Below are 72089 nucleotides of genomic sequence, written 5' to 3'. Positions count from 1 at the left end.
CTGACATGCCACGATTGTTGGTCACAAACTACTAATCCACTGGGATTTTCACACCATCACAACCGTCTCTCTGGTTTACAGAGAGTGTGAGAAAAAGAGAAAATATCCAGACAGGCATTTTCTAGACTACGCAGAGTTGCATCCCGATTTGGGACCCTAAATAGAGTGGTGCAGTCATGGCGTCATTTTGTAGGCAAAGCCTGGAAGTTAGCATCCCATGGCTATGTTGAACTGTCAGCTGAATTTACCGTCATCACCAACGGTTACGAGTGATCGGCAGGCTCAGTTGCTGTAGCTATAGTCCTTGTTAGCTGTCCTTTAGCAATGTTAAGATATGAAGCGATATACAATTCAAAGGTGGGGCACGTTTCAGATGTATTTTATGTGGAAGGATAAAACGTTAGAACCCTCACGCTAGTCCAGACTTTTTACGGAGGCAAACTGTTTTTTTGCCCGAAAATCTCACAGCAATTTAAGAACTCACAACATTCCTCAGTAGGTTAAGAATCTTCATTATATTTTCACTTTGAAACATCAACATAGTTGTAAGAAGCACAGAACGTGACGTTTTTGTAGCCTTTTCCTATGCAGAAATCACTCCTTGCCCCCCATCTGGAAATCTCTTCCATTAGCTGTCTGCAAAGAACCTATACCTAATGAAGTGGCCACTGTGTATTGTGTCTTTCTAGAGTACCAGAAGGGTTTGGATGATAACTCCAAACAGTTTGACTGCTTCTTCTGGTGACTTTTGCTCTCTTTTGTTAAGAACATAGAAATATACATTTCTGTTTTTCTCTAACAGATAATACACTTTTAAAAAACTTTAACTTATTATATTTTTTATCCAACTTTGCTCAGTATAATAAGCTCTGAGGGTCTTTTATCTTACCTCTGACGGCCAGCCAGCTCTGTGGTGATTCTCTGTAGTCAGATATGCTGCACATGTAAAATCCCTCATGTGATTTAGAAACATCCTTGATTGAAATCTCTCCTAATGAACCGCTGCCAATGAGAACGCCGTCTTTATAGAAATCTGCGATGTGGGCAGAGGATGTCAATTTACTTCTACATCTCAGAGGCACACTGTCTCCCTCCACGACAGGACGAACAGGACTCTCCAAGATCACGGCTCCATCTATGACAAGGAACAATGAAGTTAGAAGTAATGTAAAGTTTAGTGGAACATAATCAATAGGTCTGTTACCAGTGACGGTGATGTTGACTGTGTTGCTTTTCTCTCCTGCTGCCGTCTCACACCAGTACTCTCCACTGTCTGCTTGATATGTTGGGCTGATGGCACAGATGGACTGTCTTTTTGTCTCCCAGGTACTCACACATTTGCTCACTTTCCCATTTGTCTTCCTCATGACTGTCCATCCAGTCTTCACCTCAAAACCCTCACAGTCAAAAGTGATAGGTTTGTACTCAAAGAGCTGCAGTTTTGTTGGAATAATCTCACCAAAAGCTGGACAAAAGACAAAGACAGTGCAGCGTAAAAAATCAGAAAATCAAATTCACTTTAATTTTTCCATCCATTATCAGTTCCACGGGGTGTTGAGAGGCAGGGTAAACCCAGTCAACCCCAGGTTTGACATACAGTGCAAACACACAAAAAGCAGACTTTCACCCATTCACACCCAAAAGCGATCCAGATTGATGACATAACCCATCAAGCATGTCTTTGGATTGTAGGAGAAGTCCAAAGTTCAACATGTAAACTAACTACAATTTGAACCAGATATATTCTCATTCCATATGGACATTTAACTACTTACCATTTTCCTGAGAATAATTAAGGTGAACCAGTGCAACCAGCAGTATCAACACGTTCATCATTAAAAAGGTAAAAACAAGACAAAGTATGAGCGCCAGAAGGTTTATTTACTGTAGTTTCACACCAGAATGGTCGTAATAACAAAGTCAGTACTTACAACGTCTGATGAAAAGAGCTGAGAGCTCCATCTTGTCTTCCTGTTGACTGTCAGATGTCAGGTTGAAGTACAACTGAAGTATATTTAAGCAAGAACCACCATTTCCTGTGTGGCTAATGAATAACGTCAACCCTAAATAAGGCTGCAGCATTCACAGTGAAGGCCCCTCTAACGGAGTCAGAGAGGGTCTTCAGGGTCTTAGTTTTAGCACTTAAACAATTTGTTCAAAAAACTATTATGCTACCCGAAGATTCTTCTTATAATGCACCAACAAGCAGACATGCCACAAAGGTAGTTACACTATATTGCCAAAAGTATTTGCTCACCTGCCTTGACTTGCATATGAACTTAAGTGACATCCCATTCTTAATCCATAGGTTTTAATATGAAATTGGTCCAACTGTTGCAGCTATAACAGCTTCAAATCTTCTGGGAAGGCTTTCCAAAAGGTTTAGGAGTGTGTTTATGGGAATTTTTGACCATTCTCCCAGAAGCGCATTTGTGAGGTCACACACTGATGTTGGACGAGAAGACCTGGCTCTCAGTCTCCGCTCTAATTCATCCCAAAGGTGTTCTATGGGGTTGAGGTCAGGACTCTGTGCAGGCCAGTCAAGTTGATCCACACCAAACTCTCTCATCCATGTCTTTATGGACCTTGCTTTGTGCACTGGTGCACAGTCATGGTGGAACAGGAAGGGGCCATCCCCAAACTGTTCCCACAAAGTTGGGAGCATGGAATTGTCCAAAATCTCTTGGTATGCTGAAGCATTCAGAGTTCCTTTGACTGGGACTAAGGGGCCAAGCCCAGCTCCTGAAACACAAGCCCACACCATAATCCCCCTCCACCAAACTTTACACTTGGCCCAATGCAGTCAGACAAGTACCGTTCTCCTGGCAACCCCCAAACCCAGACTTGTCCATCAGATTGCCAGATGGCGGGATTTGTCACTCCAGAGAAGGCGTCTCCACTGCTCTAGAGTCCAGTGGCGGCATGCTTTACACCACTGCATCCAACGCTTTACATTGCACTTGGTGATGTATGGCTTGGATGCAGCTGCTCGGCCATGGAAACCCATTCCATGAAGCTCTCTACCACTGTTCTTGATCTAATCTGAAGGCCACATGAAGTTTGGAGGTCTGTAGTGATCGACTCTGCAGAAAGTTGGCAACCTCTGTGCACTTTATGCCTCAGCATCCGCTGACCCTGCTCCGTCATTTTACGTGGCCTACCACTTGGTGGCTGAGTTGCTGTCGTTCTCAATGGCTTCCACTTTGTTATAATACCACTGACAGCTGGCTGTGGAATATTTAGGAGCCAGGAAATTTCACCACTGGACTTGTTGCACAGGTGGCATCCTATCACAGTACCACGCTGGAATTCACTGAGCTCCTGAGAGCGACCCATTCTTTCACAAATGTTTGTAGAAACAGTCTGCATGCCTAGGTGCTTAAATTTAAACACCTGTGGCCATGGAAGTGATTGGAACACCTGGTTTCAACTATTTGGATGGGTGAGTGAATACTTTTGGCAATATAGTGTATCTTTGGAGCAACTGGAACTTCAAGATGGGGGTCTCTTCATTTGATTTTCCTGATTCTCTAAGCCTTATCTTAAACCCAACCAAGAGATTTCCCTCATACCTCAGCAAACTTCCAGTTTATTTAAGCTGGACATACAAATAAAGATTAGTGAGGAGCAGGGGAAATATTGCATGTGATGAATAAGTCCTGGAGAGAAACAACACAAAGGACCTCTGTACCAATCAGACATAGCAGAGGACAAAAGCCATAGGGAGGATCTGTAAAGGTTCAATTACATTGCAAAGCTTCAAGGGGGCATCAGAGAACTATTGTTTCATCAGTGCATTTCAACAGTCTCTTACAATAATATCTTTTCCCTTACTGTAGAATTGGCTTACCCTAATGTTCTGTGTGGCTGTGGACACATGTTCTTGATTTCAGAAAAATCATCAAGACGTTTAGCTGCAAACTCTGCATACTGCCTTTCTAAGTGAATAGTTTTGGATATGTCTGCATCTTTTTTATTGTTTCGTAAGTGTGTATGAAGTTTATAGCAGCAGTCACACGTCTAGACTATTCACATCATGAAGCTGACCACACTGAGGTAAGCTGCAGCTTTCTAATCTTAAACAGCGTTTTTAGACATGAGATCACATCAAAAAAAACAGGTATGTGATTAAACTGCACATTGTACTGTTAAAATAGGAGCTGAAAGTGCGAGTCAGCCGCACACCTCAGATAAGGGCTGAAGACCATCATGAGAACGACGTCTATTTTAAAAAGACAACAGTGAACAACACATCCTTCAGCTCAGTCTTTAATCAGCAACTCTACACTCTAATGCATTTCTCACTCTTTTTAATTATTTATTTAAAGCAAATCTCAAAGCGCTACAAATGCAAAAGAGGAGTATAATGATAATATTTGAACAAAACAGTTGGACAGGCACTCAGAAAAAAACAACTTTCAAGACCAAACAGTTCAACACCAGCTTGAGTAAGTGTGATACATGCTTGAATCAACCAGGGGAAAGCATTTTACACTGGTCAGTAGAAGATCAAGCAGATGTAAAATAAATGTAAATTAAAAAAAACGCATTCCTTTTACAAGTTAAGGTATGTTCGACATTTTTAAAATTGTGAATGTCTTTGGTAAATAGACTCCATCGTGATGTCATTATAGACTTAAAGGGGTAGTGAGGCAGACAGCATGGAGTCTGGACACTGGTGGTGGTGATGGAAGGAACAGGATAAGATGAGGAAAAGACATCTGAGGAGCATCTGAGGAGCTTGACCCAGACTGATGATTGGAAGTAGCGATGTAGGGATGCAGGAAGGCACCAAGGAGCCGGACCTGGACACCGATGAGATGTAATGGAGGTGGCTGGGGTGGAGGAGGGTTGCGGTGTTTGCACCGAAACAACCAAGGAGAGGAGAACTGATTTTAAGATATGACAGCTAAGGGGTGATTGGATTGAGAGGGGTCTTTGCAGAAAGGGAATGGCTGGGAATGATTATCTTAGCAGGAAATAGAAGAGGAAAAGGGAGGCAGTGTTTCTTAATGGATAAAATGATTATTGGAAATGAAACAGCCTTCCTGCTTTATCTTACATAAGCTTCATTAAAATATTTAAAACACAATAAGAACGAACAACAGAAAATATGTACTATTTTGACTCTTACTTGGATTACAAAGAGATTTAAAGTCCAATTCCTCCTTCTATTTGCACACAGGTCGATAATTTAGACTTTTAATAATATCAAAAAGGAATAGGGAACAGACTGAATCCGATTTTACCTGATTGATTGAATAGAAGCGGTCTTACACACTTGCTTCACTTTGTTGCATGGCTTGATTTGCCAAGCAACTAAAAATTCCTTGTTCTGGAATAAGACAGGAAATGATGACTTGAAAAAAATGGACATGGATCAGCAGCAAAAACCATGATTGCAACATGAAAATGAAAGATAACGTGCAGTTAGAGTTTATTTAAATCAGTGTTATTCAACCCTGCTCAACCAAAAAGCCAAATTGTTGAAAAATACATTTGCGAGGGCCACAATCTAAGAGGTGAAAAGTGGCAATTAAAATAAGTTATAGGTGGCAAAAGTAGTCAAAATGCAGCAAACACTGGGAGAAAAGTGGCGAAAAGGGGCAGAATGTGGCAAAAATGTGTGGGAAGTGACCAAAAAATAAGTTAAAACTGGCAAAAAAAATTGTCTAAAAGTGGCAACAATCTGAAAAAAGGATGGGAAAATGGATAGAAACTGGCATTTAATTGCAAAAGACAGCTTAAATGGGCAAAAAGGGGCAAACACTGGGGGTAAAGAAGCAAAAAGGGGTAGCAAGTGGCAAAAAATGGGGGAGAAATGGCAAAAAAAATGAGTAACAGGTGGCAAAAATGGTCCGAAAGTGGCAAAAACATGGAGAGAAACGAATGAAAAGTGATGACAAAGGGCAATTGGCAGCAAAAAGGTGGGAAAATGGGAATTAAGTGGAATTTAACTGCAAAAGGCAGCTTATTGGGTAAGTGGCATAAAATAGGCAAAAGGGGGCAAAATTGAAAAAAGGAGGATAAAAGTGTCAAAAATGGTTGAAAAGTGACAAACAGAAGTGGCAAAAATGGACAAACACTGGGGGTAATATGGCAAAAAAGGGGAGAAAAGGCAAAAATGGGTGAGAAGAGGTAAAATAAAAAATGCTTGACAGGTGGGAAAAATGGTCCAAAAGTGGCGAAACAGTGGAAAAAAATGAGTGAGAAGTGACTAAAATGGGCAAAAATCTGAAAACTGGGAAAATGGGCATAATGCTTCACAGGTGGCATTTAATTGCAAAGGGCAGCTTAAATGAATGAACAGTGGCAAAAAGGGGCAAAAAATTGCAACAAGCAGGATAAAAGAGTCAAAAAGAAGTGGCAAAAATGGGAATAATATTTCCAATTATGACATATTCTACAATCATCAAATTAATCACGATTAATCACAGCATAGGGATGTGATTAACTTGATTGTTTTTTAAACCAATTAACAGCATTGTTTGCATTTAACACTGTTATTGTTTATTTTTTTTCCACTGTCTTTAACAAAGGTAGTGGACTTCCTGTTTGAAAACAGACCTTCTTCAAATGGTAGATCAAAGATTTCAATATGAACTTAACCCCAGAAAAAAAGGAACTTGTCATGGATTGAAAATGAAGTAAGAGGACAATAAAGGGTTCAGGTGACTGTAGACTTGTCCACTGAGCTGTCTGTGAGTTTGTAAAGTTAAATGAGACATTAAGAAGATTAATCGCAATTAAAAATAATTAGTGCCCTTATTGTTGATCTTGATTAACCGCAATTAACTTCACAACCCTAATATATATAAATAGATATATATATGTGTGTGTGTGTGTGTGTGTGTGTCCTGAAAAGTTTGGGATCACTTGTTATTTTTCTCATGGAAAAACTCATGAAATTAGTCTGAATAGAATGCAGCAAACGAACTGGACATGCTGACATTGTCAGAGTTAGAAATAAAGATTTTGATAAAAATGTTTGTTAAACTTTGCCCTTCTACGGTCCTCCAGTGTCCAGTCTTTTTTCTTTTTTATTCGTAAAATGTTTATTAGCTGTGCAGTATGATTGCCTTGGATTAGCAGCCACACTAGGAGACTAATGCAGAGGACTGACAGTTGCTGAGAACTGTTTGTGAACTTGGCTTTGGAAAACAAAGAAATTTGCCAGTGACCCCAAACTTTTGAGCAGTAGTGTGTGTGTATATATATTTATGTGTATAAACTTGCTCATGTTGATCATGTTTCAAGTTCTGCTGCTAAAATGGAAAACTGAACTGCTTTTAGTATGAACTGTACGAATTGTTAAAATAGATATTGCACATCACTGTTAGTTAAAATAAACAAATATATTTTTAATTCACAGCCTGAACTTTTTTTTAACTTTTACTTAAAGAAAGTAACTTTATCAGTTCTTCTACTTTTCCAGTCTTTTTCTCACACTATTATCGTTACTTCTACTGAAGAATGGCATTTGAGTACTTCTGCCACCTCTGATTAAAACCAGATACAGATATTTTTGCACTCACACTCTTTTCAATATCTTTAATATTGTAAGGTTTTATAGGTGCAGTACTTACATGCTCTGAGGAATAGAGTCGTAACCTTCATGGTGTCTTTCTGCTGAACGCCTGAGCATCAGACTGACGAACAGATGAACTTAAAGCGTGAGAAAACGTCCTCCTTCGCTACAGCTTTTTTCTGCTGTCACGTTGTACGCAACAAAGGGTAGCTGAGAGTAAAGTCACGATGCTTTAGTTTTTAACCTCAGGTCAGCTCAAAATAAATGCAACACAGAGCAGCTAAACTCCACTAAGTTCTTGCATCAACATAGCATGCTGAATGTAGACGAGGAAGAGGGGCTCAGTTGTTCAATGTTTCGGTTTTTATGCATGCATTTGTAGTGATGGGTGCCACTCTGACTGAAAAAGAGGGACAGGAACTATTAAGTTATGCTGCGTTTTTTTTTTTTTTTTTTTTTTTGCTGGAGACTCAGAGCTGCCATGTACACTGTATTTGTAAAATATTTGTAGATTAGTATTGCATGGCCTCAAGAGGGCATCATAGGACTATCAAAGATACCACACACATGCAGGTATTTTTCTCTTATCAGGGACTTTACTCCATGATAGGCAGATGTTATTGTAGCTTTGGGTAGGCTTCCTGAAGTACCTAAAGAAAACAGAAGATGTTGGGTTTGGTATAAGAAATAAAAATGCCTGTCGGGCATAACTTGGCTGCTGTTGCTTTGATTCTAACCACCCTGGTTACTGTAGTTGTGAATGCAGCTGAAAGGTGGAGGCATCCCTTGCCTCCAAAGCCTTGGGGCACAGGGGTTGCACCCCCCTCATCCCTCATCCTTAACACGTAAACATTTACAAATGAGAGCTCCATGTAGGAAGAATACTCCTCACATTGCAGCTGTAAGATGAGCAGCACATCACTTGGAGACAGTGGGGCAAAGCCCTCAGGATCCTCAGTGCTGGATTTTAAAGAAATCTCTACCCAGCAAACGTCGGTCAGGTAGGTTGAATGTTGCTGCTGGTCTTGAGGTGTCGTCAACTATACCTGAAGAAGTCTTTCCAGGTCAGAAAGCCTGGAACACAACTTCAGTGCAGGAGAGCTCTTGCATACCTGCACTGTCAAGGAGCTTTCTTGGGTTGGTACTGAAGTCACTACCTTGTCTGAGGTGAGGTAGCTGTCACCCTGGTACATCTAGTACTGGAGTGGCACTAGCAGATATGAGCAGACTGGCCCCCAATACTGGAGGTGAGACTTGTCAACCAGTGTTTACTGCATACCAAACTGACTCATTTGGTTGGTGTGGTCTCATTCATTGGAGTCTAAGCTCCAGAGGGGAGGTTCGGTCCACATAGTGATGCCTTGATTGTCCTTGGTGACTTCAGCGCTACCACTGAAATAGGCACGGAGGGCAACGAGGTTAAAGATCTGGGGCTGAGGTGACCCCGGGATGCTGACTGGTCAAATCAGATGTGATGTTTGCTGCCTTGGGGAGTCAGATGGTAGATGTAAAGAGATGGGTCCACAGTTAGCTCAGTTGGCGATATCTACAGCATGCCACTATGTATTCATTACCTGTGTCATTGCACACTGTGCCTTAACAATCAAAATTAAATAAAAGCTTAAAACTTCAAGTGATGCATTTAAAGTAAAAAGGCCATTAGTTTTCTTTTTTCTTTTTTCTTATTTAATTGCAGTCAGTATTGTTCAATAAGTGCAACTGAATGAGCACACCTCAGATAAAGGCTGTTGACAATGATGGGATCTATCTGAGTTTATTTATCATAAAATTTAACAACACATCATTCAGTTCAGATAAAAATCAACAACGTTTAAACTATGATCTTTCTAACATGTTTCCTATCCTTATGTAACATGCACCTTACATTTGAAACATCACAAGGCACCACTAAAATAATAAAAAAAAGCACTTTAGAAATACATCATGGAAGAAGAGATGACCTAAATCTACAGTCAGCTGTGAATACCAAACAATTTAACAGATACCAGGGTTCAGTTTTGATTTTTATTCTTTAAAACCATAAAGCTAGACCGCTGTGCAGCAGTCCATGTCATCAGGTGTTAAGTTTTAACAGAGAAATATGAGAACTGTTGACAGTCAGAGTGCCCTCAGGTGGTCAGGAAGGGAATTACTCCTTGAACAGTGCTCACTCCCAGAGGTGGAGATGGCTCTTGTTGACAGAGAGGGGGTGTCTTGTGAAAGTTTGTTTAGGTTTTCCTTGAGGTGGCCACAGGCATCACCATGGATGCACTGGTGAGTGAGATACTGAGATTTTTGGTTGACCTAATAATACTTGTAATTATGCCAATGAAGTAAATTTGTCCTGCAACCCCAATTCACAAAGCTGGGCGCTGTGTAAAATGACAATAAAAACAGAATGAAATGACTTGAAATCATATAAATGCATACTTTACTCACAATAAAACATAGACAACATATCAGATGTTGAAACTGAAACATGTCCCCATTTCAAATAAACGCCTGTTCCAAATAAACGCTGGGTGTAATTTATTTAAAGCTCCGATATGTGACTGAGAAGAGATCCATATAGAATCAACTCTCAACTCCCCCTCCCTTCCTGTTTTTCTCCCTGTTTGAGCTCCGTAGCTCCGCCCCTCTCTTTACGTACCTCCTTGCAGATGAGAATGTCCGCTGAATTGAATACTGACGGTGGCAAAGCGCTCGTGGAGTGATTTTGCTTTGCTTTTCCACTGAAATCAACGGCCGAATCACAGGCAAGAAAACACATCATCTCATCATGAACAAATTCTACACAGGACCGAACACCGCCATAATTCCGCCATTGAATCAACTTCTCTCTGAGCTGAGATACAGAAGCTACAGCGGCCAATAGGAACGCTCCCTCTGACCTGAACCTGATTGGCTGCGAGTACTAGCCTCCTCATTGGCTGGGGCACCCCAGTCCCTTGCTGGTTTTCTCAAGTGAGATAGCAGCGCCATGCCCCGCTGCAGCCAAAAAATAAAAAGTGGGACATTAACTTTAAACTGTCATCAACTTTGTGTTTGTTTAGTTCCTTACCAGTATTTAAAGTGTTTAGAGAGTGTTGAGTTGACAGAAGAAGACAAAAGTATAACTATGGTACTGTAATCTTGTCTTAAAAATGTAAAAGTGATATTCATACTGGTGTAAATAAATAGTTTGATTAAATTTACCATATTTTTCCAATTTTTGCTAAGCAAGATGTTTGTGAGAAAGGAATTAAATGCCTGTTCCAAATATCCACCTGGTCCCAAATAAACGCCTGGTCTGCTCAGTGATTGAGACAAATAAACGCCCTGGCTATTATATGGTGTTTTACAGTACTCACTCTTAGACATGATAGTCTGAAATGTGTCATTTAATGGTAAAATGTCCCAGTTTCAACATCTGATACATTGTTTATGTTCTATTATTGATACAATACGGCTTTATGATATCTGACAGTCATTGACTTCTGATTTTATTTACATTTAACACAGAGTTCCAACTTTTTTGGAACGGATGTTGCAGGAAGAATACTACAGGAAGCAAGTACATCTGTTTTTTTTCCTAGTCTATTGTATAATAGGTATGTCCAGGTATTATGCATCGATCCGTGCCTTCAGTCTGTGTGCAGCCGAAATTTTCTTCCTCTGAAAAAGACAAGAAAAGAAGAATCAGGTTACACATATCAGCTTATTGGCACAGAAAATGTACATTTATATAGAACTATACTCTAACATGTGGAGGAGCTATGAAGCAGCTTATTTCTCATTATTTAATATATTATTATTTTCACAGAAAATCAAGCCCTGATGTCTTCAGTTAACTATTAAACCTCTCCATTTTAACCTGGGAAATCAATAATGACACAACTGACAAGTAGTCCAAGTCTGGTAATGTTTGGTAAAATACAGCTGAAGCAGAAAAAATATTTAACAAAATATAGTGAAAATATATTAGTATCATTATTTGATTATTATAAATGAATAAATACATATACAAATAAACTAAAACAAGATTTCTCTCTGAGTGGTGTTTTGTCAAATAAAATACCTGCACTTGGATGATTGTGAGTTGAATTGTTGCTTCTTGAAGCCCTTCGCTCTGGATCGTCCTCACTGGTCTCTACATGAACTTAAAAAAGGAAAAAAAGACAAAAAAAATCCTGTGTTAAGACCCAGAAATGAAAGTTTGAATAAAGCACACCTAAAATAAAAGCAGGGAACCAAGCTGTTTTTAAAAATTGTCTTCATCAGGTGAAATCTTCCATAATTTCTTTGGCAGTGAAAAATACAACAATCAAACACAATCAAATATCAGGAAATGAAACATTGTTTTCTGATGTTGTTTTTGGTGTTTGTTCCGTCTTCATTACCTGTTTCTGTTTCACTTGACGTCGATGACTCCCATGAAACACTTAGGAGCGCTGAAACACAGAGAAGAAGACTTAAAACACCTGAAAAGGAACCTTATTATCATAAATCCTCTCTATGCTAATACATAAATCAAACACATTACTCTTTTCTACCATCTGATGTGTTATTCATTTGTTTTTTCAATAGATATGGGTTTATGGGATTGGCAAATCATTGACTTGTTTTTTACATTTTACACAGCGTTCCAACTTTTTTGGAATTGGGGTTGTATTAAGAATATATAGTAACAGGGGTGTAGCTAGGGTTTTAGGGCCCCCAGAAAGAATATTACACAGGGCCCCCCTTAACCGGCTAGTCATTTTTACAAATTTGCGTCATTTTTTACAAATATCTCTGCAGTTTAATGGATTTTCTACCCATAATCTCTCAGTTTATGAGCAATATTATTATTATGTCAAATTCAAGTTACTTGCATTATTTCACAGCGCTGGACTGCACCCTTTGGACGTTTTAAAGGGAGGAATCGTGATCATCATTAAGAGTTGAATAAAAAGATTTTTTAAAATAAAAATGATTTTTATAACATTACTCTGCAAACAGAATAAATTTCATTCCATATAGACCAGGACCAAGGTTAGATTTTTTTAGACTACAATTTTGTTCAATTTGAGTAAAATTGACTCTGGTAAATTTACAGTGTAGCCACTGGAGGCAAAATATACGCTGGAGTAATTTAGAGTTCTGTAACAGTTCAGCCCAAAACACACCACCATGGAGGTCTGAAGCCAGATCGTCTTTGGAGAGAGCTTTCACAAGAGAAATTACACAAATAGTTTAAGTCCAGAAGTTTTCAGATGATACACCTAAAGCTGTTAAAATATTTAAAAGATAGTGTTTTTTTTTTTTCATCTCATCTCTAAAGAGGAACTTATATTTGACACATATCTAAAAGAGGCATTGCTGTGTGTATGTCATGAAAAAATGGATAACTAACCCAATAAGTAAATAAATAAATGAATAAAATCAATCAGATTGCATTCACAGTTGTTTTTTTTTGCCAAATAAAATACCTGCACTGGGATGTTTGTGAATCAAATACATTGTACTCAATGAATTGTGTCTTCTTAAAGATCTCTCTGGATCATCCTCGCTGGCCACTGCCGATGCTAAAAAATAATAATAATAAAAAGAAAAGAAAAAGAAAAAGACATGAAATTGTGTGAAGTAACAGAAAATAAAGTTTAAACAAAATAAAGAAAGTGCAGGGAAATTTTTATATCAGTCAGGCTTTTCCTTAGAATTGTCTTCACCGAGTAAATTCTTCTATAATTCTCTAAAATGTTATCGTTGTCTTTTGTTCTGTCTTCATTACCTTCTTCTGTTTCAACTGGCGTTGCCTTACATGAAACGCAGCAGAGAGCTGAAACACAGGGAAGAAGAATAAAAATGATAAAAAAAAGAGGAACATGAAAATCCAAACTTCAAACTTCTTCACTTTCATTCATTAATCAAACACATTAATCCTGTTTTCATTCAAAAACCATACCATTGTGTTTCCAGCAAAAACAAAGTCCCATCACCACCAGCAGAAGAGCCAACACAGTTGTAGTTAACATGAAGACGTTTAAAGGACGATGTTGTGAAGGGCTTAACTCGTCATTTAGAACTGGAGAGGCTGTTAAAAAACATTAACATAGAAGTCAATCATTCTTAGCAAACAGAAGACAGGGTGTTTTACTAATTCAGTGCTTGCTGTGTCTCACCTCTGACCGCCAACCAGCTCTCTGCAGATTCTCCAACTCCAGGGATGTTACACTTGTAGAACCCTTCATCAGACTTTGAGACATCATGGGTGGTCATTGTTCCTCCCTTTAAGATGCCGTCTTTATAGAACTCAGCTACAGCTGATGGACTCTTCTTCGTGAAGCAGCTGAGTGAGACATCTTCTCCTTCAATCACAGGCAGAGCAGGAATTGCTAGGATCACTGGACCAGCTAAAAATTAAAGTTAAAGGGATGTAATTGACACTGGCACAAGGAGAGTGGATGATCCCATGAAAAGTCCACTGTGTGGAAAAATGGGCAAGTCCAAGACACTCTGATGAACACTCAACAGTCACAGAGTGACTCTGATGACCACTCAACTGTCACAGAGTCACTCTGATGACCACTCAACAGTCACAGAGTCACTCTGATGACCACTCAACAGTCACAGAGTCAGTCTGATGAACACTCAACAGTCACAGAGTCACTCTGATGACCACTCAACAGTCACAGAGTCAGTCTGATGAACACTCAACAGTCACAGAGTCACTTTGATGATAACTCAACAGTCACAGAGTCATTCTGATGATCACTCAACAGTCACATAGTCAATCTTAAGACCAACTAACAGTCACAGAGTTACTCTGATGACCACTCAACAGTCACAGAGTCACTCTGATGACCACTCAACAGTCACAGAGTCACTCTGATGACCACTCAACAGTCACAGAGTCACTCTGATGACCACTCAACAGTCACAGAGTCAGTCTGATGAACACTCAACAGTCACAGAGTCACTTTGATGATAACTCAACAGTCACAGAGTCAGTCTGATGATCACTCAACAGTCACATAGTCAATCTTAAGACCAACTAACAGTCACAGAGTTACTCTGATGACCACTCAACAGTCACAGAGTCACTCTGATGACCACTCAACAGTCACAGAGTCACTCTGATGACCACTCTCAGTCTCTTCAGCATTCTTGCACCTCTTGAACACTTTGCAACTCTAAGTTGACAGAAGCAGTGAGTGCAACAGTCTGTCTACACATGTCAGCTCTGATTGACTGCTGACCAGTCTGGGGTGCAGCCGGCTTCTCACCCATTGACAGTAGGGACTAGCTCCAGCCCTCTGTGTTATGTTAAAATGCTGGAGATAATGAATGGATGGATAAACAATGCTGAACATACCTGTGACTATGATGTTAATTGTGGTGCTTCTCACTTCTCCATAGGTGTCACACCAGTATTCTCCACTGTCTAGTTCAAACGCATGTTTAATATGGCAAGATCCATTTGTTGTCACCCAGTTAGTGCCACATAACGTTTCCTTTTCTTTGAACTTCCTCATCACTCTCCTTTTTGTAAAATTACCAGATCCAACACAGTTAAACGTGATAGAGGCATATTCAAGATGCTGGAGTTGGTTTGGAACGACATGCAAAACAATTCCATCTGAAAAAGTCAAAGGAAACAAATGATATTTATTTAAAGCATGTTGAATTGGCTAAAATGTTATAAACTTGATCTTGTATGAGTAATATATTATCCATATTCCAAACTGTGATTTACCTGCTTTTTCAGAATGACAGTGGTACTTCTCTCTTGTTATAAGGAGCATCACTGCATACATAACTGAGGAAACAGCACACTGCTTTATCAAAGTTAGATCTACTAGTCTGTTTCTGATACTGAAAGGGTTCGTAGACTCCGTACTCACATGACCTGAGGCTTAGCGTTGTAACCGTCATGTCGTCTTGCTGCTGACTGCCTAAGCCTCGGACTGATGGACACATTAATACAAAGCATTAATGACACTTCCTGCTTCAGTGCGGGTCATTTCTGGTGTCTGAAACATTAAAAGGTTTGAGTACGTGGGTGACTCAGAGCTGCTCTGAGAAAGGCCATACTGCTTGAGTCTTCAACCACAGGAGAGCTTTAAATAAATGCAACAAACAGACGCTGAAGCCAGGAAAGTTGTGCATCAATGCAACACTTCTCTAAGTCATACTGTCTTTATCTTTCAAACTTCAAAAAGGTTTGGCCAGCATTCAGGCTAGTATAGTACCCACCATCTTTTATTGTGAAGCCATGCCGTTGTAATGTGCAGAATGTGGTTTGGCATTGTGTCACTGAAATAAGCAGGGAGGTATCTGAGAAAAACTAAAATTAATGTTACTCCAAAACCTGCGTGTACCTCTCAGTATCAAGGATTTGCAAGCTACCCATGCCATGGACACTAAAGCACCCCCATGCTGGCTTTTAAACCTTGTATTGGCAACATTCTGGGCTGTCCCTCTCCTCTTTGGCCTGGAGGACTCTAAGGCCAAATCAATCTAAAATACAAAGACAAAGTAGTCTGCATGAACTGCTCTAGTTGTAACTGAGCAAGACTGACAGGCGCTGCCATGGTTTATGAACGCTGGGGCTTGCTGGTGGATAAAACTCATACCGAGGCTGGTAGAAGGAAGTGCGACAACTAAGTCTCTACCAAAAAAAGCTCTCGGTGTGTCTCTTTGCTCTTGTTTCAATGAAGAAATGTGGTCCAGTTCTGATAAAACTGACGCTTACTGCAGCACCATCTAGTCTAATTGCTATACCAGTGGCAGCCAGTACATATGCCCAGCCTGCATGCCCATGTGGGTTATATGCACGCTGTAACAAGTGTGGATCAGCCCATATGAGACCCATACAGGCCCCATCTAGAGATCCTCGACATTGCCCATGTTTACTACAGGTAGGATCTATCTCGGATCTCTGAGTCACTGTATGGGTCTCATATGGGCTGATACACCCTTGCAGTGCACATAGACAATCACAGGTGGCCACCATGGAACCCATGTTACAGTCCACATATAACCCATAGGGGCCCACACAGACATGCTAGATGGGTACCAGCTCTTCATGCAACTAAACCCTGTCTATCACTATTGCAAACTCACGCCAAAGCAAATAGAGAGAAAACTGATATATCTATTTATTTTATGAAAGCTTTCAGTCTGTTTCTTTGCTCTTTATTGAAGACAGAAAAGTGAAACTATACTCTACTATAGCTACATCTGGACTAATCTCTACACTGGCAGCAGCCATTGCCATCAACTTCCAGTATGACAAAGCTCCGCCTCAAACTACTGCCAGTTCTCCTCAAATGTTGCTAATTGATCCAGTCTGTTCTCAGACCTGGAACATCATCTCAGATTGGAGCTTTGCAAGATGGATTTGTCTGATTACAGACATGGAATCTGGACAACCTGTTTGCTTTGCAAGGCTGATGGAAAGTTCATGTTTTGTTGTTTTTTGTTTCAAACTTTTACCACCCTTTAAGAACTAACCCATGTTTAAAGAGGCTCTCAAGGTCATAAATGCTAAAAAGGGAAGCAAAAGCCTAAAACCTCCAGATGCTGTGCTTTGAATGAATGGTGTTTAAAACTTGGGGTTTATTTCAGTCAGGATAATAGCTGTTTAGTTATTTATTTATTTAATTTTGATAAGTCCCTGTGACGTTTATAGCAGCTGTCACATGGTCGGTTGGGTCTAAGCTGTTCACACGATGAAACTGACCACAGTGCAGTACTTTTAATACCGCTTCACCTGTCTAATTTTAAAATGTGTTTTCAGACACGAGAATGTGCAATCAAGATGGAGAAATGAGGTCAACCTTCTGGTTGCATTCTTTAAAATAGATGCTGGTGCTGTGAGTTAGCTACAAACCTCAGATTGAGGTTGATGGTGAGAACTACTTCAGACTATTTTAGAAGAACTGAAGCTGTACATCGTTCAGCTCAGTCTAAAATCAATGACAACAGTGGATGAGTATGAATTATTATTAGTATTTTATTGGTAATGCACTTCAAAGTAGAAACAAATCTCTAAATCCTATAAATATAAGGCAGTACAAACAAAAACATTCAAAACAAAACCATGACAAACTGTGCCTGCAAGGTAGCTAGGTTTTAAACAGCCTCAGACATACATCAGAAATCCAAACATTTAGACATAATATGAGGGAAAAAGCACTTTCCAAACACTAACAACCAGATCTGAATATTAAACACATGTCTCAGTCGCAGCTCAGAGGAACCCACAGCTTATTTTATTCATGAGGCTAACACTGTTGAGAGTTATTGAAGTTAGTGGGATTTTTTAACCAATCTGTGATCAGGAAAACCTATTAAAACATCCAACATTTCATCCAAAGGCACAAAGAAGTGCCATATTACTTCATGCTAAAACTTGCTGCAGACACATTTTGTGCTTCCATGCTGATAAAATGAACTTGTCTGAAATGAATACATATGAAGTAAAACAAGTACTCTTGTATGTAAAGTAAAAATAGATGAATTCTTATTATTAGACAGCACTGTAGACCATGATGACAGTGATTTCCCTCAGTCGACTGAATAGTAGTATTCATCAGCATCTGATGAACAGTGGCTGTGATTGTCTTCGCTTGAGTTGAAGTGGGAAAGCTTTTGTTCTGAAAACAAAATAGTGAAAATAAGTGACATGTATCAGGTTGTAGGCATAGACCATACATTTATAAATTGTTTTAATGTACATATTATAGAGGAACAGAAAACCAAGCAACGCTGCCTCCACTTCTTACTATCATGACCCCGATCATTAGCATTAGCATGGGGATGGTTAACTGGGGATCTAATTTCTACCCCCAATCTTTTAAAACTGAAGAGGCCTTTTGGAGGAGAGGTGAGCATCTACAAGATGAAAATTTGGATTTTGAATTTTGGAGAATTCAAACCTTTATCTTGGATATGTTCACATATTTTATATATTTCACATGTCCATTACACTTGCTATGTTTCACTAACTCAGCAAAGCAGATGGATTTGCCAGACTCTATCTCTGTTATCAGGCTAATACATCTAGTAAAGCTCCAATTCACAACATTTGTGCTGCACCAAAGACAACATGGACCAATCAGTGTCATTTAAGGAGAATGAGGTCGTAGCTATAGGCGGGGGGAGTAGCTAAGGTTTAGCTCTAGTTTAGCGTCAGTTTTACCCAAGCTGGACCAAGTCTCTGTATGAAATACAGATGACTTCTGCAAGCCCCACAATCAGACTGAAGTCTGGACCTGGATTAACCTTGCAAAGCAGATGGATACGCCCGTTTCCTTGTTTCTCACTGGTGAATCCATCTTGCAAAGCTCCCATCTGAACAGTTTGGGTCCAGTTAGAAAGTGGACCAATCAGTGACGAAGGGCAGTACTTTCAGGCGTGGAAGAGCCGTGACGTAAACAAGCAGCCCTTTCCTTAACATTTCCTATTGAAGATTTCCCAGATGGATGTGTGAAACACATCCATCTGGCATGTCAGGTTAGACATGGATGCCATGATGAGTACGGTCTACGCATGATTAGAGAACCAGCTGAGGTTTGAGAAATCTCATGGTGTTACTAACACCCTGGACACCAAGATCATCCCAAAGTCTGACACTAAGGAGGAGGAGACTCACATCCTTAATGTGGAGGGATTTCTGCTTTACACCTACGAGCCTTTTATCGATGCACTGAACCAACGTTACTTTATTTTCATCCCGTATGAAAATGCAAAAAGAGGGGGTGCTCTAGGAACTAAACGGTGCCAGATCCATCCGTCCTGTTTGATGGTCATGTCTGGCCAGTGTATTTGCAGCATAAGAACAAAAGATTATCATGATGGAAAAGATGTTTAGCTCTTCTGCTGGCCTGCTTTGGCCTGGGTTTGCAATCGTTATAGGGGGAGTATGCTGGTGTATCCTATAGCTCAGATATAGCTGTGGGAAAGCAGCGGTTCAATCAGAAGGCCCGACTGGCCTTGGCATCATTTATCACCTCATTTATCTTGTTACTCTGACTGGCCCGTCATGAATATGACCGAGAGAACATTCGTCCAGTCACCTTCTGAGTAAATTTGAAAAGTTCTGGCCTTCCCTAACACTTTCTGTGGATGATCGTAAAATATATATCTATGCAACAGTGGAGCCAGACAATGTGGCATTCAGGCTAATTTTTCTCTGACTGCTGTTGTTTACAGTCTTGCAGTCTCTGCAGCTAAACTATGCCTCAATAATCAATGAATGTTACACCAAGTATCATGCCCATGTCCAGTGCAATACCTCTATTGCTATAGTTGTTTATTATATTTGCTCTTGTCCATGAATCTCTGTTTCTCTCTGGATTATCTTCACTGGTCTCTCCTGACTCTAGAATAAGCAGCAGAAAAGAAGGTGTTTTAATTTGAAAAGTCAGAAACAAGTTTTCATACAACGTGGAAAAATGCAAGAGCATTTAGCCCTGGTATTTCTGCTATCTTTCTCTTACATGCTGTCCTCATTACCTGTTTCTGTTTCACCGACGGGACATCCTGACCTTAACGACTGCCATGACTCACAGATGAGATCTGCCACACAGAATTAATCAGTCAGTTGATCACCAATCAATCAATTATGAGCTCTGTAGTAAGCAAGATTCAGCAAAGAGCCGCAAGGAAAAACTTCTTGTTAAAGTGAGAACCAGCCTCACACTGACAGCCCTCTGCTGAGATGATGTTAAGATCATAAGACGATAAGAAGAAGAAGGAGAGGGATATTCAGGCATGAAGGAAAAGAAAAGTCTAGTTACAAATGCATCAATGAGGCTGGAAAGCCATGAAAAGTTCTCCATAAAGTGTTTTTTTTCTGCCATTGACCAGAATGATTCTGTAGTTTAAAACTATACCTTTGTGTTTCCTGCATAAACAGAGTCCCAACAACAGCAGCAGAGCCAACGCACATAATATCCCAATGATGATGGCTTTAGAGGGTTCATCTTTGGAAGGTGATAACTCTTCGTTGAGTAGACGAAAGACTTGGAAAAAAAAAAGTATTATTTGTAATCTTTTTAAGCAAACAAAGTGTTTTTTTCTGTCTCTCACCTCTGACCGCCAACCAGCTCTCTGCAGATTCTCCAACTCCAGGGATGTTACACTTGTAGAACCCTTCATCAGACTTTGAGACATTATGGATGGTCATGCTTCCTCCTTTTAAGACGCCATCTTTATAGAAATGAGCTACAGCTGATGGAGTCGTCCTGTTCATGCACCTAAGCGTGACATCCTCTCCTTCAGTTACAGGGAGAGCAGGAATCACCAGGATCACAGGGCCAGCTGGAAAACAAGGGTAGGGGAAAACAAGGAGAATGTGATGTATGCTGGGCTCAAACTACTGTATGGATTTCTGGGATGTTTTTTAAAGTCATTTTGTCTTGTATAGTCATTCAGTTTTTCCCAAATTCATAGAAAATGAATCAAATTTCTCTTGTGTTAAAGATGGGGTATTGTACTTTTCCGATTTTTAAAACATAAATGTAAAGTCACAATGTTGGGTGTCCATACTCCAAGAATGCAAATTTTCAAGTTGCAAGATAAACGTATGTGGCAGAAATCTTGGAATTAGACTGTAAACTGATGAAAATGGTCTCTCCGAGATCTTCCCGAGATGAGATTTTGATGGAGCGAACTGATGAGGTCATCGCATTAGGATCCCCTGACTGGTTCGTCCGTGTTGCCGGCAAAGCGGAACAGACCGCCCCCACAAGATGAACAGAGATGAATAAATACACCGTTAAGTGTGGCGAGGGATAAGTCCACCATTATCAAAGCCATTTAGTAACACAGTAATTAAACACTTACCAAACAGATGCATCTTCCTCTATCCTTCGCTTCTGCTGGTTTTCCTCCCCCTCTCTCAGGGTCAGACTCCAGGTCTAACACGTATGAACATGTATCAAAATTCGCCATATTTTACTCAGTCGGACCGGTTCATTCAAAGTTTACAATAACGTAAACATAGCTGCCCCCGGCCAGCCTCCAGAAAATTGGCCAGTCGGAGGAAAGCAGGTCCATGGAGGTGGGGGTTTAAAGAGACAGCAGCGAAAACAAAGCGTTTCAGATGGAGGTTAAATAAGGGTTTTTCAGGATGCCAGTGCGAGGATGTATGAATGGACGGATTATTTCATTGTTAAAACTGGCAAAATATCAGACAAGGTATGTTAACGTTTTTGACTACCTGAATCAGGAAATTAACAATTTTCTAATCACTGATTGGATTAACATTTAAAAAAAAAACACTAAAAATATCATTTTTTTTACTGTATCAATAAATCAAAGGATGGAGGAAGGTGTTGATGGTAGCAAGGGTTTAGCTAAGGATTTTGGGCTCCCAGAAATAATGATTCAATTGATTCAATAAGGACAGTAATACTAAGATATAATAAATCACACTTTTCATTGCACCTCCCTACTGTGGGCCAGAGTGATCAGTACTCTTTGTCCCCCCATGAATGCTTGGATCCATTGATGGATGGACGGATGGATGGATGGATGGATGAGTGGATGGATGATCGATAAATGGATGGATGATGGATGGATGGATGGATCAGCATCTCCATCCTTGGAGTAAATACTTGTATAAACTTTGAAACAGTTGCCTTTCACACATCAAGCACTTCTGTTGAGCTTAAAAATGCTGAACATACCTGTGACGCTGATGTTAACAGAGCTGCTCCTCACCCCCCCGTCAGTCTCACACCAGTACTCTCCACTGTCTATCACAAATGCATGGTTAATGAGGCAGGGTCCAGTTATTTCCTCCCAGTTAGTGCCGCATATTGTCTCCTTTCCTTGGAACTTCCTCCTCACTCTCCACTGTTTGAAATGCCCAGATCCCACACATTTAAAAGTGATGGAGTCAAACTCAAAAAACTGGAGTCTGTCTGGATCAACATGTAAAACAATTCCATCTGAAAAGGCACAGAAATACATTTTTCTAAAAATTTTGTCTGGAAACATGTTGCTAACACAATAAAATGTCTGACAAATATTAAATTTATCATTTCTTCTTTTTCCTTTGTAAATTGGAAAACAACTAACACATAAAAGACAAACTCTTCTATCATTTTAAAATCATCTCTTGACAACAGAGAAGGTCGTTTTCATGACTACAAATTAATCTGTTAGTAATGCATGTATCCAGTTTACGGAAAAAAGTACTCTGAACACGGTTAAATAAATATTTAAAGGTTAAAATCAAGACTCATCCTTTATTTCCCATCTTTATTCATTTTTAAACAGTAAACCTAACATGCTATGGTGTTAACCTGATATTAGAATACCTTAAAGTAGTACTTACCTGTTTCGTCAGCACAGCAACAATGCTGAACTCCATAAATAAGAAGCATCACTGCAGACATGACTGGAGAGACAACAGACAAGCATTTTTCATAATTATATCATAGTTTGAGTTATTTGAAATCCTCTTCTGCTGTATTTTTAATTAAAATGGTTTATAAACCCACTACTCACATGATCTGGAGCATGGAGCTGTAACCTTCATGTCGTCTCGCTGTTGAATACCTGAGAGTCAGACTGACAGATTGAGTCTGATACATGTCTTTACTTCCTGCTTCAGTGCAGCCTATTTCTGGTGTGTAATGTGAAAACGAGTACGTGACACAGAGCCGCTCTGAAAAAGGTCATGATGCTTGGGTGTTTGACCACAGCTGACATTGAAATCAATGTAACACATAAAAGCTAAAGTCTAAAAGTTTACATATTTTTATTACTATATAAAGATATCTAATTTCCAAGCCGTGTGATGTTAATCATTAAACCTTCTTCATCCATGCTCATGACTACACTTTAACACCAAACAGTGGAAGGCTGTTTAAAAAAAATTAGATTAAAATCCAAAATAGCTATTTCAGCCCTATTTTCTGAGTTGATTGACTAAATTTTAAGTTTTGGTAAACAGTACTCAGCTAGTCTTAGTATTTTTATTAATGTTTTAAATTATTTTTGCATCGGTCTGTCGTGGTGAAGAAAGAGCTGAGTCAAAAGGCGAAGCTCTCGATTTACCGGTCGATCTACGTTCCCACCCTCACCTATGGTCATGAGCTGTGGGTAGTGACCGAAAGAACGAGATCACAGATACAGGCAGCTGAAATGAGTTTCCTCCACAGGGTGTCTGGGCTCTCCCTTAGAGATAGGGTGAGAAGTTCGGCCATCCGGGAGAGACTCGGAGTAGAGCCGCTGCTCCTCCGCGTTGAGAGGAGCCAGATTAGGTGGCTCCGGCACCTGGTCCGGATGCCTCCTGGACGCCTCCCTGGTGAGGTGTTCCGGGCATGTCCCACTGGGAGGAGGCCCCGGGGAAGACCCAGGACACGCTGGAGAGACTATGTCGCTCGGCTGGCCTGGGAACGCCTTGGTATCCCCGGGAAGAGCTGGATGAAGTGGCCAGAGAGAGGAAAGTCTGGGCTTCCCTGCTTAGGCTGCTGTCCCTGTGACCTGACCTTGGATAAGCGGAAGAAGATGGAGATGGAGATTATTTGACAGTCATCCCTTCACCTGTAGAGTTTCCAGAATGCCTTTCGGCATTAGACACTGTTGCACTGTTGAGACAGAAAACAGACTTTGCCTCTTCTACTAAGGTCAACAAAAGGTCACGGGGCAGGCGATAGCGTGACTGCTTTTTTCAATTCAGATTGTAGTAATTTTTATATTTGAGAGTATTGTGTTTCTCTTGAGTGGGCGTGGCTTCAGCTCATTCAACAACCACGCCCACACCATCCGGGAGCAGATTTTACTGCCTCATTTTTCATGGTTTTAAAGCTTAATTTATAGTCTTAGAGATGTTTTATTAGACTGAAATTTGACCTGGGGGTTCATAACACAGGGATCTGTCATACAACGAACCTAAATACACATTCATTTTCACTTTACAGGGTCTTTAAAGTGAGCTCAGGATCAGGAATGTTGAGGCTATTTCACATGTAAAATACCTGATCATCAAAAGTTTTCATGTTTCTTCTTATAACAATGTGGGACTTGTTTTTATTCATATTTACATTTTTAATGCACACAATGGGGAAAGGATCACTGACACCAATGTCCAGGACACTAGAGACAGGATATGTCTCAGGTCTGTTTGTTAATATTAGATCAATAAAGCTTGACTTGTCTAAATCCTTGAAGTCAGAGTGAGTGGATGGGAGCTGAGCTGGGTAAAGTAAAGGGTTAAAAGATAACTCTTTGATATCATTCTAGCAGCAGAAACACCATACATCATTATAAGCATTTCTATTGAAATGCAACCCCTTTTTTCTGTAACCACAACTCCGAGCAGGAACTGAAATTCATCAAAACAATATTAGGCTTCTGAAATATCTTTTTATGGATCTATCTGTCTAACCTGATGGTATATAAGTGACCTTATTTGATGATAAATGTTGAATTTTGATTTTTAAAAAGGTGATGAAGCCAGCTTATTTTTCAAAGAACATGTTCTCTTTATTAAAGCTTAAAAAGGAAAATGTTCTGTGTAGATGAGAGTTTAAGCAAAAAAAAAAAAAGAATAAATAAAAAAGACAACAAAGACAGTAGAACACATTTATACTGTAGTTCTGGGCACACCTAGACAAAGTACATCAAAAACAGATATAAAACAAAAATCATTGATTCAATCAACTCATGATAACTGTTTTTCACTGGTTATACATAATGAACACCATCATTTTGAGCGTCGTTGCAATGCTGTAGTTAGACAGCACTTTTCTTTTGCTCTGCTGTAAAACTTTTTTATATTAATCCTTATTTCTTTATCTCTCTGGCATGGACATGGCCCAATTTCTTTTTGTTTTAACCCTCTGAGACACATTGGTTATTTAGAGTTAAATAACTTTTGAACCATAAATTGTAGCCATTTTTCCCCTCTGGAAGCCCTCTGGTTGGTTTTTCTAACACCATCCATGCTTTTGTAGCCCTCTCAGAGGCCTTTCTGGTGAGCCTAGACTTAGGTGACTTTCTGGGACATTTGAATGTTAAATCCACATCAGTAACTTTGAAATTGAATGTCTTTTGATTTTTTTTTTTTTTTTTAGCATTTTTTAAACAAATCTACTGTTAGCTTTAGCATTAACCACCATATTGAGTTATCACAATGCATTATGAAGGGCTGTGACAATAACAGCACCTAACTAACAGATATAAAACTAAGTATGTAAAGGACTAATTTGGCTACCACAATGACAAAGGACTAGTGCCTCAGCAAATTTACAGCGATACAGGAGTTTAACAATAATGTCAACTAGCAAATGGCACGCGAGCATGGCTGGCTACAGCTTGCTGCCAGGTTCTTGTCTGCCGGCTCCTCTTATCCACTGTGGACTCCCTTCTGATTGGTGGATGGGCTGTAGGACCTCCGTGCCAATCAGGCTTCCTCTGCGCAGGTGGATGCGATCACCTAACGAGCTCCAGCAGCAGTGGCAACCTGAGAGCTACAGTGGCACTCAAACAAAAACACTCACACGCACTCAACAAGGAGAGGAGGTAAAATCCCCAGACGGCGGCAGCCGTAACATTTCAGTCAGGCCAATAGCTGTTTTTATATTTATTCATTTAATTTTGATAAGTCCCTGTGACGTTTATAGCAGCTGTCACATGGTCGGTTGGGTCTAAGCTGTTCACACGATGAAACTGACCACAGTGCAGTACTTTTAATACCGCTTCACCTGTCTAATTTTAAAATGTGTTTTCAGACACGAGAATGTGCAATCAAGATGGAGAAATGAGGTCAACCTTCTGGTTGCATTCTTTAAAATAGATGCTGGTGCTGTGAGTTAGCTACAAACCTCAGATTGAGGTTGATGGTGAGAACTACTTCAGACTATTTTAGAAGAACTGAAGCTGTACATCGTTCAGCTCAGTCTAAAATCAATGACAACAGTGGATGAGTATGAATTATTATCACAATTTACATTAGAAACACATCTCTTAATCCTGCAAATATAAAACAATGAAAACAAAAATATTAAACAAAAAAACCATGATGAACCAAGGTAGCTAGGTTTTAAACAATGCCAGACACCTCAGAATTCCAAACATTTAGACATAATATGAAGGAAACAACACTTTCTAAATACTAACAACCAGATCTGAGTTTTAAACACATTTCTCAGTCAGATTCTTTAACCCCTCTGTGATCAGGAAAACCTATTAAAACATCCAACATTTCATCCAAAGGCACAAAGAAGTGCCATATTACTTCATGCTAAAACTTGCTGCAGACACATTTGGCTTCCATGCTGATAAAATGAACTTGTCTGAAATGAATACATATGAAGTAAAACAAGTACTCTTGTATGTAAAATAAAAATAGATGAATTCTTATTATTAGACAGCACTGTAGACCATGATGACAGTGATTTCCCTCAGTCGACTGAACAGTAGTATTCATCAGCATCTGATGAACAGTGGCTGTGACTGCCTTCGCTTGAGTTTAAACGGGAAAGTATTTGTTCTGGAAAGAGGAAAAACAGAAGAGTGAAAATAAGTGACATGTATCAGGTTGAAGGCACGTATTGTACATTTGTAAAATGTTTTAATGTACATATTATAGAGGAATATCTTTGATTCACTGTATTTAGGGAATCAAAGATGCTTGTGAACAGAAAACCAAGCAACGCTGCCTCCAGTTCTGACTATCATTACCCCGATCATTAGCATTAGCATGGGGATGGTTAATAGAGGATCAATGTTCTGGCCCCAGTCTTTTGAAACTGAAGAGGCCTTTTGGAGGAGAGGTGAGCATCTACAAGACGAAAACTTGGATTTTGAACTTTTTGAGAATTTAAACCTTTACCTGGGATATGCAGTAGACGATTTGAGGGGGGATGGCATCCCCTTGTTAGCAAAATGACCAAAATGCATCCCCTTTGTTAACCTGCCATCTCGTCTCTGTCAGGGCAGAGCAGGGATGCTTAGTTGAGTATGTTCTTTGATCCTTTACAGGGTTTCCCATTTATGTGGGCTATTAAACTGCAGCAGATCGCCACTGTTTAATTAGCCCCCCTGTTTATTCCCATCCAGCATAACTTGTACTGTCCCATGGATACACAGCCTGTTCAATGCGCTGATGCTGCGCCGTTACCCCGCCTCCATCTCTCTCTCCTCCTGGGTGTACAGTGAAGCTCTAAGTTTTTGACACTGTAGGCCAGTGATAGCCTACTCAACCCGCGGCTCTCGAGCCGCATGTGGCTCTCTAGTGACCAGTTGTGTCTCTTTCAAGGCTTACTATTAAAAAATCCTCCTGAAATCCTCTATAAAGGTGGAAACTGTCAGCAGTAAAGACTGCAGTAAGTCATATCGATAAATCTAAGTCCACACAAAGAAGACAGACTTTAACGTCCAAATTCAAATGAAAACTTGTATATTAATACTGTCAGATGAGGAAGTCCGCTGGTGGCGCGTCTCTTCAGTAAGTTCATTCATAGAGGTGTGCTGTCTTATGTTAAAATTGAAGCTTCTAATGCCCTCGTTTTAACACATTTCTTCAGTCACTCCCTGCCCATGCTCTCCCACTTGTGTTTGATGATGACTTTTACGATGCGCATCATAATCAACGAGCCAAACACACATGGATCACATTTTGAAATAATGTAAAATTGAGTGAAACTTGTCCAAACGTGGGTGTTTTATTTGATCTTAAACATACAAATGATAAATACTGTCGAAAGGGCAGAAACAGAAAAATGAAAGCAGCAAACTGACAGAATGATTTGTGAGGGAGCTGCAGGTGTGAGGCAGGGCCGGTTTTATCCACTTGGAGGCCCAGGGCAAAGACCAATATGGGGACCCTCCTCCTTTAGCCAAAAGCAATAATAATGAGAGGAAAAAATAGAAAGCATAACTTTAAGTCAACAGAATCACAGAACTACAGTAAATGTCCAAATATGAAATATAAATACCCAAACAGACTCCCATGATTCACCAGCTCTTTGAAAAGCTTCTCATAGCTCCAAGGTATTTTGTTACATTTTTAGCAAGTATTGGTAACAAGATACTTTTTGATGTATTCATGCCCATCTCTGCGTGTTCATTATTCATAGATTTTTCTGATTAATGTTAAACTTTTTTCTGAGATGAGTTTTTTCTTACATGAACTCTAACTGGCTATATTAATTTATTGTAAGAAACATGAGAAAATCCTGCATGAACAAACTCAGTCCACTGCATTAAATTTAACGTTGTATCTATTAATTACTTTTAAACACAGTACTTTAATACAAACAGAACTTGCTGCGATTTTTAATATATTTTTTAATATGCCAGTGTAGAAATGAATGGGATTTTGTTATGATTTTAACACCTAATTATTAAAAATGCTACAGTAAAATAACATGGAAAATCAGAGGGACACCAAGACACCCAAAGTACAAGAATATGCCGGGATTTTCTGATAACAACTACTGCTAACAATTTGATTTTGTTATTTTATGGAATTTTAAAAACTGGAATATATATGTTTATGCTTTGCTATGTCTGTCATTACTATAAAAATGCTCCAGTAATAAAAGAACAATAAGGTATGGCAAATGTCTGAATTTCTACAAAGGAAAATAACAAATATATTAACTGTCCTGTCTTAACCCCTTAACGCCTGTTGTCACATATTTGATACATACTTTTATGATACCTCTATCTAATCAATATGCTCAATAAATTACTCAAAAAAAAACCTTATGAATACAATCTGATAAGTGAAAAAAAACATGCCCTCAAGTGGATTATCAGTTACCAAAAACACCTTATGAATAAAATGAGATACTAAAAATATAATTGTTAAATTTTATTATTATTATTTTATTATTTTATTTAAAATTTGGATTTTTTAAAATTTCAGCAGAAACTTAAATGAAAATTTCAGCTCCAAAAAATTAGAATTTTGACGTCTCACAGGCAAAATGTTTTTAATGAGGTCCACCTGAGACAGCACGATCCCCTGAGACTGACCACAATCGATGGTGGTGGTGGAGGGGGGGTTGGTTAACAAGGTGCATCCTCTTTAAAAAAAAAAAAACAAAAAAATCGCCTACTGGTGATATGTTTACATATTTTATATTTCACATGTCCATTACACGGTCTATGTTTCACTGACAAATCCATCAGGCAAATCCATCTAGTAAAGCACCAATTCACAACATTTGTGCAGCATCAAGGACAATTTGGACCAGTCAGTGCCGTTTAAGGGGAATGAGGTCACTATGGGCGGGGTTTAGTTGTATTTAAAGCCGTTTGCAGTTGCTACTGCTAGTGCAGTGATTAGCTAAGATTTAGCTCTAGTTTATGGCATTTTTACCCAAGCTGGACAATGTCTCTGTATGAAATACAGATGACTGCTTCAATCCTGAAGATCAGGTTGAAGTCTGGACCTGGATGCCATGATGAGTACGCTGTACGCATGGTTGGAGATCCAGGTGAGGTTTTAGAAATTTCATGGCGTTAATAACACCCTGGACAACGGGATCCTCCCAAAGTCTGACAGTAAGGCGGAGGAGACTCACATCCTTAATGTGGAGGGCTTTCTGCTTTACACCTATGAACCTTGGATGGATGTGCTGAGCCAACATGATGTTATTTCCATCCCATATGAAAATGCGAAAAGGGTGGGTGCTCTAGGAACTAAACGATGCTAGATCCACCCGACCCGTTCAATGGCCACGTCTGGCCCGTGTATTTGAAACACAAGAACTAAAGATTATCATGATGTAAAAGATATTTTCACTCTTCTGCAGGCCTGCTTCAGCATGTGAGTTTGTGAGAGTCATGGGGTAAAGGGTTAGTTGTTGTGTTTTAGTGGTGGGAGTATTGATACTAAAGCATTGATATACCGTACACTTACAAAGTACTCTTTTGGTATTGATTATTTTAACAAAGTATGAATACCAAATGAGTACTTTAAAATGTCTTGACACCGCTCCTCCAAGTGCTTCCCTGAATTCTGAATTCATCCAAATTTGAGCCGGCTCACTGGGCTTCTCTGAGAAGTCAGAAATGAATCAAGCATAACATTCAACCACTAAAACTCATTTTTTTCTGTTCAGGAGTGCAAGTAAATAAGTATAATTTGACATATTAATCAAGAAATAATAATGTGCTTTACTATTTTTTCAGTTTTTTTTTAAATCAGTAAATTTGAAAATTCATGGATAATATTATCATATTTAAAGAGTTTAATTTCAACCTGCTTGCACAAACATTTTTAATTCAATGAAGTTTTCAAATTGAAGTAAATTTAAATTTAAGTTATTAAGTTTAATTTTATGGAAATAAATACATTTCTGGATACATATTTTTATTTGCCTGAAATGTGTACCTTTTAAAAGATTGACAATCCAATATTTCATTCTTTCTTCAAAAGTATCAGTATCTGTAAAATGTTGTCAAAAAGTATCAGTATCGTATCGAATTAATACAATTTGCTATCATCCATCTCTGTTGTGTAGGTGGTTGTATACAATGGCTGCTAGTGGAGTGATTAGCTTGGATGTAGCCACAGCGGCAGTTTTGTCAGAACGGTACAAAACAAGAGCAAAGAGTCACACTGAAAGCTTTCCTAAAAGAAAAGCTGTTTTCGCTCTACCCCTGGTCTGCTTGAGCCTGAGTTTGCAATCGTTATGGGTGGGGTTTGAGGGTACCACCTCATTTGTCTTGTTGCTCTGATTGGCCCAACATGAATGTGAGAGACAGAACATACATCCAGTCACCTTCTGAGTATTTTTGAAAAGTCCTGGCCTTCCCTAACACTTTTTATGGGGGAATTCACAGATGATTGTGAACTATATATCCATGCATCAGTGGAGCCAGTCAATACGGTACCCAGGCTAATCTCTTCTCTGACTGCTATTGTTTACAGTCTTGCAGTCTCTGCAGCTAAACTATGCCTCAATAATCAATGAATGTTACACCAAGTATCATGCCCATGTTCAGTACAATACCTCTATTGACATAGTTGTATATTATATTTGCTGTTGTCCATGAATCTCTGTTTCTCTTTGGATGGTCTTCACTGGTCTCTCCTGACTCTAAAATAAGCAAAAGAAGAAAAAATATTTTAATTCAAAAAGTCATAAACAAGTTTTCATACAACATGGACAAATGCAAGAGCACTGAGTCTCTGGTATTTTTGGTGTGCTATCTTTCTCTTACATGCTGTCCTCATTACCTGTTTCTGTTTCACCGACAGGACGTCCTGACCTTAACGACTGCCATGACTCACAGGTGAGATCTGCCACACAGAATTAATCAGTCAGTTGATCACCAATCAATCAATTATGAGCTCTGTAGTAAGCAATATTCAGCAAAGAGCTGCAAGGAAAAACTTCTTGTTAAAGTGAGAACCAGCCTCACACTGACAGCCCTCTGCTGAGATGATGCTAGTAGCGTAAGGAGATAGAGAAGAAGAAGAAGAAGGAGAAGGATATTCAGGCATGAAGGAAAAGAAAAGTCTAGTTTAAAATTATACCTTTGTGTTTCCTGCTTAAACAGAGTCCCAACAACAGCAGCAGCAGTAGAGTCAACACACTTGAAGTCCCAATGATGATGGCTTTAGAGGGTTCATCTTTGGAAGGTGGTAACTCTTGAAAAAAAAACAAAATTTTGTATTATTTGTAATCTTTTTAAGCAAACAAAGTGTTTTTTTCTGTGTCTCACCTCTGACAGCCAACCAGCTCTCTGCAGATTCTCCTACTCCAGGGATGTTACACTTGTAGAACCCTTCATCAGACTTCGAGACATTATGGATGGCCATGCTTCCTCCCTGTAAGACTCTGTTTTTATAGAAGTGAGCTACAGCTGATGGAGTCGTCCTGTTCAGGCACCTGAGTGTGACATCTTTTCCTTCAGTTACAGGGAGAGCAGGAATCACCAGGATTACAGGGCCAGCTGGAAAACAAGGGTAGGGGAACACACAGAGAGTGTGCTGCATGCTGGGCTTAAACTATAGATTTCCAGGATGCTTTTTAAAGTCATTTTGTTTTTGTTTTTGTTTTTGTTTTTGTTTTTTTTGTTTTTTGTCATTTTGTTTTCCCCAATTGCATATTATTCCAATTTGTCTTGTGTTAAGCATTTATTCTATTCTTGCCTATATAAAGAACTCATTCTGGATGCATATATTGTTCCAAGTATTCAAGGAGATAATTCTGTTGAAGTGTTTGTTTTTTTGCATACCAGAAATAAATGTCTTAATTGTGGTACTACAACTACCAAGACAATTACAACAACATTTCAGTCAAATATGGATAGAAATTGTCCATAAAACAAAACAGATACTCATGTGGATGGATGGATGGATGCATGGATGGATGGATGGATGAATGCATGGATGGATGGATGGATGAATGCATGGATGGAAGGATGGATGGATGGATGCATGGATGGATGGATGGATGGATGAATGCATGGATGGATGGATGGATGGATGAATGCATGGATGGAAGGATGGATGGATGGATGCATGGATGGATGGATGGATGGATGAATGCATGGATGGAAGGATGGATGGATGGATGCATGGATGGATGGATGGATGAATGCATGGATGGAAGGATGGATGGATGGATGCATGGATGGATGGATGGATGGATGAATGCATGGATGGAAGGATGGATGGATGGATGCATGGATGGATGGATGGATGAATGCATGGATGGAAGGATGGATGGATGCATGGATGGATGGATGGATGGATGATGGATGTAAGGATGCATGGATGGATGGATGTTTGGATGGATGGATGGATGGACGGACGGACAGACGGACAGATGGATGGATGGATGGATAATAATAATAATAATAATAATAATAATATCTTGAATTTATATAGCGCCTTTCAAGAAACCCAAGGACGCTTTACAGGAACACAGACATGGACAAACTATGTGAGGGGTAGGATGAGTGTAAGGGCTGGTTTAGTGAAGACTGTAGGCTGTGGTGAACAGGTGGTGCTTGAGACATTTTTTGAAAATGTCCAGAGATGGAGCGCTACGAATGTCTGCAGGAAGAGTGTTCCAGAGGGTGGGAGCTGCAGCACTGAAGGCTCTGTCTCCATAGGTTCGGAGTTTGGTTTTGGGCATGGAAAGTAGGCCGGTGTCTGAAGACTGAAGGTTGCGGGATGGTGTGTATGGATGGAGGAGATCAGAAAGGTACTGGAGAGCCAGAGCAGGGAGATATTTGTATGTGAGGAGGAGGACTTTGTAGTTGATACGGGACTTGATAGGGAGCCAGTGGAGGCGGATGAGGGTCGGAGTGATGTGTTGCCAGGGTCTAGTGTGGGTGAGAACTCTAGCTGCAGAGTTTTGGACGTACTGAAGCCTGTCCGGGGTTTTGCTGGGAACTCCAGACAGGACTCCATTATAGTAGTCCAGGATGGATGTATGTATGGATGGATGTATGGATGGATGATGATGGATGGATGCATGGATGGATGGATGGATGGATGGATGGATGATCCCCACGATTGATCAGCATCACCATCCTTGGAGTAAATACTTGTATAAACTCTGAAATGGTTGCCTTTCACACATCAAGCACTTCTGTGGAAGTTAAAAATGCTGAACATACCTGTGACGTTGATGTTAACAGAGCTGCTCCTCACCCCCCCATCAGTCTCACACCAGTATTCTCCACTGTCTATCACAAATGCATGTTTAATGTGGCAGGATGCAGTTAATTTATCCCTGTTAGAGCCACATATTGTCTCCTTTCCTTGGAACTTCCTCCTCACTCTCCACTGTCTGAATTCATCAAATCCCCCACAGGTGATTTTGATGGATTCAAATTCAGAAATCTGGAGTCTGTTTGGATCAACATGTAAAACAATTCCATCTGAAAAAGGCACAGAAATACAAGTTCTTTAAAAATTTTGTCTGGAAACATTTTGTTGTTCAAAATGTTGCTAACACAATAAAACATATGACCAGTCTTAAATGTATCATTTCTTTTCTTTTCCTTTGTAAATTGGAAAAGTAAGTAAGTAAATTTAATTTGTATAGCACTTTTCACAGAACAACGTCACAAAGTGCTTCACAACAGTTAAAATGAAAATACAACAAATAAACAACAGCAAAGCATCAAAAATATGAAAAACCATGGAACAATTGCACATACCAAGATCAATGTTATAGATGTTCAAAAGCCACTCTGAAAAGATGTGTCTTAAGCTCCTTTTTAAAACCTCTGCCGAAGCAGATGAGCACAACTGGAGTGGAAGAGAGTTCCAGAGAGTAGATGCCACATATTCAAAAGCATGGTAGCCTTTAGTTTTTAAATGCTCTTGGGGAACAACAAGTAAACCCTGGTTAGAAGACCTGAGTGATCGACTGGGGATGTAGGGATGGAGCAGGTCTAGAATGTAGTTGGGCGCCTACGTAAACAAGGATTTTAAAATGAATTTGGAAATTAATTGGGAGCCAATGTAAGGAAAATAAAATCAGAGTGACGTGAGCTGTTCTATTGCACCCAGTCAGTAGTCTTACAGCGGCATTTTGAACCATCAGTAACCGATTAAGGGATGATTTATTCAAGCAGGTGAAAAGGGAGTTACAATAGTCAAGCTGGGAGGATATAAAAGCATGAATCAGCATTTCTAACTCAGTTTGAGACACAACAGATTTCAATTTAGAGATGTTTCTTAAGTGAAAGAAACAAGAACGGGTCAGTGACTTGACGTGTTCATCAAAAAGCATTAAATTATCAAGTATTATCAAGATTTTTACATTTTTTTCCTAAGGAGGAAGAAAGGGATCCAAAACATTTCTGAACTTGAGAAGAGATGCTCTCTGAGGCGATGATGAGAATCTCAGTTTTATCAGTGTTTAGCTGAAGAAAGTTATTACTCATCCAATCCTTAATCGCGGACAAACATTCAAACAACATACTAATTTTATCAGTTTCAGTGGGTCTGAAAGACATATACAGTTGGACATCATCAGTGTACAAGTGGTATGACACTCCTTTGAATCTACTGATGATGGTGCTCAGAGGAAGCATATAAATGGAAAACAAAATAAGCCCCAAGACAGATCCTTGGGGCACACCACAGGACATAGTAGCACTTTTAGAAACATATGGACCAACTGACACAGAAAAAGTCCTATTAGACGGGTAGCTGCAGAACCAGTCAAGGGCACTCCCTGTGACACCAACCCACTGACTGAGTCTGTCTATTAAAATGCTATGGTCCACGGTGTCAAACGCAGCGCTCAGATGGAGGAGAACCAAGACAGAGCATTTACCTGCATCTAAAGACATCAAAATATCATTGGAGACTCTGAGAAGAGCCGTCTCAGTTGAATGCTTTTGTCTGAAACCTGACTGGAATGTATCCAAAATACTGTGGGCAGTTAAAACAGACATGAGCTGATTAGCTACGACTTTTTATAAAATCTTGAAAATAAAAGGCAGCTTTGAAATTGGCCTGTAGTTGTGGTGGACAGATGGATCCACAACAGCAGATTTAAAATAAGATGGGACTTGACCTGATTGCAGGAGGCTATTAATTATGGTGACTAGACAGGGACCAGTTGTTGTAAGCACAGATTTAAATAAAGATGTTGGCAAGATATCTACTGGGCTAGAGGATGACCTCATACTGCTGACCAGATCAATTAAGGCATGAAGAGTGATGGGGCTGAAACTATCCAGAATTGATGGCTTACGTGGCAACAGAGTACATGGAGCAAAAGAGGGAGAGATGCTGGCTCTTACATTATTTAACTTTTCCACCAAGGACAGAAAGTCATTGCAGTCTTTGATAGAAAAGACAGGGAAAACAACTAACGCATAGGAGACAAACTCTCCTATCATTTTAAAATCATCTCCTGACAACAGAGAAGGTCATTTTCATAACTACAAATTAATCTGTTAGTAATGCATGTGTGTTTAAAGGTAAGATCAAGACTCATTTTTTATTCAAAGGATAGCTGAATAAGAAAACTGATTTAATTTTGATTTTAAACGGTAAACCTAATACGCAACGGTGTAAACTTAACCTGATATTAGAACATCTTAAAGTAGTACTTACCCGTTTTGTCAGCACAGCAACAATGCTGAACTCCATAAATAAGAAGCATCATTGCAGACATGACTGGAGAGACAACAGACAAGCATTTTTCATAATTATACCATAGTTAAAGTTATATGAAATCCTTTTCTGTTGTACTTTTCTAACTAAAAGGCCTTATAAACCCACTACTCACATGATCTGGAGAATGGAGCTGTAACCTTCATGTTGTCTTGCTGTTGAATACCTGAGAGTCAGACGATTGAGTCTGATACATGTCTTCCTCCTTCAGTGCATCCTATTTCTGGTGTGTGAAACGTGAAAACATTTTTGACTACGTGACACAGAGCCGCTCTGAAAAAGGTCATGATGCTTGGGTGTTTGACCACAGGTGAAATAAAAAAAAATGTAACACATAGCAGCTAAAAGTTTACCCATTCAAAATTACAGTACAGGTACATCTCAAAAAATTTCATTATCATGAAAAAGTTCAATATTTTTTGTCTCTCATTTCTGAAAGTGAAACCCATATATTAAATAGACTCATTACACATGGAGTGAAATATTTCAAGCCTTTAATTCTTGAAAATTCGGCATCACATAAAATTAGAAAATTACATAAGATTAAAAAAAGAAACACTATTTTAAACAGAAATGTCAGGCTTCTGAAAAGTATGTTCATTTCTATGCATCAATACTTGGTTGGGCCTCCTTTTGCACGAATTACTGCATCAATGCGGCGTGGCATGGAGGCGATCAGCCTGTGGCACTGCTCAGGTGTAATGGAAGCCCAGGTTGCTTTGATAGCAGCCCTCAGGTCATCTGCATTGTTGGGTCTGGTGTCTCTCATCTTCCATAGATTCTCTATGGGGTTCAGGTCAGAATCATAGTAACACCATGGTCATTGAAGCAGCTTTTGGTACCTTTGGCAGTGTGGGCAGGTGCCAAGTCCTGCTGGAAAATGAAATCAGCATCTCCATGGTGCTTGTCAGCAGAAGGAAGCATGAAGGTCTCTAAAATGTCCTGGTAGACGGCTGCTTTGACTGTGGACTTCAGAAAACACAGTGGACCAACACCAGCAGATGCCATTCTCTGTAAGCCATAATCATCAGCATATCAAGAAATAAAGGCTTGAAATATTTCACTCTATGTGTAATGAGACTATATAATATATGGGTTTCACTTTCAGAAATGAGAGACAAAAAATATTGAACTTTTTCATGATATTCTAATTTTTTTTATGTTCTTGTATCACAATATCTAATTTCCAAGTCCTGTGATTTCAATCATTTGACTATTTTTGTTCATGCTCATGGCAACACTGTTACACCAAACAGTGGAAGGTTGTTAAAATAAAAATATATATTTCAGCTCTATTTTTCTGTTGATTGAGCACATTTTAACCTTAGTAGAAGAGACAAAGTCTGTTATCCGTCTCAAACTACCATATGTCATTATTAGCATTTTTATTGAATTGTAACCCCTTTTTTCTTTTATCACAACTCTAAGCAGGAATTGAAATTAATCGAAACACCATTTGGCTTTTGAAATATCTTTTCTATCTATCTGTCTAACTTGATGGTATATAAGGGACCTTATTTGATGATGAAAGTTGAATCGTGCTTTTTTTAAAAAGGCAATGAAGCCAGCTTGTTTGTCTAAGACCATGTTCTCTTTATTAAAGCTTAAAAAGGTAAATGTTCTGTGTAGATGAGAGTTTCAGCAAAAAAAGAAATAGAAAAAAAAAACAACAAAGACAGTAGTACACATTTATACAGTAGTTCTAGGCACACCCAGACAAAAGACATCAAAAACAAATATAAAACAAAAATAGTTGATTCAATCAACTCATGATAACTGTTTTTCATTCGTTTTATGTAAAGAACACCATCTTTTTAGCTTTGTTAGACTGCACTTTTATCTTACTCTGCTGTAAAACTTTTTTATATTAATTTTTGCACTTATCTCTCTGGCATGGACGTGGCCAAATTTCTTGTTGTTTTAACCCTCTGAGACACACAGGTTATTTAGAGTTAAATAACTTTTGAACCATAAATTGTAGCCACTTATTTTTTTACCCTCTGGAAGCCCTCTGGTTGGTTTTTCTAATGACACCATCCATGCTTTTGTAGCCCTCTCAGAAGCCTTTCTGGTGGACCTGGAACTTAGGTGACTTTCCGGGGCATTTGAATTTTTTTTTTTTAGCATTTTTTTAAACAAATCTACTGTTAGCTTTAGCATTAACCACCATATTGACTTCTCACAATGCATTATGAAGGGCTGTGACAACCAATAGCAGGCTGTTCACGTCACGTCATACTTTGCCAAAGTGTGCATGTCTTAACATTTAGATCATGAAGGATTGGCCTGAATAGCTCATAATGGAGAGAAAGAGAGACAGAGAGTCAGTGACGTGTTCCTCTGTGTCACTGCAGACAGGAACGGCTTTAAATAAATAGAGCAAAGATAAAGAAGTGCAAGGATGTTTTTGTAAAAATGTGAATATTTTGAAAACTTTTTTTTTTTTTTTCCACTTTTTTGGTCTCCAAGAGATGAGTGAATACATTCTTAGTCATTGTTGTCCACTGTGTGTCACATATACAAATCTTTGAATTTAATTTCATTACGTTGTTTCTTTTGTCTTTATAGTCCCATAACTTTTTAAAAATTGAAGCAACATTATGGCAGCTCAGTGATCGTACTACCAACCAAGCAAGATTCAAGATTTCCTAGCAACCCTTTTCCCTACCAAACTCTGTTAGTTTTACTAAATTAGTTTCTTGGTTATATGGAATCACAGGAATTCTTCCTTTTTCATGTGAGCTGAACCCTCTGAACCCTTACAGCTCATCTCTTTGTTGAGTTTTTAAAGACTTTTTCTGCACCTGTTTGTTAATGTTGGTGGCAGCTCTTATTGCAGATTTCATGGCTGTCTCGATCCAAGCATGGGGGAACGCTGTGTGTTCTCCAGCAAAGTAAATCCTGCCTTCTTTTCTGAAGAGCTCCCTTGCGTACTCTAAATGCTGGTAGGGTGCAAGAAGAGCAAAGGCACCATAGCTGTAAGGGTCTGTACTCCACTTCTTTACAACCACCCCTGTGCACAGATCCCTGACATGACTACCATGGATCTTCTCCAAATCTCTCAGAGCCATATCCTTCAGTTCTTCATCACTTGCACCCAAGAAGAGGAGGGAGTCATCAGACCAGGTGTAGGACGCCAGCAGGACCCCGATGTTCTCATTGTTGGGGAAGCTGTGGCTGGGATAGTAGATGAAACGAGACGGTCCATCTGTGATGCTCTTCCCTCCTCTGATGCCGTCCTCCTCCCAGAACTTCTTACTGAATGTGAGGAGGATTTTAGTGGAGCTCTCATAGTGGACCCCCCTCAGGGCATCCATCTTTTTTTCAGATAGTGGTGGTTGAAAGTCCATATAAAGGGCTGCTTTAGCTGTGGTAGTTACCAGGACAGTGTCAGCAGATAGATCTGTCAGAGACGACTGGTCACCTGACTGATAGGATACAACTACTCCTTCTTTTGAATGGCTGATTCGTTTCACTGTAGAGTTAAGGAGGATGGGGACATCGAGGACATTGAGGAAGGCTGTGGTCAAGAGATCTGTCCCTCCGGTGACTTCATCGTACCTGCAAGGAACAGGAAACAAAGATGTGGAAGAGTTTAGAAAATGACAAAAAAATGTGTGAAAGTGGCAAAAAGAAGTTGCAAAAATGGGTCATTATGTACAATAAAGGCAGAAGGTGCAAAAGTGTGCATAAAGTGCCAAAAAACGATGACCAAAATTGGTAAAAATGTGTAAAAAAAAAAGGTGTCTGGAATGATAAAAAAAAAAGGGCTACATTAGGCATAAAGTGGCAAAAACAAGTTGCAAAAATGGGTGATAATGTGCAATAAATTGCAGAAGGTGCAAAAATGTGCAAAAAGTGTGCCAAAAAAACGACGTGTAAAAAAAAAAGTGTCTAGAATGATAAAAATGGGCTAAATTGAGCATAAAAGTACAAAAAAATTTCAGCAAAAAATGGCAAAAAGAAGTGGCAAAATTGGGCTATTTATGGCAAAAAGTGGCAAAAAAATATGCAAAAAAAGTTGTAAAAATGGGTGATAATGTTTAATAAGTTGCAGAAGGTGCAAAAGTGTGTAATAGTGCCAAAAAAACGACGTGTAAAAAAAGAGTGTCTAGAATGATAAAAATGCGCTAAATGGAGCATAGAGGTACAAAAAATTTCAGCAAAAAATGGCAAAAAGAAGTGGCAAAATTGGGCTATTTAGGGCAAAAAGTGGAACAAAAAATTATGCAAAAAATGGCTCAAAATGGCTCAAAATGGTCAAAAAGTAGCAAAAAGAAGTTGCCAAATTGGGTGATAATGTGCAATAAGTGGCAGAAGGTGCAAAAATGTGCAATATTGCAAAAAACAATGGCTAAAAATGGGTAAAAACGTGTCTGGAACAATAAAAATGGGCTACATTGGGCATAAAAGTACAAAAAAAAGAATGAAAAATAGCAAAAAGAAGTGGCAAAATTGGGCTATTTAGGGCAAAAGGTGTCAAAAAAAAGGGCAAAAAAAAGGCTAAAAATGGGCATTAGATGGCTAAAAGACAAAAAGAGAAGGAGAACTTACTTGTTTCTTTCACATTTTCCATCTAATAGTGTTCACAGACAAAATCCCAACATCACAGGCCCACAAACACGTGGGTAAAGTTCGACATATAAATCCTCCATTATTACAACAGTCTATTAGGGCCACAATAATAAAAACACAGAAAAAATACTTTTTAAACTAACTGTGGGATTTGAAATATCATTCAATTTCAGAAAAAATTAGAAGTCTTTGACTTTAAAAGTTGTAAATGTAGATTAAAACATTACACTTCTGAGTCTATAAAGATCACAGGCCTTTAACCCCTACTGGACTGGGTTCAGAACTGTTAATACCAACACCAATAATACAGTATTTTTACAGACGTATGAAAATGCAATGGTCATTTAAGCAATCTTACGTTACTTTGTCGTTGACGCTGCTTTGCTCGTATATCACCTCTGTCAGAGCAAGATGCATGAGGCTCTGTTCATTGAGCAAGTCCCCGATCATCTCCAAGGCCCCAGGACTCAATTCACCTTCCTCCATGAGAAACTCCTGTCGACACAACACACAAGGCTTTTAGCTTTTTTGACAGTCCTTCATGTAAGATGACTAAAACCTTATGACTCAAAAATGTGTTCTCTAGCCCCAGTCCCAGGAACAATCAGCACTGGAAAAAAAAACACGACACCATTCCCCCTCCAAACGCAGAGTAGAGTTACGGTATGAGACCATTTACCTTTAGAGAAAAGCGATCAAACTTTTGAAGGGCAGCTTTACAACCATGTTTCTCCACTTCATCCTTTACCTGTGGAGAAGATCAGCACGTTGAGAAAGTTTAGTTTAGCATCACTTATTCCTATAGTAGCCTAAGTTCTGTCTCTGTCTTCCCTCTGAGCCTCAGTACCTTCTCTAAGGCGCGCTGGAGCAGCTGGTCAGCTGACATTCCTCTCTCGCTGTCTGTCACGTTGTACTTCAGGACGTCTGGGTTTGCTTTCACATTGTATGTCCTCTTTCTGATCCCGTGGACCATGTAAAAAGTGTTGTCGTCATCCATGATGAATTTGTTCAGCTTGATCCCAAGTTCTTGAGCAAACCAGCGGACAATGCTGCGGAGAAATGAAGAAGCAAAAAAATCATTTTCAGAATGAATTTTGTGCAAACAGGAAATTATCTCTCAAGTTTTTTATACAAAATCCAAAGCTTTACACAAAGAAGACCACATAAAGTGAGTATTAATCAATTATATTTGTTATCAATTATATATTTTTAAAGCTTTTGACACAAACACTGAAATACCGACAAGATTTCACATTCATGTGGGTATTTATACCAGTGGTTGTCAGCCATGAGGTCGGGCCCCCTCGGGGGACACTGAGAGGGGGTCTCCAGATTCCCTTGAAAAACTAAGAAAATTTGTAATTACACTGTTGCCACTTTTTTTTTTTTTTTTTTTTTTTACCAATTTTGCCAAATTTTAATCCATTTTCATCATTTTTTAAAAACAAATTTTAACATATTTTTGCCATTTAACACCCATTGTTGTCCATTTTAAACCCTTTCCCACTATTTTTCTGCCTGTTTTTGCCACTTCTAAATCAAATCTTGCCCCTTACTCCTAGCACATCCTCTGTTGACCCATTATTGCCACTCTTAACCCCTTTTAACCACCTTTTACAACCAATTTTTCCCATTTCTACCACATTTCACTATCAGATTTGCCCATTTTTCCTAGTTTAACCAATTTCTGCCGATATCTGCCTATTTCTTTCTTTCTCAGTTGACACTTTTTGCTATTTTATATCAATTTTTCATGCTATTTCACCAAATTTCCATCCATTTTTGCCGATTTAAAGGCATTTCAGCCACTTTTGAACTCTTTACCACTATAAATGCCCATTTTTGCCACTGTAACCGTATTTGACTTTTTTTTTTTTTTGTTGCCATTTTTTTTTCTAATATTTGCCACTACTAACCCATTTCTCCTACTTTAAAAATTCAGTTTCACCACCTTTTCCTGCCATTATTTACCCATTTCAGCAATTTCTAACCCATTGTAGTTATTCTTCAACAAAAGAGATTAACATTTTTCAGAAAATTATTAACTACACAAATGATTAAAAAACCTTTTTGTTTATTTGATTTTTTCAGGTTGAATACAAAATAATGGATATCACAGCTTAACTATACAGTGGGCCATGATTTTGCTGACCTCCATGGGCCCTGATTCACACCAAGATCTGCTGGTTTAAGTTTCTTGCTTGACAGGAAACAATAAAAGCTAGATCCACAAACAAATATCCTGTGCAAATATCAGAAAAAAGTTGTGTCCAATCAACAGAGCAATAGCAGGAAGGTCTTTGATATTTACGTATTTATCTAAAATTTGCTACATGGATAGTGGCAAAACAGGCATGAACGTCACAGCTGAAAATGTGCACAGGTGTGTTAGTGCAGCATATGATTAGTGCAAACTCTCTTGAGGATATGGTGCAAAAATGAGGCACACAGCAGACATTAAATTGGTGCAAATTCTCACGCTACAGGCCAAGGTTATGATAGTTTTGGATTATTCATCAGTTTAATTTTCATTCAGTTTTTACCTTTTGTTTTAAATTTCAGTTTAGTTTAATTAGTTTCTTCTGCTGGTTTGTTTCTTTAGTTTTTATTTGGCCAAAATGCTTCGTTTTAGTTTAGTTTTTATACATTTTAGTGTTAGTTTTAGTTTTTTTTGGCAATACAGGATACTGGTCAGGGGTGAGACCCAAAAGAGCTCTTCACTTTTCATTTTATTTATTCAATTTTAGTGTTTGTGTGCAACTCAAGACCTAAAATATCATTGGGTCACTGAGTTGAAGTCCTCTTCAATCTAACCTAGCAGTTTACCCTCCAGGCTTGGTGTACATGTCAATTAGCGTGGCACTAGACTAAAGCTAAGGAGATTTTGTCTTTAATTTGATTTCACTTTAGTTTGTCTCATAAGCACAGAATTGCATTTTAATTTATTTTTTGTTTTCTCTGCAAAGCTTAGGTTTCATTTAGTTTCAGTAAAGTAAAATTATTTTTACATTTTAGTTCTTTAGTTAGTTTTAGTTAACAATAATAACCTTGCTATGCAAAAGTCATAGCATGGGAATTAGAAATAGATGTTACACAACTTGCAGTCACACAGCATCCACAATGCTCCATGCTAAGACCTTTATCCATCTTTATGCAGAATTAAATGTATGTCTATTTTTATTTTAAAACCTCATACTCACTGGTGGAAACTTGGGATCCTCATGGCCCCCAACTCAGCGTACCAGCCCTCTTTTTCATTCCTGTAGGTCTCCACCCGTCCTCCAACACGACCACTGGCCTCTACAATAGTCACCTTTACAAAATGAATGAATGATTATTCATAGTTCTCCAATTTCTAGAGCCTACCAATGTTTGTTAATAAAAGATGAGAACTGTCTGAGGCTTGCTCCTAACTGGACTTGTTTGATATGTTTGACAGAGAGCCTTAAAGGGATACTTCAACATTTTGGCAAATTCGCCCATTGCCATAATTCCTCTAGTCTTAGTAATAGGTCCGTTGTTTTTAGTTGTCGGTGCAAGCTGTTTCTAGATCTGGGGGGACTGTTAAACCAGCTGCACCGCTAACCCTATGTTAGCAGACGGTATTCCGGCTTTCCCTCATCAAACTCATCAAATACACAATCCAACAACTCCAAAACGCTCTCATGGACAAGTTGTGACCTGCACATTCACCACGCTATGAAATAATAACATATAATTATGTAACATTACGACACATGAAGCAAACACTCGGAACTATTTCTTGAGTAAACCACTGGGCGGAGTGACACAGTGCAGCAGCCTCGTCTGGAGTGTAGTTCCGGCTTTGCATTTAACTTTAAAACATCTCCGTCTCGTAATGTTCCATGATTATTTCATAGCGTGGTGAATGTAAGGTCACAACTTGTCCACGAGAGTGTTTTGGAGTTGTTGGATTGTGTATTTGATGAGTTTGATGAGGGAAAGCAAAAATTCTGTCTGCTAACATAGCGTTAGCGGTGCAGCTGGTATATCGGTCCCTCCAGATCTAGAAACAGCTTGCACCGACAACTAAAGGAAACTGACCTATTACTAAGACTATAGGAATTATGGCAATGGGCGAATTTGACAAAATGTTGAAATATCCCTTTAAAAACATTACGGTAGATAAATAGTTTTTGGAGTGCTGAATAATGTGAACATTAAAATATTTTTTAAAGGGAATATTATTTTACTCAGATAAGCTGACCACTTTAATCAAAATAGGAAGCATTCAGAAATGATGCACTAATTTTTATCCATACACACTGAAATCACAGTCCCTGTCTGTAGCAGAGCATTAGCATGTAGCATGTACCTTGTGTCCTGCGTCTTGCAGTAGCTTGGCAGCCGTCAGTCCCGCCGCGCCCGCTCCAACGATTATAACATGATGGGATGTGTTGACGCGTGGGAGGCCAGTTTTCACAGTGTCTAACAACTTATCATAGTCGTTGTCCTCCAAACAGTCTGCCAGAGTTTGCTGGGGCGTGCCAGTTGCAGGGCACAGATGGAACAAGCCGAGCAGAAACAGACCAACGGCAACTGGAAAGAAAAAGACAATCATACAATCTACTCCAAGAGGAAACTTTTTTGAACAGCCGCTCTCAGTCTTTAATTATGTATTGAATCAAATTACTATGAGCAGTTTTTAGTCTACTTAATAACACTGAAACATCAGCACACATTTACTTCAGTCAAAAGCAAAACCTCATTTCATTCTAATAACATTGAAAACTGTGCTTTTTTTTTTTTAATTCAGCTGTGGAAATGACAAGAAATCCAAAGTGTGTTGGTCGGTATTGTGGAAACTCGACTTCTTCAGGTGTGTGTGTTTAGCAGAAGCATAGAAAGTCTGATGAGTGCAGTGCTGTAGTTCCTCTAAATAAATATTTAATAGAAAGCGAAAATTACTTTTCAGCAGCATGATGAAATAGAGGGAGGGAGCTCTTCCTCAGAGCCACAGACAGGGAAGTAGATAAAGGAGTGGGCTTTCAGTCACTGGTTTACAGTTTGTGGAATCATCACTGTTTCCATTACTTCCTCTTAAAAAGACACACTATTGCATTATACTTACATGACATCCATGTCAGCATCTTTAGAGCCATCACTGTTTAGAGGCTGAGCCTTTTGCCTTTAATAGCATCAAACTGAAAGAGAAAATAGGAACAACAGTTGAATTATTACACTTTGGTCTAAAATTGGATCCTATATGTTTACAGCAGGCTGTCTTTACAGTGTTTAAGGAACTGTTAAGATGAATGTAAAAGAGGGATGTTTTTTGTCATGCATTATAATAAGAAATGTTGTTTGAACTAATTGAAAACATTATTTGAAATGATCAGTCTTCTGTTTCAGTTTTCCTTAAAATTTAGATGAGAAATTATTTATTCTAAAAGTCTCCTTTTAGGTTTTCGATCAGATGGAGATATAGATAGATAGATAGATAGATAGATAGATAGATAGATAGATAGATAGATAGATAGATAGGTAGATAGATAGATAGATAGATAGATAGGTAGATAGATAGATAAATAGTGCTTAACAAATGTATTAGACCACCCTAACCCTAACCAAAGTAAGGTTTATGCCACAGATGCTCTAAATTAACAGCATTGGTAATTACCAAAATCATTTTTTATGTTTCTGCAATGGTTAATACACCAATATGTAGAAGCTATTACATCATTATAATTGTTATCCATGAATGTTCAAATTTACTGATTTACAAAACAACTGAAAAAATAGTAAAGCACATTAATATTTCTTAATTAATATGTCAAATTATAGTCATTTACTTGCATTCCTGAACAGAAAAATGAGTTTTAGTGGTTGAATGTTATGCTTGATTCATTTCTGACTTCTCAGAGAAGCCCAGTGAGCCGGCTCAAATTTGGGTGAATTCAGTTTGAAATTCCTCATTCCTGTTCAAAATGGTAAAACGTGGAGAGCTGACTGAAAATGAAAGAGTCCGCATTAAAGCACTTCATGATGCTGGATGGTCTCTGAGACAACTATGACAGGTGGTCTAATACATTTTTTTAAGCGCTGTATATATACATATATATATATATATATATATATATATATATAGAGAGAGAGAGAGAGAGAGAGAGAGAGAGAGAGAGAGAGCTATATATAGATATAGTGTTTGGTATTGTTAATAAAAACTACATGTACGTGAGAGCCAATGTTCAGTTATTATACTTATCATACTTATAGTTATTATACGTCACAAATAAGCAGGAGATTTAAAAAAATGCAAAAAGAAGTCACAGAAAGATTACAATGTGGGTAGCATAAATGTAACAAATGTTTCACTCTCCTAAATAAACTAACTTAAGAAGTTATGTCATAATGTCTGTCTATCATTACCCAACACTGTTCACTAAATCATATATTTAATTTAACATGCATTCTTTTATATCTCTGATCTAAAAAACCTTTTATCTTCTTGGGAAATGTAAACACTGAATTAAAGAAAAGTCTTTTCAACATATTCATAAAGACTCTGAAATAGAAACCAACAGGCCTACCTTTGAGAAGCTTCATGAAGAGAGTCTGTTGTTACAGTGATCTGAGGTGAAATCTCAGCCTCCTCTTATACTTCCCTCATCCAGGCTACTGGAGGTCATTTCTAACCAGACTGGCCTCACCTCATACAGCATGAGTTCATTCACAAATTTCAACACACTCTTGCAACTGGATTTTACCGTAACTGCTCAGGTCTCATGATCACAGAACATACGTCTACCCCTCATTGTCATGAACTAGTAATCTTATTTATGTTATGTTTATTCTCAGTTATTTTAGATTGTTTATCCAACCAATCCAGAGAGCCCATCTTTCAAGGGCCCCACACTAATATTGTTGCTTTCTCTGTTCAAGTCTCCTATGTAATGCTTTAACTATTTTTTAATCTAAAGCCAAGATTGAAATGTTAACAAAAATATGTAATGATAGCAGTAAATATATAAAAAGTTTGAAAACACAAGCTGCAGTTCACTGTCTATGAGATTTTTAAAAATGGAATCAGATTTTTAAGTGGTTTCCCATTTTTTCCAGCGCTGTGAGAGTATGACACAGTACTCAGTGATGTTGTGGATTCAGTTAACCTTAAATGTCATTAAAAAAAATTAAAAATGTAAGTGTAATGTCACAAGTTCCCTTACTAGATGCTGGAATAACACACTCATGGATTTCTAGAGGATAAAAAGTTTCACTTCTGTAAATTACAGTTTCTTTTTCTTAAAGTTTCTTCACTCAAGTTTTCTTGGCCATTAAAGCTAACATGAAAATGCAGTACCTCATATGGTCTTATCACTTTAACCTCCTAAGACCCTGCATCTACATATAAGGACATTACATTTGGGCAAAAATAAAAAAAAATCAAAAATCAATGTAAGGATAAATATTTACTCTTGTAAAATTCTTGTATTTTAACTTTTTATCATGTTTCACTTTGTCCTTATCTTGCATCCTGTAATACTCAGTCATTTACATCAAATTTTCTTAATCCAGATGAAATTTGAGAGATTTACAAGTTCCTCTTTTCTGATAATACAAACTTTGACATTTTTAAAGTGAAAAAATTTCAAACATATATGTTAAAATAGAAATATGTAAAGTTAAATCAAGATGTGCCCAGCACTTTCAGATTTATTTAAGTCAAAAACTGCTCTTGTCTTTGTATGAATTTATTTTTGCTATTTTGATTTGTTTTGGATTTTTGCTTTTTTGTTACTCTTTTTTTTTTAACCCATAAGGACCCACTGACACAGGTGCCATATGGCCTTCAAATGTCCTGTAAGAGACCTTGCATTGCTTTATTCTTGACTTAAACTAATAAAGTCCCTGACTGAAACACACTAAGCATTCTGATGTGGTCATGTGATTGGCTGAATAATTTAAAAGTGGAAAAAAATGAAATAGGTGTAGAAATAAAGTGGCATAACTTGTGAAAGCAGTGGAGAAAAGGATTCAAAAGAGGCAACAATGGGATTAAAAAGGCAAAAAAAAAAAAACTGAAAAGTGGTTAAAAGTGACAAAAATGGGTTGAAGAGTCAAAAACAGGTAAAAAAAAAAAAAAAGTAGGTAAATTTGTAAATACAGGTCAAAATCTGGCAAAACGTGAGTTCAAAGTTGGAAGAAATGGCTAAAAGTCAAATACAGTAGCAGAATTTGTTTTTAAAAAATTGGGATGAGTGGCAAAAATGGGTTACACAAATGCAAAAAAGGGTGCCAAAATGGGTGGAACATTGTGAAAAGCTGTTTAAAAGTGGCAAAAGGGTATAAAGTGGAAAAAGTTGCAAAAATTGGTTAGATGAAGTAGAAAAAAGGGGTTCAAAAGTGAATTAAAAGTGGAAAAAAATGGGCATAGAGTGGGGTAAAGCAGCATAAATGAACGGAAACAGTGGTGAAAAGAGGTTAAAAAGTCCAGATTTCGCCGATCCAGCACACATGCATTGATGTTATCAATAAATCATGACTGTGGAGGGCCCATTCACCAGGGTTTTTGTGTTGAAAAAACGCCCCTGAAAATGATTTTTGTTGTTAAATCCAACTGATTTTGGCTTATGCTGTATAAACACAAATGAAAAGATAAAAATACGCCACTTTGCAATCAAGACTGGAAAGTAAATGTATTTTCCAACAACAGATAATAATAAATTAACCACAAAAGCCAAACGTGACAAATAAGCAACACTTCCTATTCTTGACATTAGAGATAAGTGTAGAGATAAGTGTAAATGGTCTACTGAGTGTGTAATGCCCTGCCACAATTTTGCTATGAGGAAGAATAGATGTGGGCTTTTATGGGTTAATTGACCTGAACATAGAGAAGCATCTCTCTGGAACAAACTACCAATCAGTCTGCAGTCAGCATCTACAGTAGCATCCACTGGTGATTACAGACGTCAGATCTGGGATCTGATTGAAATGCTTAACGCTGTTTAGATTTATACTCCTATATTATTGTTTTGTTTTTATTTTTGTAGCTAACCTGCATTGCTGTCAAGAATACCTCTCATTATATCAGGAGGAGGTATTGACAGGCATTTTGGCTTGTAACTGTCGCTTCACAATCATGTCTTTAAATATCTTGTATTGGTCTCTTCTTTTTTTTAATGTGCAAATAAATACACTATAAAAATAATGCATTCAGATAGCAGACAGCTTGAATGAATTACTTGGTAAGTATTACAATAGTGTCTTTGAATAACTTACAGTTTGTCTTCTTAGATTCTGTGGAAAATGCTCTTTGTTACTTGTTACAATAGTCATCAATCAAATCCTTAATTAATGCCTCAAGGGCAAAATCAGTTTTACTCTATTTGTTCATGCTATTCTTTTTTTTTTAAGATTTATTTTTGGCCTTTTTGCCTTTATTTGATAGGATGGTGGATAGAGTCAGAAACAGGGAGAGACATGCAGGAAATGGTGCCATGGGCTAGATTTGAACCCGGGTCGCCTGTGTTTATGGCGCGCGCCTTAACCGCTCGACTACAGGCGCACCTTTTCATGTTATTCTGAACGTGCACAAACATGATCCTGTGGATAAGCACCAACAGAGAGCTGTTAAAGTGTGTGGCTGTTCCAGATAAAGGAGTGCAGGAGGGCGTTCAGAACTCTTTGGCAACAACCATGTGAACTTACACCTCTCCAGCTACCAGAGAAATTCCTAGGTTTGATCTGATTTCCTTATCAACTTCTTCGTTGTCATTAATCTCCATGATTAGGTGACCATAGCTATTTATCTTTTATTACTAGTAAAATCCCCAAGTAAATATTAATGAGTGTTTCCCTAATTTCACAAGATCACTACCACAATAAACCTAACAGAGAAATATAACACAGAATAATCTTTAAAATAGCTGGGTAGCTTCGGGTTTATTATCATACAAGTGTTTACCAAGTAGTTAACGGCTAAAGGTGTGTCGCCTAGAATATCTGCCTCTTCAAAGAGACTTAAAATCTTCTCTAGAACCACACACAGAGTTTAATTCCAACTATTTACCTGATACAGGTGTGTCACCTGAGCATGTGGTTCTCAACCAGGAGGTTGAGTCCCAAAGTGGGTCACAGTTTTATTATCAGAGGGTCAAGGATGGGTGCCTGGAATAAGAAAAGTCAATGATAACACATGAGAAACCAACATTTTTGTTTTGTTCAATTGATTTTCTGTCACATGTTTTTTATTTTCATCCAAAATGTTGCATTAAAAAAGAGTAAATAACTGAAAAATGACGTAGATGTGTGTGTCAGATTTCCTAATGAAGGAGGTGGTCAGATAGTGAAATGTGGTTAAAATGTCACATGTTCTCTCCTCCAGAATGTCAAAGTCTTTACCTCAACTATCTGTAGATTTTTAAACTGGACATGCAAATAGTGGGTTGTGAGGAACATGGGGATTTAAAAATGTTGCAGACTATAAAAGAGTTCTGGGGTGATAAACACAAAAAAACTCCACACAAACCAGGCATGACTGGTGCCAAAAATAAAAGGGTGGATTTGTAAAGGTTCAGTAAAGATACATAGAACTATTTTTTCATCAGAGCATTTCAACAGTCTTCCACATTAATGACATTTTCCTTACTATGGAATTGGCTTTGCCAGGATGAAACAGTTGCAAAATGTTCTTTGTAGCTGCAGGTAGATTTAGGAAAATATTCAATATGTTCAGCTAAAAAAAACCCCATACATTTAAAGGGGGGAAAGTGCAAGAACCTGAGATTAATTTGGCAATAAGATGTAGGAAAGGCTGTTAGGGAGAATGCAGTCATAATATCCAACATTGGTTGGGCTTCAAGAGATATAAGGAGTAAATTTACTCACTATAAAATTATACATAGGTACTATCATACTCCATTAAAGTTATTTAGGATGGGTCTGACACAAGAGAGAAAATGTTGTAAATGTAAGGAGGAACTCGTCACATTCATACACACTATTTGGGAGCGCCCTGTAGTTCTTCCCTTTTTGGAAGGAGTTGCTGGGAAAACTCGCAGTAACTCCTTAACTGTGTCTTCTGGGAAATGAATCAGTTCAACCACTACGCATCACAAAAGCACAGTTTGGGTTTCTGTTAAATAACTTCATAGTTGAAGCAAGAATAGAGTTAAAAACTGGAAAATTTCTTGTTGCATGGATCAACATAATGACAGAAACTGATTTGAACAGCTATTGGCTAGAATTAAAAAAGGAAGTTTGATGAAGTTTCTTAGGTGGCTAACTGACAGGTTAACTGACTGTCTATATATATATATATATATATAATATTATATTATATATATATATTGGTAATTACCAATGCTGTTAATTTAGGGCAGCTGTGGCATAAACCTTACTTTGGGTGGTGGTCTAATACATTTGTTAAGCACTGTATCTGTCTAACTTGATGGTATATAAGGGACCTTATTGAATTGTGCTTTTTTAAAAAAAGGCATGAAGTCAGGTTGTTTTTCAAAGACCATGTCTTTATTAAAGCTTAAAAAGATAAATTTTCTGTGTAGATGAGAGTTTCAGCAAAAAAAGAAATAATTAAAAACAACAACAAAGACAGCAGTACACATTTATACTGTAGTTCTAGGCACACCTAGACAAAGTACATCAAAAAGTATATATAAAACAAAAATCATTGATTTAATCAACTCATGATAACTGTTTTTCATTCGTTTTGTGTGAAGAACACCATCTTTTTAGCGTTTTTTTAGACTGCACTTTTATTTTGCTCAGCTGTAAAACTTTTTTATATTAATTTTTCACTTCTTTATCTCTCTGGCATGGACGTGGCCAAATTTCTTGTTGTTTTAACCCTCTGAGACACACAGGTTATTTAGAGTTAAATAACTTTTGAACCATAAATTGTAGCCACTTACTTTTTTTACCCTCTGGAAGGGCTCTGTTTGGTTTCTCTAATGACGCTATCCATGCTTTCGTAGCCCTCTCAGAGGCCTTTCGGTTGAGCCTGGAACTTAGGTGACTTTCTGGGGCATTTGAATCTTACAGTTTTTCTCAGTCGCTTTGGTACATTTCTCAAATCATCCTCGACATTTGCAAAACAGTAAGCGCATTTCTCAAAACAGTTTGTACAAATAGCAAAACACCATGGATTACCTGCAAAAGCCAGTCTCTCCCTCAAAGTCCTTAGTTCATCTCTGTCAGTGCCATCAGAATGACAAGTGCTTGTGTCACTGTGTACGGATAAGACAGTCAGATTGCTTAGTCATGTTGTCAGTATAACAGTACTCTGGAGGGATGTTCTGATGTAAACTATGGCTAAAGTTTTTATGACAATTATTGTGAACTGTCAGTTACACCTTAGTTTATGTGGGAGAGACTGGACAAGCTTCACATTTACTCTTTTACTGTAATTTGTTGACAAATGAGGTCATTGTGACGCAGAAAGGAAAAGACAGCACCGCACAGCACAAAGAAAAAAAAAAGGACAATCTCCTTAGGGAAAACTGTACATGCAGTGCCGTAGGAATTACAGTGCAGCCTTCTTTCACCTCCTGACGTTCCTGTCTTTTGGGCCTCAAATCCTCATCCACATCACAACAAATATCTTTGCTTGCAATGCAGCGTGGAAAGAATCTTTTAGAGTGTCTTATCCAGCCTCTGCTTCACACTTTTCCCTTTGTTAGAGAAAGTCAAGATTCACCAATTCAGGACACATTTAGAAAAAAAGTCTAAAGGAAATGTATAGAAATATGCTTGACATATTACGACAACTTGTTCAACCATGTTGCATGTAAAGATTTATGCGATGAACTAATGCCTAAATGTTGTGGGGGGTGAGACCAATACATTTTGATGACCATGACATAAGCAATTGATAATGTAGGAAACAGCAGATAATTGTACATAATCATTTGCATGGATGTACCAAAGCACTTGCAACTTGTTCAAAGAAATGAAAAAACTGCTTTTTTGAAGTGCACAAGTGACACAATGATGTGAAGATTGAACAAGTAGTTTTGAGAATTTCAATTCTGATCTGAGAAATGTACCAAAGTGACTGAGAAAAACTGTAAATCCAGATCAATAACTCTGAAATTGAATGTCTTTTGATATTTTTTTTTTAGCATTTTTTTAAACAAATCTGCTGTTAGCTTTAGCTTTAGCATTCACTGCCATATTGAGTTCTCACAATGCATTGTTCCTCTGTGTCTCTGCAGACAGGAACAGCTTTAAAGACAAAGAGGTGCAAGGATGTTTTTGTAAAAATGTGAATATTTTGAAGATGTTTTGTCACAGAGTGATTTTTTTTTTTTTTTTTTTTTGGTCCCCAAGAGATGAGTGAATACGTTCTTAGTCATTATTGTCTACTGCAGTGGTTCTCAACCTTGGGGTTGGGAACACCATTGGGGGTTGCGAGACACCGAGAGGGGGTCTCCAGATGCCTTAAATAAAACTAAGAATATTTTTTTAAATTACACTGCCAATTTGACCAATTTTTAACCATTTTTCATCACTATTAAACATCAATGTTGCCAATTTTAGCACATTTTGCCCCTTAGAACCGTCTGTGTAAATTTTATACCCTTTCCACCACTTTGTCTGCCTGTTTTTGTCACTTCTAAACCAATTCTTGCCACTTTCTACCCATTGTTGCCTCATTATTGCCACTATTAACGACTTTTTACACCCCTTTTTGCCCATTTTAACCACAGTGAACCCATTTTTGCCAATTTACTTTAATTTTTCATCCCAGTCTGCCTACTTTCCCTCATTTTTTTGCACTTTAAAGCTAATTCAGCCACTTTTTAATCCCCTTTTACCACTTTTTGTACCCATTCATTAAAAAAAAATCCAATTTCAACACCTTTTCCACCATTTTTTTCCATTATTCACTAAATTAAGCAACATCTTTTACCCATTTTAAATATGTTTTTAACAAAAGTTATTTCATTTTAAGCTTAACTTCACAATGGACCATGATTGTGCTGGCCCCCGGTCTGGCTGGATCCCAAAAACCTCCCCCTTTATCCCTTTTATGGGCAGCCTTGTCTCCACATGACTGTTCTTGAATGTGTTCAACCACCTTCAGGTGCAGTGGGGGTCCCCGGTCTCTGAAACCTATATTTTTAGGGTCCCGGGCTGAAAAGGTTGAGAACCCCTGGTCTACTGTGTGTCACATAAAAACATCTTTGACTTTAATTTCCATTACGTTTTTTCTTTTGTCTTTATAGTCCCAAAACTTTTTAAAAAACTGAAGCAACATAATGGCAGCTCATATTTTCTTAAAGCCCAGGTTGGCCTGAAAAAAGGACATTTAGAGCTCAAGTCCAGGAGAAAAAAATGATTAGAAATAGCTTAGGGCCCAGAGGGTTACCTGCATTAGTTGAGCAGAGGAAATTGTCATCTTAAGTAAAAGTCAGTAGTGATCATACCACCAAATAAGCAAGAGTCAAGATTTCCAAGCAACCCTTTTCCCTACCAAACTCTGTTAGTTTTACTAAATTAGTTTCTTGGTTATATGGAATCACAGGAATTCTTCCTTTTTCATGTGAGCTGAACCCTCTGAACCCTTACAGCTCATCTCTTTGTTGAGTTTCTAAGAACTCTCTCTGCACCGCATTGCTAATTTTGGTAGCAGCTCTTATAGCAGATTTCATGGCTGTCTCGATCCAAGCATGGGGGAACGCTGTGTGTTCTCCAGCAAAGTAAACCCTGCCTTCATTTCGGAAGAGCTCCCTTGCGTACTCTAAGTGCTGGTAGGGTGCAAAAAGAGCAAAGGCACCATAGCTGTAAGGGTCTGTACTCCACTTCTTTACAACCACCCCTGTGCACAGATCCCTGACATGACTACCATGGATCTTCTCCAAATCTCTCAGAGCCATATCCTTCAGGTCTTCATCACTTGCACCCAAGAAGAGGAGGGAGTCATCAGACCAGGTGTAGGACGCCAGCAGGACCCCGATGTTCTCATTGTTGGGGAAGCTGTGGCTGGGATAGTAGATGAAACGAGACGGTCCATCTGTGATGCTCTTCCCTCCTCTGATGCCGTCCTCCTCCCAGAACTTCTTACTGAATGTGAGGAGGATTTTAGTGGAGCTCTCATAGTGGACCCACCTCAGGGCATCCATCTTATTTTCACAGAGCGGTGGTTGAAAGTCCATATAAAGGGCTGCTTTAGCTGTGGTAGTTACCAGGACAGTGTCAGCAGATAGATCTGTCAGAGACGACTGGTCACCTGACTGATAGGATACAACTACTCCTTCTTCTGAATGGCTGATTCGTTTCACTGTAGAGTTAAGGAGGATGGGGACATCGAGGACACTGAGGAAGGCTGTGGTCAAGAGATCTGTCCCTCCGGTGACTTCATCGTACCTGCAAGGAACAGGAAACGAAGATGTGGAAAAGTTTAGAAAATGACAAAAAAAATGGGTGAAAAGTTGCAAAAATGGGTGATAATGTGCAAAAAGTGGCAGAAGGTGCAAAAATGTGCCAAAAAACATTCGGTAAAAAAAAGTGTCTGGAACGATAAAAATGGGCTACATTGGGCATAAAAGGACAAAAAAAAGAGCAAAAAATGGCAAAAAGAAGTGGCAAAATTGGGCTATTTAGGGGGAAAAAATATGCAAAAAATGGCTCAAAATGGTCAAAAAGTGGCAAAAAAATTGGCAAAATCCACAAAAATGTCCAAGAAAGATGTTTGCAGAGATGTATAAAAATGGCATAATGGGTCAAAAGAGGCAAAAGTGCAAAAAGTGTCGAGAAAAAAGTCAAAAGGGGAGAGAAGGCAAATGAGTTCAAAATAGAAGGCAACAAAGGTTAAAAAGTTGCGCGAAATGTGCCAAAAAGAAGTGACAATAATTGATGTAAAAAGTGATCAAAGGGGTTAAAAATTAACAGCTTGACCCACTTTTCAGCTCCAAAAAAGAGAGAACTGTTAGCCAGGATGCTAGCACCAATGCTACTGATCCAATACCAGCTGAAAATTTCTACATACATCGTGTACAATCCTCATACTTTACAAAAAAGCCATTTTGGCACAGTTTCACCAATTTTACCAGCCGTGGAGGCAATCAATATCACGATTAATTCAGTCCTGCAGACCTCCTTAGCTATATGAAGGGAGCGCATGGAGTACTGTGCTAAGAGGCTAGCTTAGCCACTTACACATATAGAAAAAAATCCTTGTTTTGTAATAAACATGCCTTTGATTGGAACAGTTAGATACTATCAACTGAATCAGCCTTCACAGACAGAGTAATGATGTGCTGTTAATGGAAAACCCTGTCAGCATAAAGTCTCTTTAATGTCAGCCACTGTAGCTAGCTCTTATTTGAGTGCCAGTTTTCCTTCCTCTAATCTTTGTCGTCATTTCATCCATGTTTAAAAACCTAAACTGCTAGCAAATGAAGAGCTGCTTGGGAGCCAAACAAACAGCTCTGCTGAGCTCAGCCAAATGATCTGGATCTCTAAAAAGACACGGATTTCTTGTCACAATGAGAGTGACTGGATCATCATCAGCGGGGCAAGGTAAGAGTGAGATTTTAAATTACAAAAAAAAAACAAAAAACATTCAAGAAGTCCTGAGCCTTCCTCAGGAAATAACTGGTCCGGTTGGTCCAAAACCCAGTCTGTCATTCATGACACCCCCCAAAGATCATGACAGGAGAGATTTATTACACTCTGTCATTTATGCCAAGTACATGCCACCACATCATTATCTGGAAACTGTGATGATGCTCTTTGGCAACTCTAAACGTGTCTGATCTCTTGGAAGTCAACATGCTCACTTGCCAAGAAAATACTGGTTCAATCCAGTCCTTCCTCTTCTGAGCACTCAGCCCTCTCATACCTGTTAAATTCTAGGGCACAAGTCATTCAACAGTCATTGCTCTTTCTTTCCTAAGTGTGCGAATGAAGCTTGCTCAGCTTCCACGAAACCAACAGAGAAGGGGAACTTACTTGTTTCTCTCCCATTTTCCATCTAAAAGTTTTCACAGACAAAATCCCAACATCACAGGCCCACAAACACGTGGTTAAAGATCTACTTATAAATCATCCGTTACTACAACAGTCTATTAGGGCCGCAATGACAAAAACAGAAAAAATACTTTTCAAACTAACTGTGGGGTTTGAAAAGTCATTCAATGACAGAATAAACTAGAAGTGTGACTTTAAAAGTCGTAAATGTAGATTAAAAAAACATTACATTTCTGAATTATAGAGTCAAAAATCCATCCACTGTTTTCAATTTGATTGCTTGCAGATTTTTGAAATACTGTGTTGTAACTTTATGGGTTTAAAAATGTAAATATTTTTGAGTTTCTGATGTCAAAATTTAAGATTTTTTTTAACTTGAAAATATCGAGTTTTTCTTAAACATTTTCCAACTTTTTATACTCTGAAATTCTGAGCTGGCTTTCTTGTAAATATATGACATTATAATCTCAAACATTAGAATTTTCCCCCCAAATTTTGAGTTTGTTGCTCATTAATTAACAGATTTACTCTCATTATGTCATCTTTAGGTTGGCCCTACTACGCTGAATTACATTTTGTTTCTAATCTTTTTTTTTTTTTAATTAAATATATATATATCTGGTTTTGACAACATCAGAGCAAACAGGGTCCTGGGAGGTGCCAGAAGTTGAACAGCCATTTTTTCATGTTTGTTCCACCCTCTCCAGTGTAAATAAAAGTAGCTCAGCTGGTAACAAGCTGAGATGCATTTCTTGCTTATTTGCATTTTGCTGTCAGATAGTACAGTTTGTTGAAGAAGACGCCAGTTCCGTCCACCTAGAACTTCCTGAAGTCCTAAATCTATTCCACTCCATGTTTACATCATGCTAGGCTGTTCCTTCATGATGACAGGCCTTTAACCCCTACTGGACTGGGTTCAGAACTGTTAATACCAACACCAACAATACAGTATTTTTACAGACGTATGAAAATGCAATGGCCATTGAGGGATCTTACGTTACTTTGTCGTTGACACTGCTTTGCTCGTATATCACCTCTGTCAGTGCAAGATGCATGAGGCTCTGTTCATTGAGCAAGTCCCCGATCATATCCAAGGCCCCAGGACTCAATTCACCTTCCTCTGTGAGAAACTCCTGTCGACACAACACACAAGGCTTTTAGCTTTTTTGACAGTCCTTCATGTAAGATGACTAAAATCTTTAAACCTTATTACTCCAAACGTTGTTCTCTAGCCTCATTCCCAAGAACAATTTGCACTGGAAACAGCGCCAAGATATTACAGTCATGGACGAAAATGTTAGCACCCCTGGAATTTTTCCAGAAAATACACCATTTCTCCCAGAAATTGTTGCAATTACAAATGTTTTTGGCATACATGTGTTTATTGCCTTTACGTGCATTGGAACAACACAAAAAATCTGAAGAGAAAAGACAAAATTGATATAAATTTACACAAAAATCAAAAAATGGGCCGGACAAAATTATTGGCACCCTCAACTTAATATTTGGCTGCACAACCTCAGAAAAAAATAACTGAGACTAATCGCTTCCTATAACCATCAAAAAGCTTCTGACACCTCTCAACTGGAATTTTGGACCACTCTTCTTATGCAAACTGCTCTCAGATTTGAAGGGTGCTTCTTGCAACAGCAGTTTTGAGATCTCTTCATAGGTGTTCAGTGGGATTTAGATCCGGACTCATTGCTGGCCACTTCAGAACTCTCCAGCTTTGTCTCCAACCATTTCTTGGTGCTTTCTGAGGTATGTTTGGGGTCATTGTCCTGCTGGAACACCCATGACCTCTGACCCAGACCCATCTTTCTGACACTAGGCCCTACATTGCGGCCCAAAATCTTTTGATAGTCTCCAGATTTCATGATTCCTTGCACACAGTCAAGGCACCCAGCGCCAGAGGCAGCAAAATAACCTCAAAACATCCTTGAACCTCCACCATGTTTGACTGTAGGTACTGTGTTCTTTTCTCTGTAGGCCTCATTCTGTTTTCTGTATGACGTGCTTTTCCAAAAAGCTCTACCTTAGTCTCATCTGTCCACAAAATGTTCTCCCAGAAGGATTGAGGCTTACTCAGGAACATTTTTGCAAACTCCAGTCTGGCTTTTTTATGTCTCTTTGTCAGCGGTGGGGTTCTCCTCGGTCTCCTGCCATAGCGCTTCATCTCATTCAGATGACCACGTATGGTCCCAGCTGACACTTTTGCACCCTGAGTCTGCAGGACAGCCTGAATTTGTGTGAAAGTTGACTGAGGATGTTTATCCAACATTCCAACTATCCTGCGTTGCATTCTTTTGTCAGTTTTTCTCTTCCATCCACGTCCAGGGAGATTAGCCACAGTTCCATGGGTTATAAACTTCTTGATTATATTACACACAGTGGACAAAAGAATTTCAGATCTCTGGAGATGGTCTTGTAACCTTGAGATTGTTCATATTTTTCCACAATTTTGCTTCTTAAGTCCTCAGACAGTTCTTGGCTCCTCTTTCTCTGCTCCATGCTTGGTGTGACACAGGCACACAATACAAAGGCTGAGTCAACTTTTAGACATTCTAACTGGCTTCAGGTGTGATTTCTAGATTGCCAGCACCTGTTACTGCCACAGGTGAGTTTAAATGAGCATCACATGCTTGAAATAAAATGATTTACCCACAGTTTTAAAAGGGGGACAATAGTTTTGTCTGGCCCATTTTTTTAGTTTTGTGTAAAATTATGTTAATTTTGTCTTTTTTCTTCGGATTTTTTGTGTCATTCCAATGCACATGAAGGAAATAAACACATGTATACCAAAAACATTTGTAATTGCAACAATTTCTGGGAGAAATGGTGTATTTTCTGGAAAAATTCCAGGGGTCCCAATATTTTCGTCCATGACTGTATATATAAGTTATATATGTTGAGACCAAGATATCATTTACCTTTAGAGAAAAGCGATCAAACTTATGAAGGGCAGCTTTACAACCATTTTGCTCCACTTCATCCTTTACCTGTGGAGAAGATCAGCATGTTGAGAAAGTTTAGTTTAGCATCACTTATTCCTACAATAGCATATGTTCTCTCTCTTCTTCCCTCTGAGCCTCAGTACCTTCTTTAAGGCGTGCTGGAGCAGCTGGTCAGCTGACATTCCTCTCTCGCTGTCTGCCACGTTGTACTTCAGGATGTCTGGGTTTGCTTTCACTTCGTATGTCCTCTTTCTGATCCCGTGGACCATGTAAAAAGTGTTGTCATCATCCATGATGAATTCATTCAGCTTGATCCCAAGTTCTTGAGCAAACCAGCGGACAATGCTGCAAAATGAAGAAGCAAAAAATCATTTTCAGTATGAATTCTGTGCAAACAGGAAATTATCTCCTAAGTTTTTTATACAATATCCACAGCTTTACACAAAGAAAACCACATAAATTAAGTAGTAATCGATTATATCTGCTATCATTTATATATATATTTTTAAGTTTTTGACAAAGAACACTGAAATATCAACAAGACTTCACATTCATGTGGTTATTTATACCAATGGTTGTCAGCCATGAGGTCAGGCCCCCTCAGGGGTCACGTGATGCTGAAAAGAGGTCTCCAGATTCCCTTGAAAAACTAAGAACATTATTTTTAAATTACACAGTTGCCACTTTTCACCAATTTAGCCTAATTATAATCCATTTTCATCATTTTATCAACACCAATTTTAACACATTTTTGCCATTTAACACACATTGTCCATTTTAAACCCTTATCCCCACTATTTTTCTGCCTGTTTTTGCCACTTCTAAACCATTTCTTACCACTTACTCCTAACACTGCTTCTGCTGACCGATTATTGCCACTTTTAACCCCTTTAACCACCTTTCATATGCATTTGTGTCCCATTTCTACCACATTTCACTGTCAGATATGCTCTTTTTGTTGGTTTAACCAGTTTCTACCAATATCTGCCGATTTCTTCTCCCTCAGTTGACACTTTTTGACATTTTATATCAATTTTTCATCCCATTTCACCAAACTTACACCCTATTTTGCCAATTTTAAACCATTTCAGACACTTTTGAACTCTCTACCACTATAAATGCCCATTTTTGCCACTGTAACCGTATTTATCTTTTTCGGTTATTTTTTTTTTTTGCCTTTTTTCCCCCTAATTTGTGCCACTTCTAATCCATTTCTGCTACTTTAAAAATCTAGTTTCTCCACTTTTTCTTGCAATTATTAACTGATTTCAGCAATTTCTAACCCATTTTAATTATTTTTCAACAAAATTTTTAAGAAAATTATTAACTACACAAATGATTAAAAAACCTTTTTGTTTATTTGATTTTTTCAGGTTGAATACAAAATAATGGATATCACAGCTTAACTATACAGTGGGCCATGATTCACACCAAGATCTGCTGGTTTAAGTTTCTTGCTTGACAGGAAACAATAAAAGCTAGATCCACAAACAAATATCCTGTGCAAATATCAGAAAAAAAGTTGTGTCCAGTCAACAGAGCAATAGCAGGAAGGTCTTTGATATTTATGTATTTATCTAAAATTTGCTACATGGATAGTGGCAAAACAGGCATGAATGTGTACAGCTGAAAATGTGCACAGGTGTGTTAGTGCAGCATATGATTAGTGCAAACTCTCTTGAGGATATGGTGCAAAAATGAGGCACACAGCAGACATTAAATTGGTGCAAATTCTCACGCTACAGGCCAAGGTTATGATAGTTCAGTTTTTATTTTTACTTAGTTTTACCTTTTGTTTTATATTTCAGTTTAGTTTAATTAGTTTCTTTTGCTGGTTTGCTTCTTTAGTTTAGTTTTTTTTTTTTTTTTTTTGCAAAAATGCTTTGTTTTAGTTTAGTTTTTGTACATTTTAGTGTTAGTTTTAGTTTTTTTTGGCAATACAGGATACTGGTCAGGGGTGAGACCCAAAAGAGCTCTTCACTTTTCAATTAATTTATTCAATTTTAGTGTTTGTGTGCAACTCAAGACCTAAATATCACTGAGTGAAGTCTTCAATCTAACCTAGCAGTTTTACCCTCCAGGCTTGGGTGTACATGTCAGTTAGCATGGTGCTGTCAAAGACTAAAACTAAGGAGATTTTGTCTCTAATTTTATTTCATTTTGGTTAGTTTCATAAGCACAGAAATGCGTTTTAGTTAGTTTTTGTTTTCTCTGAAAAGCTCAGTTTTTATTTAGTTTCAGTCAACTAAAATTATTTTTACATTTTAGGTCTTTAGTTAGTTTTAGTTAAATATAATAACCTTGCTGTGCAAAAGTCATGGAATGGGAATTAGGAATAGAAGTAACGCAACTTGCAGTCACACAGCATCCACAAGGCACCATGCCAAAACCTTTATATCCCGACTTTATGCATAATTAAATGTATATGACTACTTTTATTTTAAAACCTCATACTCACTGGTGGAAACTTGGGATCCTCATGGCCCCGAACTCAGCGTACCAGCCCTCTTTTTCATTCCTGTAGGTCTCCACCCGTCCTCCAACACGACCACTGGCCTCTACAATAGTCACCTTTACAAAATGAATGAATGATAACCCATAAATTTCCAATTTCTAGAGCCTACCAATGTTTGTTAATAAAAGATGAGAACTGTATGACAGTCTGAGGCTTGCTCCTAACTGGACTTGTTTGATATGTTTGACAGAGAGCCTTAAAAACATTACATGATAGATAAATAGTTTTTGGAGTGCTGGATAATGTGAACATTAAAATATTTTTTAAAGAGAATATTATTTTACTTAAAAAAGCTGACCACTTTAATGAAAATAGGAAGCATTCAGAAATGATGCACTAATTTTTATCCATACACACTGAAATCACAGTCCCTGTCTGCAGCAGAGCATTAGCATGTAGCATGTACCTTGTGTCCTGCGTCTTGCAGTAGCTTGGCAGCCGTCAGTCCCGCCGCGCCCGCTCCAACAATTACAACATGATGGGATGTGTTGACGCGTGGGAGGCCAGTTTTCACAGTGTCCAACAACTTATCATAGTCGTTGTCCTCCAAACAGTCTGCCAGAGTTTGCTGGGGCGTGCCAGTTGCAGGGCACAGATGGAACAAGCCGAGCAGAAACAGACCAACGGCAACTGGAAAGAAAAAGACAATCATACAATCTACTCCAAGAGGAAATGTTTTTGAACAGCCGCTCTCAGTCTTTAATTATGTATTGAATCAAATTACTATGAGCAGTTTTTAGTCTACTTAATAACACTGAAACATCAGCACACATTTAGTTCAGTCAAAAGCAAAACCTCATTTCATTCTAATAACATTGGAAACTGTGCTTTTTTTTTTTTTAATTCAGCTGTGGAAATGACAAGAAATCCAAAGTGTGTTGGTCGGTATTGTGGAAACTCGACTTCTTCAGGTGTGTGATGTTTAGCAACAGCATAAAAAGTCTGATGAGTGCAGTGCTGTAGTTCCTCTAAATAAATATTTAATAGAAAGCGAAAATTACTTTTCAGCAGCATGATGAAATAGAGGGAGGGAGCTCTTCCTCAGAGCCACAGACAGGGAAGTAGATAAAGGAGTGGGCTTTCAGTCACTGGTTTACAGTTTGTGGAATCATCACTGTTTCCATTACTTCCTCTTAAAAAGACACACTATTGCATTATACTTACATGACATCCATGTCAGCATCTTTAGAGCCATCACTGTTTTAAGTTTTAGCCTTTTGCCTTTAATAGCATGAAGAAAAGAGAAAAAAGGAACAACAGTTGAATTATTACACTTTGGACTGAAATTGGATCCCATATGTTTACAGCAGGCTGTCTTTAGTGTTTAAGTAAAATAAATTGGTATGGTTCAAGAAATTAAAGAACAGTTAAGACGAATGTAAAAGAAGGATCTTTTTTGTCGTGCATTATAATAAGAAATGTTGTTTGAACTAATTGAAAACATTGTTTGAAATGTTCAGTCCTTTGAGTTCAATCAGTATCAGTTTCAATCAGATGGATAGATAGTTTTTGGTTTCATAGATAGATAGATAGATTGATAGATAGATTGATTGATTTTAATTTAGACTCAGGGTCCATACACACAAACATAAGACAGGGGGTTAAAAAACACAATATAGTGTGTGTGTGTGTGTGTGTGTGTGTGTGTATATATATATATATATACAGTGCTTAAAAAATTTATTAGACCAGCCTTACCCTAACCAAAGTAAGGTTTATGCCACAGCTGCCCTAAATTAACAGCATTGGTAATTACCAAAATCATTTTTATGTTTCTGCAATGGTTAATACACCAATATGTAGAAGCTCTTTAACCCAAATTATATTTTTAATGCTTAAATGGAATTATTATTGTTATCCATGAGTTTTCAAATTTACTGATTTACAAAAAAACTGAAAAAATATTAAAGCACATTAATATTTCTTGATTAATATGTCAGATTATAGTTATTTACTTGCATTCCTGAACAGAAAAATGAGTTTAAGTGCTTGAATGTCATGTTTGATTCATTTCTGACTTCTCAGAGAAGCCCAGTGAGCCGGCTCAAATTTGGGTGAATTCAGTTTGAAATTCCTCATTCCTGTTCAAAATGGTAAAACCTGGAGAGCTGACTGAAAATGAAAGAGTCCGCATTAAAGCACTTCATGATGCTGGATGGTCTCTGAGACAGATATGACAGGTGGTCTAATACATTTGTTAAGCTCTGTATATATGTGTGTATATATATAAATATATATATATAAGGAGAGAGAGAGAGAGAGAGAGAGAGAGAGAGAGGATGTTTATTAAATCCTTTTTCTTTCAGGACATTTCCAACTCTCTTTACACACCACTTTGTTTGAATATAATTTTCACACACTTGTTTCTTCATGGCAATTTATAATAAAATAAACCCACTGTCCTCAAATAGGATGTCTTTAAAAAAAAAAAAGAAAAAAACATGAGATCCAATGTTCAGTTATTATACTTATTAAGTGCTACTAATCACAAATAAGCAGGAGATTTAAAAAATGCAACAAGAAATCACAAAAAGACTAAAATGTGGGTAGCATAAATGTAACAAATGTTTCACTCTCCTAAATAAACTTTAACTTAAGAAGTTATGTCAAAATGTCTGTAATCTTCTAAAGGTATCATTACTCAACACTGTTCACTAAATCATATATTTAATTTAACATGCATTCTTCTATATCTCTGATCTAAAAGAAACTTTTATCATGGAAAATGTAAACACTGAATTAAAGAAATGTCTTTTCAACATCCTGATAACGACTCTGAAATAGAAACCAACAGTCCTACCTTTGAGAAGCTTCATGAAGAGAGTCTGTTGTTACAGTAATCTGAGGTGAAATCTCAGCCTCCTCTTATACTTCCCTCCTCCTGGTTACTGGAGTTAATTTCTCACCAGACTGGCCTCACCTCATACAGCATGAGTTCATTCTCAAGTTTCATTTCTACACACTCTTGCAACTGGATTTTACGGGATACTATCTTGTAATAACAGAGATACTATCTCGTAAAAACAAGAAATTCAAAAATAAATAAATTTCTGTTTTACAAGATAGTTATGTCGTGAAAACAGGAGGATTTTTTTGATTTTCAAATGAATGCAATACGCCACTAACCTGACACGCCAGATGGATGTATGAAACTTCAATAGGAAGCTTCTATAGGAAATGTTTGAGAAAAGGCAGAGGCTTTCAAAAATCCTCTGAGTATGATTGGGTGAACGTTCTGTCTGTCACATCTCTACGGGCCAATCAGAGCAACAAAACACGTGACGTAGCAGCTATCAAGCTGCGCGTGTGCAGCTACTGAGGAATAACGCGAAACATGGCGACTATAGACATGTTAGTACTCGACTTTTGTCGTTTATGAAAAGAAAAGAACTCACTGCTGTTCTTTGTTCTCCTTTAACGAAGAAATGTTGTCACCTTCTGATAAAAATGGCGCGTTAGCATCGTCCACGCTAATCTCTTCCTCCATAACTGCAAATGTGGACAATATGTTGAAGAGTTGGAAAATCCAGACTTCTCACGCTAAACAAATTCTAAACTTGACTGATTCTGTCTTTACATTAGAAGACATTTTTATTGATACAATTTAAATACTTAGAAATAATTACTCTTGTATAATTCTTGTATCTTAAATTTTCATCACGTTTCAGTTTATCCCAACTCATGTCCTTTAAAACTTTGAGGGCAGCCAAATGTCCCACTTGTTTACATACATTTGTCTTAATCTAGAAGACATTTTTGAGAGATTTTCAAATTCTTCTTTTCAGAGAAAACAAACTCTTAGAACTTTTTAACATGAACAAATTTCAGACCTGTATGTTTCAGAATCAGAAAGACTGATGAGAGATGAAATTTTGTTTTGAACTCAGAGTCCAGCAGCAGTAAAATTAGAATAAAATAGACTAAGGATAATAAAATAGAATAAAAATAGAATAAATACAATAAAATAGAATAACAATAGCAGTAAAAGAGAGAATCACAATAGTGTAAAGAGAGAATGAATCATATTGCACAAGTGAAAACCTTCCCTGAGTGGAGTGTAAACATTATGACAGTTGTGAACATTGAATAAAGTGTACATAGTGCAAGTTTTAAGAAATGGAGTAGAGGTTGTCTGCTGGCAAGTGCAGGTATTAAAACAGTTGTTACATTTGACGTTGGTGGTTACAGTCTTATTTATATAGTGCATCTGACTGGCATTCAGTGGGGATGAGTCCATCTGAAAGTGAGGTAAGTGTAGTGTGTTTGTGTGTGTTCAGGGGCTTGGAGGGGCAAATCTGTTTTTGTTGTGGGAGGGGTGGGGTGAGGGATGCAGCAGCTCTGGGGAAGAAGCTATTTCTCAATCTGCTTGTGGGTGTTTTTGATTGTCCTGTGTCTCCTTCCGGTTGGGAGGGGGATAAACAGTCCATGAGCTGAGTGTTTTGGTTCCTCGACAATGTTCCTAGCCCTCTTTTGTAGTCGGCTAGTGTGAACAGAGTCCAGTTCTGGGAGCCTGGTCCCCACAATCCTCTGTGCCGTCTTAACCACACGGGCCAAGTCCCTGCGGTTTTCTGCAGTGCAGCTGCTGCACCAGACTGTAACACAGGGGCAGAGGATGCTCTCTATTGTGCTGCTGTAAAAGTTCACCAGGAGCTGTTCATATATAAATATGTGCAAAATCAAGATCTGCCCAGCACTTTCAGATTCCTTTAAGTCAGTCCAAGTCTCAGTCAATACACAGTAAAATATGCATATAGTCACTCTGATGACTTATCAACAGACACTGCTGTACAGTCATGCCTTTAAATAGCTTGTATTGTTCTCTTCCTTTTTCATAATGAGCAAATAAACAAACCAAACTATACAAATAAATAATGCATCCGAACAGCAGAAAACTTGAATGAATTACTTGGTTAATATTACAAGAGTGTCTTTGAAACACTGTTTTTCTTTTTAGATTTTGTGGAATATGCTATCTTTATTACTTGTTCAAGTTGAAAGTTTCACAATAGTCATCAATAAAATCCTTAACCCTCTACTGCATAACGTTGCCCTCAGGCAGCGAACCAGTTTTATTGTCATTACACTTACCCCTATAGTTTCTTGGTGTTCTTTTTTAAATATAATATCACAAGAACTAATTGTTAGCAATAATAAAAGGATTGGTAGTGGTTGTGATATTTTATAGGGGGGTGGGGCATAACTTTTTGGAGCCAAAACGGCATAGGATGTGGCGCCAGAGATCAGCAAGTTAAATACTGTTATTTCACATGATAAAATTGAAATAACTTCATAAATAAAAATATGTGCATGTGCATTAATATGTTAGGAAGTATCTTTTATTGTTTAAAGACATTTCATGATATTTTTTAGTTACCAAAAAGGAGTTTTTTGGTTCGTTGCCTGAGGGCAACATTGTGCAGTTAGGCCACTACCGTTAGAGTAATTTTGATGAAGCAGTGGTTCTCAACTCTGGCCCTGAAGACATCCCACCCTGCATGTTTAGATGCTTGTCTTCTTCATTACATCTGGACCAAATGATCAGCTTGTTTTAAATCCAATTAATAAAATAAATCAATCAAAAAGAAGCAAAAAAGGGTCCCAGGGACCGGGACTGAGAGGCACTATGTTACAGTTTTCAGAACACTATTATTTGTGATTAGTAATTTAATAATGAGTATTTTAAATTGGTCATTAGCCAGTCAGATATTATTTTTGATATAATTGAGTTAGCTATGGTGTATGTGTAGATACCAGTGTTCTGTGAGTCCTTTTTAGAAGGCTGGAGAAGTCCTATTGTGACTCTGTATGCTTGACTGTCTTTTATAGGAGATGGTCTGTTTACATCCACCACTGCAACTGCACTGCATCCACAGCAACAGCTTTCCTTGGTTCTACACCAAATACTGTAGCAAAGACACACTGGGACTGAAACAGGTTCAAATAACACGTTATTCAGACTCACAGAATCACTTCTACTGACATGAGCAGACTAACTCCTGCATGTAAACATGCATTCAGACCTACAAAGGCATAGAAAAGTACATTTGTTTCCTCACACTAGGCTTTGCCTACTTATAAAAAAGGTAATACAGGGGTAGAGCAGGGTTAAAAACATGGAGTCTTCATGGGCGGAACCATTCTGTCCGTCACTGATAGATCTGACTCCATCTTTATAGGGAAAAGTACTGAACATGTGTATAATGCAGTTTAAGCTCTAAAAAGCAAGAAACTTTACAGTTAGGTTCAGATTATCTTTTCCTTTGCCATTACATATGAAGAAGGTTAGTTAGATAATAAATATTTATTCTCTAGAGTAGTAGTATACTGTTTTAGGTAACTACAGTACTACTACTATCATATGAGTAGTATACTGTGGTATATCAATAAAAATAGTAAATGGAATGGAATAAATGCTTGATTATAGAATATATGAATATAAAGTTGTTTTTTGATGTGCTGCTAGTTAAAATATAATGTAATTTATTTTATAAACTGCTTATTTGTTTTATTTTGTATATATTGTAAACCATCACGTTTTGGTACCCTTATTGCACATTGTTGCCCTGAGGCAACGAACCAAAATCTGGAGTATGGGTGGTGGTGGGAAAATTTTTTTGGTTGATCTCTCAATTAGGACCCCCAAGCTACCAAAAAGTAGGGTGAAATATTTTTTTCTCAAAAAAATAAAAAGTCATGCAATAGAGGGTTAATTAATGCCTTAAGACCAATTTTTTCATGCCGCCCACACATTCTGATCTTGCAAAAACATGATCCTGTGGATATGCACCAACAGAGAGCTGTTAAAGTGTGTGGCTGTTCCAGATAAAGGAGTGCAGGAGGGCGTTCAGAACTCTTTGGCAACAACCATGTGAACTTACACCTCTCCAGCTACCAGAGAAATTCCTAGGTTTGATCTGATTTCCTTATCAACTTCTTTGTTGTCATTAATCTCCATGATTAGGTGACTACAGCTATTTATCTTTAATTATTAGTAAAATCCCCAAGTAAATATTAATGAGTGTTTCCTCTATTTTCACAAGATCACTACCACAATAAACCCAACAAAGAAATATAACACAGAATAATCTTTAAAATAGCTGGGTAGCTTTGGGTTTATTATCATACAAGTGTTTACCAAGTAGTTAACGGCTAAAGGTGTGTCGCCTAGAATATCTGCCTCTTCAAAGAGACTTAAAATCTTCTCTAGAACCACACACAGTGTTAAATTCCAACTATTTACCTGATACAGGTGTGTCACCTGAGCATGTGGTTCTCAACCAGGAGGTTGAGTCCCAAAGTGGGTCACAGTGTTATTATCAGAGGGTCAAGGATGGGTGCCTGGAATAAGAAAAGTCAATGATAACACATGAGAAACCAACATTTTTGTTTTGTTCAATTGATTTTCTGTCACATGTTTTCATCCAAAATGTTACATTAAATAAGAGTAAATAGCTGAAAATGACGTAGATGTGTGTGTCAGATTTCCTAATGAAGGAGGTGGTCAGATAGTGAAATGTGGTTAAAATGTCACATGTTCTCTCCTCCAGAATGTCAAAGTCTTTACCTCAACTGTCTGTAGATTTTCAAACTGGACATGCAAATAGTGGGTTGTGAGGAACATGGGGATTTAAAAATGTTGTAGACTATAAAAGAGTTCTGGGTGATAAACACAAAAAACTCCACACAAACCAGGCATGACTGGTGCCAAAAATAAAAGGGTGGATTTGTAAAGGTTCAGTAAAGATACATAGACAGAACTATTGTTTCATCAGAGCATTTCAACAGTCTTCCACATTAATGACATTTTCCTTACTATGGAATTGGCTTAGCCAGTATGAAACAGTTGGAAACTGTTATTGAAGTATGAAAATGTCTTCAGTGTAACACTTGTCTGCTGACTGACCAGAATTTCTCTGTCCTTAAAGTCACTCTGAAAGAAATGAGTGATAAATGAAAGCATCAAGCTAAAAACTCCAAACACTTCCTTTTAAAGTGAAAAGCCTTTTAAATTTGCCCTTTTTTTTTACATTGGTCCACACTTGTTTTTTCTTATTATTACTATTTCGCAGTACATGTGAAGTTCTTAGCAGATGTCATATCTAAACTTTTCACATGATGAAGCTGACCACAGTGAGGTGAGTTAGATGCTGCTGCACCTTTCTAATCTGAAACTGCATCTTCAGACATGAGAACACCTAAAATAATGGAGCAATGTGGTTAAACGGCCCATCTTTAAAATAGACACTGAAGCTACGAGTCAGCCACACACCTCAGATAAATGTTGAAAACTATCATGAGAACTGGGTCAGTCTATTTGAAAACTGTGAACAACATCATTCAGCTCAGTCTAGAATCAATAACTTCATTAATAATGAGGATTTGCACCTAAATGCATTTCTGTTTTTCTAATACAACACTTTACATTTGAAAGATGATAACAAAACAGTGAGCAACAACAATTAA

The 72089-nt window shown here is 38.1% G+C and overlaps 3 protein-coding genes across 3 annotated transcripts in view; all 3 read right to left on the bottom strand.

Annotated features, from left to right (window-relative positions):
• Positions 1-8721, bottom strand: part of LOC121504361 (low affinity immunoglobulin gamma Fc region receptor II-like) — a 10167-nt gene extending 1446 nt beyond the window's left edge. Inside the window, exons 1-4 of the mRNA XM_041779071.1 lie at positions 8641-8721; positions 8319-8427; positions 1205-1465; positions 890-1135 (exon numbers count right to left, since the gene is read on the bottom strand). Coding sequence (XP_041635005.1) covers positions 890-1135; positions 1205-1465; positions 8319-8427; positions 8641-8721 — 697 coding nt within the window. The remainder of the gene's footprint in view (positions 1-889; positions 1136-1204; positions 1466-8318; positions 8428-8640) is intronic.
• Positions 8722-38116: 29395 nt separating this feature from the next.
• LOC121505065 (L-amino-acid oxidase-like) lies at positions 38117-47780 on the bottom strand. The gene is made up of 8 exons (XM_041780192.1): positions 47753-47780; positions 46294-46366; positions 45538-45761; positions 44402-44514; positions 42049-42250; positions 41881-41949; positions 41560-41696; positions 38117-40187 (listed from the first exon to the last, which is right to left on the bottom strand). The coding sequence occupies exons 2-8, from the start codon at positions 46322-46324 to the stop codon at positions 39386-39388; spliced, it is 1578 nt and encodes a 525-aa protein (XP_041636126.1). The 5' UTR covers positions 46325-46366; positions 47753-47780; the 3' UTR covers positions 38117-39385.
• Positions 47781-55750: 7970 nt separating this feature from the next.
• Positions 55751-64802, bottom strand: LOC121504874 (L-amino-acid oxidase-like). Its single transcript, XM_041779956.1, has 7 exons — positions 64791-64802; positions 64033-64256; positions 63570-63682; positions 61255-61456; positions 61088-61156; positions 59154-59290; positions 55751-56552 (listed from the first exon to the last, which is right to left on the bottom strand). Exons 1-7 carry the CDS (start codon positions 64795-64797, stop codon positions 55751-55753), a joined length of 1554 nt encoding a protein of 517 aa, XP_041635890.1. The 5' UTR covers positions 64798-64802.
• Positions 64803-72089: the final 7287 nt, after the last annotated feature.

Source organism: Cheilinus undulatus, linkage group 22 (assembly GCF_018320785.1).
Source record: "Cheilinus undulatus linkage group 22, ASM1832078v1, whole genome shotgun sequence".
In the NCBI taxonomy this organism is placed as follows: Eukaryota; Metazoa; Chordata; class Actinopteri; order Labriformes; family Labridae; genus Cheilinus; species Cheilinus undulatus.
Note: the sequence above shows the minus strand (reverse complement) of the source record. Positions and strands in the feature narration are given on the sequence as shown.

Coding starts and splice junctions, on each gene's coding strand:
- LOC121505065 (XM_041780192.1), bottom strand. CDS start 46,324: ATGGCTCTAAAGATGCTGACATGGATGTCAT. Junction 42,251..44,401: donor AGGATCCCAAGTTTCCACCA/GTGAGTATGAGG, acceptor ATTTCTCCGCAG/CATTGTCCGCTGGTTTGCTC. Junction 41,697..41,880: donor TTGATCGCTTTTCTCTAAAG/GTAAATGGTCTC, acceptor TTGTGTCGACAG/GAGTTTCTCATGGAGGAAGG.
- LOC121504874 (XM_041779956.1), bottom strand. Junction 61,157..61,254: donor TCCAGCACGCCTTAAAGAAG/GTACTGAGGCTC, acceptor TCTTCTCCACAG/GTAAAGGATGAAGTGGAGCA. Junction 59,291..61,087: donor TTGATCGCTTTTCTCTAAAG/GTAAATGATATC, acceptor TTGTGTCGACAG/GAGTTTCTCACAGAGGAAGG.